General features: G+C 35.5%; 1 protein-coding gene and 2 non-coding genes across 5 annotated transcripts; 2 read left to right on the forward strand and 1 right to left on the reverse strand.

Annotated features, from left to right (window-relative positions):
• The first annotated feature begins 30,736 nt into the window (after nucleotides 1–30,736).
• On the forward strand, nucleotides 30,737–30,843 carry LOC128280179 (small nucleolar RNA R71). The gene has a single exon (XR_008270359.1). It is a non-coding gene; the product is annotated as a small nucleolar RNA R71 (small nucleolar RNA).
• A 34,465-nt stretch (nucleotides 30,844–65,308) lies between these two features.
• Nucleotides 65,309–68,233, forward strand: LOC108456367 (lactoylglutathione lyase-like). 3 transcript variants are annotated; one of them, XM_017754962.2, is made up of 4 exons: nucleotides 65,313–65,912; nucleotides 67,452–67,485; nucleotides 67,817–67,918; nucleotides 68,016–68,233. In XM_017754962.2, the coding sequence occupies exons 1-4, from the start codon at nucleotides 65,883–65,885 to the stop codon at nucleotides 68,150–68,152; spliced, it is 303 nt and encodes a 100-aa protein (XP_017610451.1). In that variant the 5' UTR covers nucleotides 65,313–65,882; the 3' UTR covers nucleotides 68,153–68,233. The 3 variants fall into 3 exon arrangements, 2 of the variants coding, with proteins under 2 accessions (XP_017610449.1, XP_017610451.1); XM_017754960.2 differs by lacking the exon at nucleotides 67,452–67,485 and having other exon boundaries at nucleotides 65,309–65,912; XR_008269610.1 differs by lacking the exons at nucleotides 65,313–65,912; nucleotides 67,452–67,485 and adding an exon at nucleotides 67,587–67,611.
• Nucleotides 68,234–68,844: 611 nt separating this feature from the next.
• Nucleotides 68,845–68,951, reverse strand: LOC128279829 (small nucleolar RNA R71). Its single transcript, XR_008270022.1, has one exon. It is a non-coding gene; the product is annotated as a small nucleolar RNA R71 (small nucleolar RNA).
• Nucleotides 68,952–72,089: the final 3,138 nt, after the last annotated feature.

The following is a 72,089-nucleotide window of genomic DNA, read 5'->3' on the forward strand; positions in this document are numbered from 1 at the left end:
ATTTATGATGATTGAGTCTGTAAATTTTATTATTTAATATTTACGAGGTTAGTATAAATTTTAATTGAAGTTTGGTTCACTAATTTTCTTAATTGGATAGTTAATTAAGGTACATGGACTAAATTATAAAAAGTGGTAAAATTTAATTGCTATGGTCTTTTAATTAATTAGAGGACCAATTAGGAAATTGGTCCATTTATAAATAGATTTTCGGTGGTGGCTGCACATTGTTATCCAGTAATTTGTTATTTAAACTAAGAATTAATTAATTTAACTTTTGTTAAAGTAATTAAGATTAATTAATTTAATCATATGTATATAATTTAAAATTTAAAATTTAAAAGTCATCATCTTTATTTCGTTTCTTCTCTAGCCGAAACCACTTGAGAAAAACCTAAAAAGCCATTTTTATAAGCCTAAGCATTTGAGCCTCCATTTGGCAATTGATTTGAAGTCATTTTCTTGTAATTTTTACGTTTTTGAGGCCTCAAGAGCTTGATTTAGCTAGATAGTGTTGAATGCTTGATTAAATTGGTGTTAAATGGTTAGATTTAAAGCTTAGATATGAAAGTTGTTAGTTTTGAACATAGGGACTAAAGTGTGTAGTTAAATATAATTTCATAAGGTGTAGTTAAATATAATTTCATTAGGTGTAGTTAAATATAATTGTAATGTATATATGTTTGAATAATTAATTTGTTTTGTGTGTAATAATTTGAATTGTTTACGATTTGGTACAAAAGGTGATATTTGGACTAAAATGTAAAGAAATGGTTATATGCACTACGTGTGCCTAGGTGAAGGTATACAAGGATAGGATACAATTTGCATGCCAATATTGTTATTTCCATGGTGGTATATGATATATGTGATGGTTCTGAGTATTACTGATCATATTGGAATCCAACATTTGTTCTAGATGACCGAGTTATATGTCTCTAGGAGACCCCAGTTTGGTGGAGGGACGTATTGTTATATAATTATATGTTGCCTACGGCCTTTGCACTTCGGTGCCTCGGTGTGGTGTAGTTACTATTTTGACGAGCAATCTGGTGTGGTGTCGTTACTCGTGTATCTAAATCTGTCTATTATAGTTTATTGGGATATCTGGTTAATGAAAAAGAGAAATGAAAATAGAATAAAATGTGTTCGATTTTCAAATGTTTATATGTTGGTGAGATTATGCAAATTGTATTGAATTATTGGTTCTAGTAAATGGTATTGAATTGAAATAAGATGTTAAATGTTAAAATGCTATAGACCCAGGTATGCGATGACCTCACCTTGTTGTTGTGAAATGGTATTGTGACAGCCCAAAATAGACCCTAGCTGGAATGTGGTTTCGGGACCACTAAACCGAGTCATAAAAATAATTAATTGTTATATTCTATGCTTACTATGTGTGTGCATGCATATGTGGAAATTTCATTCTCTAATTTTACCCATTTGTATGAGAAAGTATTAAATAGGGATCAAAGTGAAACATGGTGAAATATGATAGGCTAATTTTAAATGGCTTGTTAGTACATGTTAACAAAAGGTGGAGTTGCATGTCAAATAATCCCTTCCTAAGGAGGAGTGGCGGCCATGACAAGGTTATGGGCAAGGGAACATGTTCCCAACATGTTTTACTAATGGATGATGTTAGAAATAATAAACAACTAAGCATGGGTGAGAAAAGAAAAAAATTCGTGTGAGAGAGTAGCATCCCCCATTGCCGTGCAACCAAGAAGAAAACAAAAAATTTGTTCATGCTTGCTCTCTCCTTTTGGCGAAAATACTAAGAGGAAGAAGGATTTTGCTTCATTTCCTTTGTTTAGAAGAGATCTAGAAGGAGATTTGGCTAAGTTTGCATCAAGATTAAGGTATGTATGAGGTTGTGTTGGGAGTTTCATGCATGGTTTGGTTGCTAATTTGATGTGCATGTTAGCCATGGCTCAAATCCTTGTTATGCCATGGAAATGGTATTTGGCCAAAGTTGTTATGGTGATAAAGCCATTGCATGCTAAGTGTGAAGCTTGATGATGATGCATGCAATGATGGATTGTCTACTCTTGAGTAAGATTTTGAGTTTTCTTTTGTGTTTAACCATGATTGAAGTTGAATGGAGCATGATTGTCATATTCGGCCATGATGCATTCATGAGCATGGTTCATGCTTCTTGCATGTTAGTTAAAATTTGTATTTTGGATGGCTATGGACACCTTGAAATTCGCCATGCTCATATTGTATATATATGTTTGCACATGATGTTTTGGCTATGAAGTAAGTGATGAATATATTGGTTTAAAGAAGAAGATGTGGAAGAATGCTTGTGAAATTGCAAGCACAATTCGCCTAGCACACATATAAGTGCTTGATGCTATATTATAAGTTTTGGGCCACAATGTGCAAAGCATTAACTAGTAAAATGCATGCTGTTTTTGTGAGGTATTAAGTGCAAAATTGACCTCAACATGTACATGAATATTCGGCCTTGGGTAGCCTATTGAAGGCCTTAGCTTTTCCTTGATGCTCAAATAAATTGTATTGAATTGCTTGATGTAGTATAAAATGTGCATGACCATTGTGTATTCAAGCTAAAGAGTGGCCATATGACCATTTAAACTCCTTGTCATATTCGCCATAAGCAAGCACAATGAGGTTTTAATAAATTGAATTTGTTTGAATTAGCTCAAGAGCTAAGAGGGCCACAATTGGACAAGGGAAGGAAAAGGTGGTCGAATAGCCGAAAAAGCCGTTCGACAACATCGAGGTAAGTCCTCAAGAAGTGACCCTACTTGAATTATGTGAAATAAAGTATGGATGTGTATTGATTATTGATTATGTATGTATGAGCATTTGAATTCTACCGGGCTAAGTCCCGGCGAATATGCTTGTGATTATATTTGCGTTTGAGCCTTAGTATGTGAAAATGAAATATGTATGTCCAATGATTATTGATGTATGTGTACATGAGAAATTGAATGATATCCAGGCTAAGCCCGAAGACAATTATGCTGAAATTATATCCGGTTAAGACCAAGGCAATTGTGCTAGTGGCTATATCCGGGCTAAGACCAAGGCATTCGTATGAAGTTATTCTATCCGGGCTAAGACCCGAAGGCATTTGTGCACGTGATTATATCCGGTTATATTCGGAAGAATCTTGGGCTGGAGGTGAGTGTTGGTTGCTGTAATGAATTCAATTAGTACACTCGAAAAGCCCAAAGGATAAGGTACGTTATATGTGCATTGGAAAGTCGACATGTTTGAGCAACATTCGCTCAATCGACTAATGAATTTCAGTTATTGAATTGATTGATACTTTGTGAAAGTATATAATGATGAAGTGTGAAGTAAGAATGTGTATTAATGAAATGATGCATTTGGCTATGTGAATGTATTGCTGTAATTAGAGCTGATTATATTCCTTGAGACTTACTAAGCATAAAAAAATGCTTACCCCGTCACTTTGGCTCTCTGTTTTATAGATTTCGCTCGATAGCAATCGGGTTCGGGATCAATAAAGTCAAAGTCATCCACACTATCCACGCCTCTATTTTGGTATAAATTTTGGTTGAACTTTGAAATGGCATGTATAGGACTACCCTTGTTGGTTGAATATGTTGTGATGTATATATATACGGCCATGCGAAAATGGCTCGTAAAAGTGAAGTATCGACTTAGACTAATTGTGGTTTGTATGTATATATTTGGTGTCATGATGTGGCTATGGCTTGAAATGGGAATGTTGGTCATATGATCAGCCATTGGCATGGTTAAAATGATCATATATGAACCTATGTATGGCAAGACTAGTTGGTTCATGGAGACTACCAAATAGGTAAGACCTACCTTAAAAACAGATGCTGCCAGCTGCAGTGACGTGAATGTGAAAAATCACCAAACTTCGTAGGAATTGAATTAAATAGTGAATAAGCTATGTAAATGAACCTTGATGAGTCTATTTTCATATGGAAGAAACGAAATGGTCATAGGAGTTACATGTTAAGAGATATTAAAGCTATTGTGAGACAGGGCCAGAACGGTTTCTGGGTTCCCTGTCGCAACTTTAAAAATTTACTATAAATTAGCCAAAAATAATTAGGAGACATACCTTATATGTGCAGATTCCATTTTGAGTCTAGTTTCATTAGAAACAAACGGCACCAGCATTAAAGCCCTGTACAGAGAGATATTCAAGTTATACCGCGCGAAGGTCAGAGCAGTCGATCCCTGTAACATGGGTGACTTTAACTAATAAACTGTACCAATTGGCCCGACCAAAATTCTAGAAATAAATCCATGGATGGATATATGAGTCTAAATTCAGGAAAATTTACGAAACCAGTTTCTGAGTTTTGAAACTCGAGATATGATTTTTAAGGCGACAGTGACGCAGTTTTCCAGCCTGACTGGAAATGTCAAATGGATGGGCAAAACAAGTGAACTTGGCTTGTTAACCCCTCGTGTCCGACACCGGCGATGGTCTCGGGTTCGGGGTGTTACAATTTTATTGGTATCAGAGCCACGGTTTAGTCGATTCTAGGACTACCGTGATGTGTTTGGGGTCTAGCTATACATGCCATTAAATGATGAATCGATAGTGTGGTGATTTCTGACAATTTGACTTTGTGTTTGTTTATAGCAATGGATCCCGATCCCAACCGAGCGATAGCTGATGATGTGGAGAGTGTGGCGCCTGCTCCCGCGCAAGGGACAGCGCCAGCGGACTCTCAACCTATGGCCAGCAATCCTAATGACGAGGCTAGGCAAGCCTTTTATAGTGTGATGAACGAATGGTTTAATCAATACATTCGAACCAACACGGCTGTTCCACAACCTCCATTCCCGACAAATGCAACCCCGCACCTACAATACCTCCGTGGATGACCAAATAAGGTCAAGTAAGCCCCGATCGATAGGATTGAAAACATGGGGCCACTTGAATTTAAGGCTACGGATGATGATGATGCCGAGCGAGCTGAATTTTGGTTAGATAACACTATCCGGTGCTTGATGAGCTATCCTGTACACCCGATGAGTGCTTAAAGTGTACCATCTCCTTGCTACGCGAGTCCGCCTACTATTGGTGGAGTACTCGACTTCGTGGTGCCTAGAGAGCAAGTGACTTGGGAATTCTTTCAAACCGAGTTCAAAAAAGTATATCGATCGAGATTCATCGACCAAAAGCGGAGGAATTCCTTGATCTTAAGCAAGGTTCGATGTCGATTCTGACTACGAACGAAAATTTGTGAGGCTTAGCCGATGCTGCGAGAATGCATTTCGTCCAAGTCGTTATGTAAACGCTCGAGGATGGGCTGAATGATGATATAAGGATGTTTGTTGGCATCCTCGAGATACGAGAGTTCGTAGTACTTGTTGAGCGAGCTTGTAAAGTCGAAGAGCTTAGAAAGGAGAAACAAAAAGCTGATGTGGGAACCGGAGAATTCGAAGAGGTCCTCGGAAAGTCTCTTCAACAAGCATCGAAGAGATTTCGAGATGATGCGAGCCGGTCTAGAGGCGTTTCGGGCTTTTCTAGACGAGGATGCGATCGACCCCTGTGACCACACGAGTCACTTCGATCGCCGATGGTGGAAATGATCTCCAGAGAGGCGGAGTGTCCACATTGTGGCAAATGGCATTCGGGAGCTGTTGGTTTCGTGATCGCTCCTGCTATAAGTGTGGATCGGCCGACCACTTTATGAAGGATTGCCGAAGATGCTTGAGCAGAATGTGAGTCGAGTGGAAACCCGGTGCTACCATCGCCGAGGTAGGCCACCTAGAAATATGGGCAATGTCGGTGGCGGTCGAGAGGATCTAGAGATGCTACCATCGATCTCGAGGCTCGTGCTCTGCTAGGACTTATGCCATACGCGCACGCGAGGATACCGCCTCTCCGGATGTTATTACCGGTACTTTCACTCTTTTCAATACAAATGTGATTGCTTTGATTGACCCCGGTTCTACTCATTCATATATGTGAAACCTTAGCATCCAAGAAGACTTTGCCCATTGAGTCTCTCGAGTTTGTAATTCGGTGTCAAACCCTTCGGTCATTACGTGCTTGTCAACAAAGTGTGCAAGAAAAGTCCCTAGTGTTCCGAGGTTCTTGTTTTCGGCGGACTTGATGCTTTTGCCGTTCAATGAGTTCGACGTTATTCTTGGTTTGGATTGGTTGACCATGCACGATGCGGTTGTAAATTGCAAGAGCAAGACTATCGATTTGAGGTGCGCGAATAATGAAATAATTCGGGTTGAGTCTACGGACTTAAAGGGTTGCCACCGTAATATCGCCGATGTTGGCCCGAAATATGTAAGAAAAGGGTGCGAAGCGTACCTTGCGTCGTGCTCGATGACAAGGAATCGAAAAGAAACCCGAATCTGCGCCCGTGGTTTGTGAATACCGGATGTTTTCCCAAGAATTGCGGGTTTACCACTGTTCGGAAATAGAATTTGGCATCGAATTGGTACCGGTACCACTCCAATTTCGATAGCTCCGTATCGTATGGCACCAACGGAATTAAAGGAGTTGAAAGCTCGATTGCAAGAATTGGTGGATAGAGGTTTTGCTCGCCCGAGTTTTTCGCCTTGGGTGCGCCAAGATTGTTCGTGAAGAAGAAGGATGGAACCATGCGGCTGTGCATCGACTATCGTCAGCTTAATAAAGCGACGATAAAGAACAAATATCCGTTGCCACGTATTGATGACTTGTTCGATCAACTGAAGGGAGCCTCGGTGTTCTCGAAAATAGATTTGAGATTGGGCTATTATCAATTGCGAATCTTAGATTGACGCACCCAAGACCGCCTTGAGCGAGATATGGTCACTATGAGTTCCTAGTGATGCCGTTTGGGCTCACTAATGCCCCTGCGGTATTTATGGATTTAATGAATCGGATCTTTAGACCATATTTGGATCGATTCGTAGTCGTGTTCATTGATGACATCTTGGTCTATTCAAGAAATGAGACCGAACATCTTGAACACTGCGGTTAGTGCTACAAATTTTACGGGATAAGCAATTATATGCTAAGTTCAACAAGTGTGAGTTCGGTTAAGAGAGGTTAGCTTCTTGGGTCATGTGGTATCAGACGGGTATTCGAGTCGACCGAATAAAATTTCAGCCATACTTAATTGGAAGCCTCAGAAATATTCGAGGTTCGAGCTTTTGGGGCTTGCTTAGGTTATTACCTACGATTTGTAAAGGCTTCTCAACGATAGCCACGCCGATGACGGCTACTCCAAAAGGATGTTAAGTTCAAATGGACGGAGAAATGCCAAAAAGTTTCGATCAATGAAAACTTATTTGATGAAGCCCCAATTCTAGTGCAACCCGAGTCCGCAAGGAGTTTGTCATCTATAGCGACGCTCTCTACTTGGGTTAGGTTGCGTATTAATGCAAGAAGGTCGAGTTGTGGCCTATCGTCGAGGCAATTAAAGCCACATGAGAAAAATTATCCGACTCATGATCTCGAATTGGCGCCATCGTATTCGCCTTAAAGATTTGGCGACATTACTTATTTGGTGAAAGGTGCCATGTATACTCGGATCACAAAAGTCTCAAATATTTGATGACCCAAAGAGACTTAAATCTGCGACAAAGACGTTGGCTCGAGTGTTAAAGGATTATGAGTGATCATTGACTATCACCCGGGAAAGGCGAATGTGGTTGCGGATGCCTTGAGTCGTAAATCGTTATTCACTTTACGACGATGAATGTGCACTTGTCCGTCCGATCCGACGGTGTGTTAGTGGCTGAATTGAAAGCCAAACCATTATTGACACACCAAATTCGAGAAGCTCGGAAAGTCGACGACGAGTTGGTTGCAAAAGCGGGCTGCGTGTGTTCGAACAAGGACTCGGAGTTTCAAATCGACGATGACGATTGTTTGAGGTTCAAAAGTCGTCTGTGTGTCCCAAAGAATTGAACTCATTTTGATAATTCGAATGAAGCCCATTGTAGCCGAATGGCAATCCACCCGGAGTACGAAGATGTACAATGATTTGAAACGTCGGTTTTGGTGGCATGGTATGAAGCGAGACATCTCCGACTTTGTTTGAGATGTTTAATATGTCAACAAGTGAAAGCGGAACATCGGTGCCTTGAGATTACTTGACCAATCACGATACCCGAGTGGAAATGGGATCGAGTCACAATGGACCTTGTATCCGGACCGCCATTGTCGCAAGTAAGAAGGATGCGGTTTGGGTCGTGGTAGATCGATTGACTAAGTCGGCCCACTTTGTCCCGTCACGCACGGATTTTTCAATGGACAAATTAGCGGAATTGTACGTTTCTCAGTTGTGAGATTACACGGGTGCCTATTTCCATCGTGTCGGATAGAGATCCGAGATTTACCTCGCGATTTTGGAAAAAGTTGCAAGAAGCTTTGGGTACCAAGTTGCATTTCAGACCGCCTTTCACCCCAAACCGATGGTCAATCCGAGCGGATAATTCGGATACTTGAGGATATGTTAAGATGTTGCGTCCTCGAGTTTAGTGGTTCATGGGAACGGTATTTGCCGTTGATTGAATTCGCTTACAACAACGACTTTCAATCAAGTATTAAGATGGCACCCTACGAGGCCTTGTGCGATTCGTAAATGCCGTACACCATTGTTTTGGACCGAGCTCGGTGAAAGCAAGATTTTCGGTGGATTTGATTAGGGATCTGAATGAAAGTGAAAGTAATCCGTGAAAGTCTCGAAGATAGCCTCCGATCGTCGAGAAGTCGACGCGGATCTGAAGCGTAAGGATATCGAGTATCGGTGGGTGATAAAGTGTTTCTCAAGGTATCGCCTTGGAAAAAGATACTCGAGTTGGCCGTAAGGGCAAGTTGAGCCCGAGGTTCATTGGGCCATATGAGATATCGAGCGAGTCGGTCCGGTGGCATATCGCTTGATTTTGCCCCCGAACTCAAAAGGTTCACGATGTCTTTCACGTTTCGATGCTTCGACACTATAGATCCGATCCATCGCACGTGATTAGTCCATCAGAAATTGAAATTCAAGCTAATATGAGTTATGAGGAAAAACCGATTCGTATCCTATCACGAGAAGTGAAAGAGTTGCGAAACAAGCGGGTTCCGCTAGTGAAAGTGTTATGGCTCAAGCACGGATAGAAGAAGCTACTTGGGAGACCGAGAATTCTATGAAAGAGCGATATCCAAACCTATTTACCGATAAGATTTTCGGGACGAAAATTTCTTAAGTGGGGAGAGTTGTGACATGCCCAAAATAGACTCTAGCCGGAATGTGGTTTGGGACCACTAAACCGAGTCATAAAAATAATTAATTGTTATATTCTATGCTTACTATGTGTGTGCATGCATATGTGGAAATTTCATTCTCTAATTTTACCCATTTGTATGAGAAAGTATTAAATAGGGATCAAAGTGAAACATGGTGAAATATGATAGGCTAATTTTAAATGGCTTGTTAGTACATGTTAACAAAAGGTGGAGTTGCATGTCAAATAATCCCTTCCTAAGGAGGAGTGGCCGGCCATGACAAGGTTATGGGCAAGGAACATGTTCCCAACATGTTTTACTAATGGATGATGTTAGAAATAATAAACAACTAAGCATGGGTGAGAAAAGAAAAAAATCATGTGAGAGAGTAGCATCCCCCCATTGCCGTGCAACCAAGAAGAGAAAACAAAAAATTTGTTCATGCTTGCTCTCTCCTTTTGGCCGAAAATACTAAGAGGAAGAAGGGATTTTGTTTCATTTCCTTTGTTTAGAAGAGATCTAGAAGGAGATTTGGCTAAGTTTGCATCAAGATTAAGGTATGTATGAGGTTGTGTTGGGAGTTTCATGCATGATTTGGTTGCTAATTTGATGTGCATGTTAGCCATGGCTCAAATCCTTGTTATGCCATGGAAATGGTATTTGGCCAAAGTTGTTATGGTGATAAAGCCATTGCATGCTAAGTGTGAAGCTTGATGATGATGCATGCAATGATGGATTGTCTACTCTTGAGTAAGATTTTGAGTTTTCTTTTGTGTTTAACCATGATTGAAGTTGAATGGAGCATGATTGTCATATTCGCCATGATGCATTCATGAGCATGGTTCATGCTTCTTGCATGTTAGTTAAAATTTGTATTTTTGGATGGCTATGGACACCTTGAAATTGCCATGCTCATATTGTATATATATGTTTGCACATGATGTTTTGGCTATGAAGTAAGTGATGAATATATTGGTTTAAAGAAGAAGATGTGGAAGAATGCTTGTGAAATTGCAAGCACAATTGACCTAGCACACATATAAGTGCTTGATGCTATATTATAAGTTTTGGGCCACAATGTGCAAAGCATTAACTAGTAAAATGCATGCTGTTTTTGTGAGGTATTAAGTGCAAAATTGACCTCAACATGTACATGAATATTCGGCCTTGGGTAGCCTATTGAAGGCCTTAGCTTTTCCTTGATGCTCAAATAAATTGTATTGAATTGCTTGATGTAGTATAAAATGTGCATGACCATTGTGTATTCAAGCTAAAGAGTGGCCATATGACCATTTAAACTCCTTGTCATATTCGCCATAAGCAAGCACAATGAGGTTTTAATAAATTGAATTTGTTTGAATTAGCTCAAGAGCTAAGAGGGCCACAATTGGACAAGGGAAGGAAAAGGTGGTCGAATAGCCGAAAAAGCCGTTCGACAACATCCGAGGTAAGTCCTCAAGAAGTGACCCTACTTGAATTATGTGAAATAAAGTATGGATGTGTATTGATTATTGATTATGTATGTATGAGCATTTGAATTCTACCGGGCTAAGTCCGAAGGCGAATATGCTTGTGATTATATTTGCGTTTGAGCCTTAGTAACGAAAATGAAATATGTATGTCCAATGATTATTGATGTATGTGTACATGAGAAATTGAATGATATCCGGCTAAGCCCGAAGGCAATTATGCTGGAAATTATATCCGGTTAAGACCAAGGCAATTGTGCTAGTGGCTATATCCAGGGCTAAGACCAAGGCATTCGTATGAAGTTATTCTATCGGGCTAAGACCAAGGCATTTGTGCACGTGATTATATCCGGTTATATTCAAGAATCTTGGGCTGGAGGTGAGTGTTGGTTGCTGTAATGAATTCAATTAGTACACTCGAAAAGCCCAAAGGATAAGGTACGTTATATGTGCATTGGAAAGTCGACATGTTTGAGCAACATTCGCTCAATCGACTAATGAATTTCAGTTATTGAATTGATTGATACTTTGTGAAAGTATATAATGATGAAGTGTGAAGTAAGAATGTGTATTAATGAAATGATGCATTTGGCTATGTGAATGTATTGCTGTAATTAGAGCTGATTATATTCCTTGAGACTTACTAAGCATAAAAAAATGCTTACCCCGTTACTTTGGCTCTCTGTTTTATAGATTTCGCTCAATAGCAATCGGATTCAGGATCAATAAAGTCGAAGTCATCCACACTATCCACGCCTCTATTTTGGTATAAATTTTGGTTGAACTTTGAAATGGCATGTATAGGACTACCCCTTGTTGGTTGAATATGTTGTGATGTATATATATGTACGGCCATGCGAAAATGGCTCGTAAAAGTGAAGTATCGACTTAGACTATTGTGGTTTGTATGTATATATTTGGTGTCATGATGTGGCTATGGCTTGGAAATGGGAATGTTGGTCATATGATCAGCCATTGGCATGGTTAAAATGATCATATATGAACCTATGTATGGCAAGACTAGTTGGTTCATGGAGACTACCAAATAGGTAAGACCTACCTTAAAAACAGATGCTGCCAGCTGCAGTGACGTGAATGTGAAAAATCACCAAAATTCGTAGGAATGGAATTAAATAGTGAATAAGCTATGTAAATGAACCTTTATGAGTCTATTTTCATATGGAAGAAACGAAATGGTCATAGGAGTTACATGTTAAGAGATATTAAAGCTATTGTGAGACAGGGCCAGAACGGTTTCTGGGTTCCCTGTCGCAACTTTAAAAATTTACTATAAATTAGCCAAAAATAATTAGGAGACATACCTTATATGTACAGATTCCATTTTGAGTCTAGTTTCATTAGAAACAAACGGCACCAGCATTAAAGCCCTGTACAGAGAGATATTCAAGTTATACCGCGCGAAGGTCAGAGCAGTCGATCCCTGTAACATGGGTGACTTTAACTAATAAACTGTACCAATTGGCCCGACCAAAAATTCTAGAAATAAATCCATGGATGGATATATGAGTCTAAATTCAGGGAAAATTTACGAAACCAGTTTCCAAGTTTTGAAACTCGAGATATGATTTTTAAGGCGACAGTGACGCAGTTTTCCAGCCTGACTGGAAATGTCAAATGGATGGGCAAAACAAGTGAACTTGGCTTGTTAACCCCTCGTGTCCGACACCGGCGATGGTCTCGGGTTCGGGGTGTTACAGGTATGTCAGGCAAATTGTGTCAAGTTAGTTAATTTGATATGTTAATTGTAAATCAAAGTAAGTTTATCGTTTTAATACCTATGAAATTACTAAGCATTAGAAATGCTTACCTACTCGTTTTCCTTGTTTTGGTAGATTGTTGGTTTGCAGAACACATCGATTGGATCACTTCAAAGCTCATACTATCCTGCTATTGACTCAGTAGACTTTTTTTTTTAATCTCTATTATGTGACATGTACGTAGGTGTTAATATAAATGTTGCCTTTGAATTAATAGTTGGTGAACTTAGTGAATGTTTGAATTGTGGAGTGTAAATGAAACAAAATTTAAAATGTATGTTTAGTAACTTGTTGATATATTGTGTGGTAATTTGGTAGCGTAAATAAGCATTGATATGGCATGTTTATAAATGAGTTTGAATTGTGTGAATGTATGAATAAATTGGTTGACATTGAATAGGATGATCAAGTATGTTTGGTGCTAAACAATTTCGTACTAGTTTGAATTATGTGAATTTGATTAAATGAAATTTTTAGACATGGTTTGGATTGGTTTGTGTTGGCTTAAAGGTGTACAAATGCACCAAAAGTATATGTGGTTGATTTGGCTTGATATAATTACCAAAAGGCCTATTTTGTGTCAAAAACAGAGTTCGTGATGTTAAGCGCTGGTCATCGCGACGAGATCTATATTTTGGGCCACGACGAGATGAGGAGCCTTGTCGTCATAGTAAGGCAAGTTAAACGGTCACATCGTGACAAGAAACCCCTCACATTGTGACATCATTTTGTAATTTTGAAAATATTGCAATTTAGTCCTAATGTGATTCCAAGTTAACTTCAAAGCATTCATAGGCTCGTATAAGACCTAAGAAAGATTGTATAGTGAATTTATGATTTGTATTGGTTATGGTTGTGTGATTTATATTCTACATTGCATGTTATTCGACCGTAGTTGCTCTAGCAATGACTGTAGCATTTCGTAGCTCAGACTCGACGATCAGGTTGGGCGAAGGGTGTTACAATGTTAACTAGAAGGTTTGACATGAAAGACTTGGGTGTTGTAGATGTTATACTAAAAATTAAGATTTCTAGGACATCTGATGGATTTGTGTTATCCCAATCTCATTATATTGAAGAAATTCTTGAAAAATTTTATACAAGTGACAATAGCATTGTTAAAACTCCAACAAACTTGAGTGTACATCTATCAAAGAATGAAGGTGAAGGAATACACCAATTGGAATATTCTAGAATAATTGGAAGTTGATTTATGTGATAACTACACAAGACCAGATACTAGTTGTTCTATTAGCAAACTACGTAGATTTACTAACAATCTAAGGATCATTGGAAAGCAATAAGAAAGTTACTTAAATATTTGAGGTACACCTTAGATTATGGACTTCACTATACAGGATACCCTGCAGTATTAGAGGGTTATAGTGATGCCAATTGGATATCTGGTACTAAAGATTTAAAATCCACAAGTAGATACATTTTCACACTTGGTGGAGCTGTAGTATTTTGAAAATCTTCCAAGCAAATGTGTATTGTAAGATCCACGATGGAATCAGAGTTTATCGCTCTTGATAAAGCTAAAGATGAAGCTGAATGACTTCAAAATTTCTTAGAGGATATTCCATGTTGGCTAAAGCCAGTGCCAGCTATTTGTATCCATTGTGAAATTCAGTCATCAATTGGAAGGGCTCAAAGTAGCATATATAATGGTAAGTCTAAACATATTCATTACAGACATAATACCGTTAAACAATTGCTCTCAACTGGAGAAATTTCGATTGATTATGTAAAATCAAAGGAAAATATTACGAATCCACTAATGAAATGTTTAACAAGAGAGCTTGTGTATAATTTACCAAAGGGAATTGGCCTAAAGCCTTTATAAGAAATAAAAAAAAAAAGGTTATGATGGTAACCCTACCTAGTTGACTAGAGATCCTTAGATCTATGTTCAAAGGGAAAGCTAAGTCATATTGCATTTTTAATAGCACTTGAAAGTTATTTTTATTTCTTGTCTATTTCTATGGTGAAAAATAAAAGTGTTAACTATAAAGAGATAAGGATGAATTGTACTCTTAATGATTCCCATGGCTTGATTTTCGAATAGGGTATAAGCAAAATACTATTAATGTGAAATCACCTATATGAATGAGAATTGTGACTGTTTCTTTAAGGATTCCTAAAAGGCTGAATTCTCTAAAGCATTCATGAAACTAGGACTTGTTCAGGGCCAAAATGAACACAACCGTGAGAATAATGGAATTTCAAGGCAGAAGCTATGTAAGTATTATTGTCTTGGTTTACACTAAGAGGCTAGATAGTTTAAGACATCAAGTTCACTAATTAGGCGAGTAAACTACACTAAGGAAAGTTTAAAGCCAAAATTTACCTCCCCTAATGTAGTATTCGTCTAATACAATTTTCTCTCTACAAATCACTAAGTCTTATTACTAATTAGAAGATTTTCATTCATGTGGGTTTGATGAAAATAAAAAATCTATGTATATTGTACAATACTTTGTTCCTCCAAAATAGCCTTAATTCAAGACTTAATTCACTATTAGCTCTGGAAGAGAGATTGTTAAACAAAGATGGTAGGTTCAAACCATTGGCACTTACATACATATTTTTTAGTAGGACTTAAATGTTTTTTTCTTAAATATTTGTGAAATTGTTAGAATATTTTAATAAAAATATTAAAAGAAACGGCTTCCTTTAATATCAAAGGAAGTTAAAGTAAAATTATTTAATATAAGTTTAATAAGTGTTAACTTACATTTTTTCTTTTAAATACAATAAACTTTAATTTGCTTTAAACTTTTACTTTCATTAAATATTAAAATATTAAACATTTTTTTCTTTGAGATGATGTTATTGAAGTTCTAAGAGGCAATTACATTAAATTGCGTATACCAGGTGACGGACGATTTCACCTTAAAAACAAAGAGTTTAATATTTGAAAATAATTTTAAACTTTTTATTCATCGAATCTATTCTCGCAACTTTTAATTATTTAATTTTAACAAAGATTATAAATAAATGAAACATATAAAATACACATTTATTATTAAAAATTTCCAAACAGCATCAGCAATAATATAATCAAAATAGAAACTATTTAAATGGTTAAGAAAGAAAAGAGCAAAACATATCATTTTCATATTTCAAAAAAGATAATCAAAGTAGAAACGTATGAAGATTAACAACATAAAATATCGAAAGAAGAAAAGCATGCTTATCCAGCTAAGCTTTGATTTTATTTTAATTAGTACCAAAAATATTATTTGCAGCAATATGTATATAGAAGTCATGTTTAGTTAAGGTTTGGGAGCGGGTTGGTGCTTCTGCTTTACGCAATGTCCAAAAGTTAGACGGGAGTTGGTAATAATATGCATTTATACAATTATTGGTAGACCCCATTTTAACGAGTATCGTATTAGTTTGAATTACAATTTTTCAAACTTTATAATCATTTTACATTCCACCATAAACCTTAAATTATCCATTCTCTTTCTGTCTCTTATATGAATGAATAATTTTCCATCCATTTATGTACGGAGCTGATTTTTTTTTACTGGTGAAAACCATTATTACATTTTCATTACATATAAATTACTTTTTATTATTAATAAAATTTGTCGAGTTATAAAACAGTTGTTAATTTAGTTTTAAATACTTTTATTTAATTAAGTTCGTACTACAAAAATGACTAAACAACTATGATAAATTCATAAATCACCGCAATGAAGGTTATTAGAGCATAATTTTTTAGATTTTTTTTACCTGACTTGAGTTTTGAAAATGAAACTATTTTAATTATAAAACTCAAATTGTGAACTTTTCATACACATATATTTAAAAAGTTAAAATATATTATAAGTCTTTATATTTTTTAAAATTTGAAAATATAGTCTTTAAACTTTTTATTTTTAGAAATTTAATCATTTCACTTTTTATATTTTAAAATTTAGATCCAGTTATAAACTCTATTGATGCAAAGATTAGAAAAAAAATTATTAATCGTGGAAATATCATGAATTCCTATTTTAAGGGACTGTGGGGAGGGGTCTTATAAAGTTTATGGTCTAGTGTTGGGCTTGTTCTCAAGGCCTTGTAAGTAATAATTCTATTAAGTAGGGCAAGTGCAGAGTTATGAGATGTCCTATTAAGATGTGATATAATTTTCTTAGAACATGTAACACCCCAATCCCGTATCCGTCGCCGGACTAGGTAAAAGGGCATTACCGGACTTGAAACTCATATCAGAACAGTAAATTTTTTTTTTTGAACATTCCTTTAGATAAGTACTAAAGACAGTCAGGGATACAATTTAAACTTCTATAAGTACACATTCAAAAGATGTCTTTTTCGCATGGCTTATATACATTAACCAAAATATTCTTCGGCCACTGGTCTATTCTATACATGCCATAAAATAATTCTAAACATAACAAGAATAAGCGGTGGATAGTGATAGTGTGACTAGTTGTTGACGATCCCCGAGCCTCGTAGCTTCAAATGAGATCTATAAAACAGAGAAAACAAAGTAAACAGAGTAAGCATTACAATGCTTAGTAAGTTTTAAGCAGTGTCAACAGATAACAATTAAATTATAACATAGTTGTTCGTATTTTTATTTCACTCTTCCTTCGGGCATACCATCCCTTTACCGAATATGCACATCTCATCATATACAATAGGCAGATAAACTTTCACATAAAAGTGAGCTCATGTGACATAGATATATTGTATAATTTCACATAACCTCTCACACTGATCCGATGTCACATAATCATAGGAATAGTCTCATAGATTGCTCTCGTATGCATCACATACTACCTTATGATTTAGTTCAAATCAAGCTCACATATAAACTTGGAGTACATACCTGTTTAACCTTTCGCATTGAATATATTTATAAGCAATTCTTATTACGAAGTCTTATAGCTTTAACCTCTACTCGGATTATCGGTGAGACCTTTAGCTCAGATGAAATCTCCACACGGGTTATCGGGTCTTACCGGACAAAATCTCCACACATAGTCATCGGGTCTTACCGGACATAATCTCCACACGTAGTCATCGGGTCTTACCGGAATATATTTCCAAGTTTCATGTACCTTTAATCACATGTTACAACATTCACATCGACTGTCATATTTGTAATTCATTTGCCTCATCAAATATCTAATAATACACACCTTTCACATTTGGTCATTCGGCCACAATATACACACATCGCCTACATATTTCACACTAGCCATTCGGCTTTACCACATATACATATCTCATACATATTTCACACTAGCCATTCGGCTTTACCACATATACATATCTCATATATATATTTCACATTGACCATTCGGCTTTACCACATATGCATATCTCATATATATATATTTCACATTAACCATTCAGCTTTACCACATATACATATCTCATATATATATATTTCGCATTAGCCATTCGGCTTTACCACATATACATATCTCATACATATTTCACATTAGCCATTCGGCTTTACCACATATGCATATCTCATACATATTTCACATTAGCCATTCGGCTTTACCACATATGCATATCTCATACATATTTCACATTAGCCATTCGGCTTTACCACATATACATATCTCATATATATATATTTCACATTAACCATTTAGCTTTACCACATATACATATCTCATATATATATTTCGCATTAGCCATTCGGCTTTACCACATATACATACCTCATACATATTTCACATTAGCCATTCGGCTTTATCACATATACATATCTTATGCATCAATTTCAGCAATAGCTTATAAGCAACTCAAATAGTTTCATCAATGTTTACAACAAATTCACATATTCACTACAAGCTGTTTTCCTGAGCAATAGTCACTAAATTATTTATAACTGGAGCTACAAAACTCAAAATCAATTGCCGTTAATTTTCCCTGAATATAGACTCATATATCTTCCATCCATAAAATTTTCAGAATTTTAGGTTTGGCCAATCAATACCAGATTTTTCTTAAAATTTCCCCTATTTCACTGTTTGACTAATCTGACCACTCTTCACTACGAATCAAATTTCTCATTGTACAGAATTCAAAATGTGTTCTATTTGATTTCATTTGAAACTAGACTCATTAAGGAGTCTAAGCATATAAACTTTATCTTATAACCATTTTTGTAAAAATTATAATGATTTTCTAAAAACCAAACAGGGGATTTCGGAGTCATTCTGACACTGTCTCACTCAACTTTAAATATCTCTTTCTAGGAAATTTCTTTGCTCACACTGTCTCTTTTATAAGAAACTAGACTAATTAAGCTTTGATTACATATTTTATTCAGCCTATAATTCCACACCATCAATTTATGGTGATTTTCTAAAATCACGTTACTGCTGCTGTCCTAAGCAAAATATTACAATTTGCTCTTAAATTTCCAAGTCCAAACACTTATGAACTCACCATTTGAGTTTAAAACGAATCATGGCCACATCATATCTTATTAAATCAACTCATAATGTCCTATTATGATTGAATTTACTCAACGTTTAATCACTTAAAACTTACCTCGAAGTGGTCGGCGACTAGATATCCACGGCTATTCGCTTACTTTCTCTTTTCCCTATCCGACTTTGATCCTCTTTGCTCTTAAGCTTAAGTAAAACAATAGATTTGCTTAAGTACTTAACTAATATTATTCACTTAACAATCACATTTGGCAATCACATATCATTTAATCTATATCTAAAACAATAGATTTCAATATGTATCATATTTAATAATTCATGCCATGACTCGATCTCATGCTTATTTAATTTATATCTAATTCACGTTCACAAGCAAAGAGCCACTTAATTTATCATGCTTCCTTATACATGAATTTAATCATATTGTCGAATATTAACCCAACATCACAAGCATAATCACCATGAAACTTGCCTTAATACACATTTTATCCCATTGCCGAATACATATATATATCAAACAAATATTTATTCACATAACAACAATTCATTCACATCTCTATAAATGGTCATAATCGGACATTATAAACAAATTAACTAGTTTAGCATTCAAATTCTTCTAACCATTCCTCAATCATTTACTCAATGAACAACAATCCAAGCACATCAAAGCATAGTCGAATGTATCATTCTTCTTAAATTCAAAAATAAATGCATGGGCTAACTTCAAAATCTATTTAACAACTCAACTTTATAAACACATATTCGGCTAGGAAGAAAGATTGATAATTTAACAACCTTAGCTTAACATATAATTTGTTGTAACACATCTTTAAGCATTCTTTTATTCCATCAACTCAAAACACATTCATCACTCACAATAACTAAGTTCATATTCGGCAATGGCCTCCAATATAGTGACCGATTCTTCTCAACTAGCACCTAGTGTACACACATGATCATTTGTTTGATTCAAACACCTATCCACCAAAAATTCATTCAAATTAACAAGAACAACAACCACATTCCTTGTTATCTACCATGACCGAAACCCATATTCATTCACCAAATATCAAAAATTTAACATGGGTCCAATAAGGAACTTAGAAATTTACTAGGATTTAACTAATATTTCAAAAATTAACCAAAACTTCTTACCTTAATATTGACCTTAGATGACCGAATGCTTCACTCCTTCTTCCTCTTTTCATTTCGCCAAGAAGAACTGATTTCTTCTCTTGTTTTCATCACACTTTCATTCTTTTCTTTCTTTTATTATCCTTAGTATTTCTTTTATTTATTCCTTTCTTTTACATAAAATAATGACCATTTCATGAAGATTCACTACATATTCTAATATATGCACCATCATGGCCGCCACTATGTATAAAAAAGGAGTATTTGACATGCAAAACCATTGTTTTCACTACATGCTTTAATAGGTCCTTATAGATTAACCTATCACATTTCACAAGTGTCACACATAAGTCCTATTAACTAAATTCACAAGCAATTAACTAAATCGAAGCTTAAAACTTTCACACATTCATATTCACATATTTTAGACAATAATTATCATATTCAAATAATTTGGTGACTCGGTTTAGCGGTCTCGAAACCGCTTTCCGACTAGGGTCACTTTAGGGCTGTCACAGAACATGATTGGTTATGTTGTAGGTAATCGATAATAGAATTCTTTTTTATATGTTTTATAAAGTGACGAAAAAAGCCTTATATAAATCTTGATAGGATTTTAGTGACAAATCTTTAAGTTGGGAAAACCTTCTTTCAAAATTAAAATAGTTGGTTTGGTGAAGAATCAAACTCAAGTGATGATTATATATAACAATACTATTTCTATAATAATTTAAAAAACATAAGTACAATGATATCTTTTGAAAATCATAACACAACATATATATACATATATATTTGACTCTTATTGTGCCAAAGATGAATAAATATTGTACAATTAAAATCATTAAAAGTAAGTAATTGTAGAAATTAGTAAATAACTTGTTATAACAACTGCTAGTATTTAGGGATTAGTTCTTTGTAATTAACAGTTAATATACGTACAAGCATGCTAGTTAGTTACTACCTACCTACTATATAACAAAAAAGTTGTAGCAACAAAAAAGATCAATACATGAAGCACTTTATTATCTCTCCTCTTTTCAATTGATTGTTTCCCCTTTTCAATCGATTGTTTCACTATCTATTGATATCTTAACATGGTATCAATGGCCATGATCAATGTTTTCTTGCTTTCCTGCATGTTTTCTTCTTAATCTTCTTCGATGGCAGTCCCTCAACCTCTTTCTCTTACCATTGACTTTCATCACCCTCTTTATCTTCATCCCTCCGATACTCCTTGCACTTTATTGGTCCCTCATCAACTTCTTAGCTTGGACAATTATACTGTCTGGAGTCGATCAATGAGAATTGCTTTCCTTGCCAAAAACAAACTTGAATTTGTTAATGCATTTGTTCATAGGCTGATCTTACAGTCGATCTTCATCCTCAATGAGACTGTTGCAATGATATTGTTCTTTCTTGGATCCTCAACACTGTTTTCCAAGAACTTTCAACTGGCCTTGTTTTCACTTCAAGTGTCTGCCTTGTTTGGAAGGATCTTTAAAAACGTTACAACAATTTTGATGGCTCCAAATTTTATTATCTACATCACACTCAAGGTACTTCTTCCGTCTCCACGTATTTCACACAACTCCGCCTTGTACGAGACGAGTATGATGTTTTAGTACTTTGCTCTCCATATGGCTGTGAACATGCTCGAATCGCATCTGCCTCTTTTTTCAGTAACAACTTTTTCAATTTCTAATGGGCCTCAATGATTCTTATTCTATTATGTGTATTAAAAACTACTTATGCAACCGCTGCCTTCAGTCAATCAAACTTAGTCCATGCTTGTTCAGAAAGAATCTCAACTTCAACTCTCCTCTCCACTACTTTCTGCATCTAAGCCTACTTCCCTTTACTCCTCGACTACTACTACTAGCAGCTCCAATTGTAGGTTCAATGGCACTTGTGATCACTATCATGTTCGGGGCCATAAATGTGAAAATTGTTATAAACTAATTCGTTTCCCTCCTGATTTTAATTTCACTCACAAGAAACAAGTTGCTACTTATGGCACCTCCTCGATTGATTCAATTAAACCAATTATTTCATCCTCTGTTCAGGCTCCATCTGCTCTTACTTTAACATCAAAATAGTACTAGCAACTCCCGACTCTTAACTTGTAACACCTCTAACCGAGTTATTTATCGAATTCGGGTATGAAGCGTCACAGTCAAACTGGGTTGATGTACACATCTAAATATTACTATTTTAAAATTAAATTATGTTACCTATTTATAAACATCTTACAACAATGACAAATTTAAATAAAAGTTCATTATCTCAATTCCAAACTCTAAGAAAACTACATAAATCCATTATATTTGCCCTCATAGTGAAGATTCTAAAGGTACCCCCTTCCTATATGCATGTTACTTTACTGATAGAGCTCATTGATTCAACACTACTTGGCTAGGTCTCTCATCGAGTCCCTTATTCTACAAATCCTGCAAAACATAGTTCACACTTTAGTAAGTTAGGATGAACTTAATGAGTCTCTACAATACTCGAAATTAGACCCCATCTCTTAGGGGTTTAAATAGAAAGAAACTAAAAGATAATTAACTCTCTGCTTGTGCGGGTAAAGCCTCTTAACCCATTGTAACGGCTTTGCTTTTATTTCACTCCTATTCATTTGCGGACATTTCATTCAGCTAATTACACCTGCGTAATACTATCGACCCACAACATACCTTGATAGTTTCTCAGACAACTCACTATTTTCGCAAACTCCGTCCTTACCATTACTTGTATTCCTTCTTTTGTTTATTCCTAAAGTTGAAATCTTTTTTCCACCATGTCCATATCAGGTAGCCTTACGAGCGATCTACCTTTCTAATTACCCTTGGGTAATTTCTCTTTGGTAATCATTCCAAATCTGATTAGTCCACGGTGGACTCTTTTTACTACCCTAACCCTAAAGGGCTTGCTATCATCCTATCTATTGGGATAACTAATAAGATTCCCCATCACTATGGCATATTAAATCCCACTTGGGGCAAATAGTGGTTGGATGATTTCCTTGCAAACCACCATATTCGAGATCTTATGCTTAAAATAGTGTCATGTCTGTCTACAGTGGACCTCTTTGGCTTTAATTACCTGTCAGACTATCCTCGAAGTGTTCATTTGTATTCACTATTTCCCTTTTATTTTGGTTCCCTACAAAGCTAGCCATTTGTTTGGTACTTTCCAAATGGTTTCCTCCCTGATGAGGAATTGTCTTAATAGACATATCTGTGATACGTGATATTCGCGATAGGTTTTAAAGATTTATGAATGAATCGTTCTTGAGACTAACTTATTATCACGATTAAGGCAAGTGTACCTACAGTAGTATAGTTCAGCAAGACCAGATTGTCGAACCCAAAGGAACCACGAGTACTAGTATTTACTTCCTTTTTATTATCTAGCCTAAAAATTAAGAGGTTTGGTTATTTAAACTAATTACTAAACTAAGAATGCACAGAAAGAAATTTTGGGAAAATACTTTTTAGAAAATTCGATTGATTAAGACAATACCTAAGAAAAATCCACCTAGACTTCACTTGTTATTTGACTCTAAACCAGACGATTTATTCATTTGACTTGATCCGTAGAAATCTCTAAGTTATATTATTATCTCTCTCGAGACTAATAACATCTAACCCTAGGTTGATTGATTGAAATCTCTTTCTAATTAACGCCTTAGTATTGCATTAACTCCATCTATGGATCCCCTTATTAGGTTTCACCCTAATCCGATAAAATCTTATCACCCTATCTCCAGGCGTGCAATCAACTCTGCTTAATTATGATAAATTTACTCTTAGACAGGGTCTATTCCTCCTCTGAATAAGAGCATTAACTTGAATCAATATCCTGGAATATTAAAACAAGAATTAAGAACACATAATTAAGAACAAGTCAAATATTTATCTTACAATTCAGATAATAATAACAAGATCTATCTTAGGTTTCATTCCCCTTAGGTATGTGGGGGTTTAGTTCATACTTATGAAAGAAAACATCTCAAAAGCATAAAGATAACAAAACATAAGAAAACTCAAAACTCCTGAAGGAACTTGAAGGGAGATCTTCAGTCTTGATGATGAATCCCGCTTCTGAGATGGATCAATCTGCTTTTCTTGAGTAATTCCTTACTTCCTACTTTGCGTCCCCTTCCTAAGTGCCTCTTCAGGTGTTTAAATAGGCTTTAGAATGCCTAACAGCCCTTAAAATTTGCTTTTTTCGAATAGGACTATACTTGGGCTCGGTAGGGACACGCCCGTGTGACACGCCCATGTGCAATTACTCCAGCCCATGGTCAAGGCTATTGAATAGGCACGGGCGTGTAGTCTACCCGTGTAAGTCGTGCTTCGATCCTACCAAATGGACACGGTCGTGTGACACGCCCGTGTGAGGAAGTCCAGGCCATGTTGATTTCCCACGTGGGTCCATTTTTTCTGTTTTCGTTCTGTTTCTTGCTCTTTTTACTCTCCTATACTCACCTAAGTATAAAACATGAAACTAAAGGATTAGGAGCATTGAATTCACCAAATCTAAGGAGAAATCATCCATAAATGTGCTAAGCATGGGATAAAAATATGTAAAAATTATGGTTTATCAAATACCCCCTCACTTAAGCGTTTGCTTTTCCTCAAGCAAAATCTTCAACTCGCAATCAAAATAAATTCTTCTCAATTTATAATCCCTATCAATAATATCTCAAAATAATTCATAAGTATTCATACATTGAAAATTCAACTAAAAGTACATCAAAGTTTCAAACATTCCAAGTTGAGCATTTTATCACGAAAACATAGGTGTCTCCCCTCATTTAAGTGATTAACTTTGATCAAAATATCATGGAGTTTAACATCCTCACTAAAGATTCACTCAAATCACTCAAGGTTTTTAAGGACATCGAATAGAGCACTCATTAGTCAATATGAAAAGTTATTACCATAGGCTTGCTTCAAAATCAAATCTCCACCACTATATATTGAGCTGATACATCTATCAAAAAGGTCTTTTAGAGGGTTGTAATGTGGCTTTGGTTAGGGGGTATGGTCATAAGCTGAAAGAAAAGGTTAGAATCGAGATTGAATTGAAAAATTACCTAGCTAGAAAATAACTAATTATCAGTTGTATACAAGTAAGCTTCTTCTCAGAGTATGGAATTAACACTCAAGCTCAAAAACGACGAATTACTACTAATATGTATTGAAGTATTTTTTTTAAGAACAAGTCAAATAACATAGAACTTAATTATCACAATGAAGAATAAAACATAGTTAAGCAATTATTTCAAATTAAATCTCGACAAAAAATAGGGGTCAAATTAGGGGATTTCAACAATAATGAGTTATGGATTAATATTAAGGGTAAATCAATTAATGGCTTGTTAGGCTCAAAGGGGTTCACTAAGGGTTAATTATGAAGGTAGGCTTTTGTGGAGTGAGTGGGTTAAACTTAAGTGCCTTTATCATCTTGACATATCAAATCAAATGGTGTGGTCTTAACATGCATAATCAAGCAAGTTCTAGAATAACAAATCAAAATTGATGCACTCATAATGAAAGTGAGCATAAAAGAAATAAAATATGCTCTAAAGGCTCAAGATCTCACAAAAATTACGGCTTTTTTATGTTCAAACTTGTGAATTTCAACTCAAGATAATACCTAAACTTAGGGAAACAACCTAAAAGTTTTTAATTCTTCAAAAATTAACTTATCATGCTTGATTCCCTAATGTCTTAAAGATTAACAATCAATGCATAAATGCCTATGTTTTAATTCAAGACATATCAATAAAAATCATAAATTAATTAGAATTCATTATAATAGTGATATGAGTGATTCACATGAGAATAAGACAAAATTCAGGGATTTCTAATGATGATATAAAAGACCCCCCACACTTAAGATGTACATTGCCCTCAATGTACAAAGATAGATATATTGAGAAATAATCATAAGATAGGGAGATAAGTGAAACTTCCTGAATGATGAATGAACTCCTTAAATTGGAGTTATGGAGAATAATCGGCCAAGGCAATGATGAGAGTGGAGGAGGATACTCCAGTGGTGGTAGAGGTTCATTAGTCCATAAGTCCTACGCCAAAAGAATATTATATCTGGTAGTAGCCATGGTCGTGGTCGAGCAGGACATGGCAGTCGTGGAGAGCCTTTCCCAGTGGAGTTTTCAGTTCCTATGTGATGATGAGCTTTGAAGCTCTTTATAACTGTGATAGAATCAGGAACTTTTTAAGGAATATAAGGAAGCATAATTACTCGTAATGAAATAGCCAAAACTATAAATTATTTAATAAAAATTATAAAAACTAAAATTAAAATAATATTAAAGAAAAATGAAATAAAAAGTACTTAAATAAGATAAATAAAGATAAAAGTGAAAATAAAAATAATAAATAAAATGTTTTTAAACATCGTCATCACCGGATGGTTCGCGAGGTGGTGGTGGTGATGAGATGTGAAGGTGCTGACAAATCTGGTGAAGTGTAGCATCAATGTGATCAAAACACTGAAAACACTACTGCTCAAATAGAGTAAGGCGCTTAGAGATGTCAGAGTATGAAGTCGCCGCATGAACTGGACGATGGATGGGTGGTGGCTAAAATGGTGGGTCCTCATGACGTGCAGGGACATCATCAGTAATGTCCTCTCGGTCCTCCTCCTCGATAGACTGGACGAGGCAGTACTGAGGAGGGTAGGTGCCACGTCGTTTCCTGATCATCCTCATATTTAGCATGCTCGAGATGTCCTGTGGGGACATCTGGTCGATAAGAGTGAGGGAGAATGATTGTGCTTCAGTGTTGAGGAGCCCGAAATGCCGAGCCAATCGAGTCACATAGGGCCCGATAGAGATGAACCCTCTTCTATGTCGCTCCGTCTGATGGCGGATGGCAAGGGCGATGAAGTAGGCAAGGTTGAAGACGTGCCCATTCGCCATACTCCATAAAAATAGGCATCGTGAGTCTTGACGACACTGGTGCTCTCTCGTTGTCCCGTCAGAGTGTGGGCCAAGATGGCTTGTAAGTATCACAGGGATGGGGTGAGGGCCGATGCCTTAGAGCGGCTAGGATCATAGGTGGCTGAGGCAGGGACAAGATCTTTCCAGCACTTTGAGAGAGAGTAGTGGATGTGGCGGTAGAGGGTGTCGAGTTTATTTTTGTCCATGAACTCCTCTGTGTGCAGCTCTAGTGCAATCCCAAACTCGGGTACACTCAATTGGAGCACTAGACCACCAAGGCAGAACTGGACCATTCCAGGAACGTCGAAGTTGGTCATGACGATCTGAAGATGGAACGTCGAGTAGAGTTCTAATGTAAACTCGAGATACGTCAGCTCGACGATCTCAAAGAAGAGCCCTCACGGGTCAGTCGTTAGAAGGGCTCAGACCGCGTCAGCCAATTGAATTTGTTCAAGTGTGACCATGTTAAAACAGCGGCCCATACCTAAGGGTCGGGCCCGTAATATCTGAAATAGCTCCACCTGGGGTCCTAAAGGGAACTCGAGGAAAGTGTGACGGGTCTTAGCGCTAGGACCCGAGAATGACGCTGCTCCTTTCCTCTTTTTAAGGTGGGGACAGCGGTCTTCTTACCACGTGAGGATGACATTGTATACCTGCATTGAAAAGTCGAAGTTCAACCAATACACCCTAAAAATAGCATGGAAAAACAAAACTAAAACAACTAAAGCAAATATATCAAGTTATTAAAATAGGACTATGGGAATAATACAACGGGAATATCTAATGCATGAATGTATGTGGGTAAACATAAAATCCATGGAAACAAGAAAAATGGATGAATGTAGTATGAAAAATGGAAATATTCTTTAATGACAAGCATGAGTATTTTTATTATTCTAAGATTAATATTCACTTAAGATAGTCAAATGGATCAGAGAAGTCATGAAATAGGCAAAATATTTAAAGAAAATAGATAGAAAAGAGTAAACAAATGCAAAAGGGAGAAGCTTGTGTCGTCGAAAACAGTGTTGTAGGCAGCGCACGGGCGTGGCAGGTACGGCGTGTGGAGTTGCAGCAGCTAGGGTTAGGGATTTTTAGGGGGGGATGATGAATAGTGAGGGGTTTATATAGATTTTGGGGCACACGGTCGTGGGGCACGCCCATTTGCCCTAATTTTTGCCCGTGTGTTTCGTGTTTTTTAAATTCGGGTGCGTTTGACATTCAGCCCACACCAATGTTCCTTGGGCATGTAGGTGCACACGGCTATGTCGCACAGTCGTGTCTTGCTTCATTCGTTTCTCTCACGCCAGTGTACATAGGTCCATGCCCGTGTTAGTTTGACAATGTTGACCATGGGTGAATGGCACGGGCGTGTCACACGCCCGTGTTAAATTCTCAGTTTCAAACACTGTTTCAAGGCCCGGGCGTGTCACACGCCCATGTTGTTCTGGCAGTTTCGCCCATCGTCATGTCGCACAACCGTGGTAACTTATCGCATCCCGTGTTGGGGAAAATTTTTTCCCTATTTTCACACGGTCGTATAGCACGACCGTGTCTCCTCTTGTGGTGTGAGCACGGCCTAAGGCGTACCCGTGTGCCTGGCCATGTAGATGGAAAACCCTGTGTTTCAAGACTTAGTTAGTAGGTTATATGTGAAAAACTAGAATTTAAATAAATCATTACAATTAGTGCTCGGGTTACCTCCCGACAAGCGCTTATTTATAGTCTTAAGCTGGACTTACCTCTCTTCTACATGGTTAAGGTGGTGCGAGGAGTTTACACTCCTCATCCCTGCTATCAACTTTATCAACATAAGGTTTAAGACAAGTATTGTTTACCTTAAAAGTGCCAAATTTGGGATGAACTACCTCGATTGTACCATATGGGAAAATACTGAGTACTGTGAGAAGAATTTCTTCATTAGGTTCAGAAGTGGCAATGCGAGGATCTGCTGCATCTAGTAGTACTTTGTCTCCAACCTTAAGTTGATTTGGTGATGTATTGAGCTCATCCTAGCTCGGTTTTTATTTATCGAGTGTTTTCGGTTTCTGTGTCCGCTATTCATCTAGCTCCTCGATTTGTAGCCATCGCTCTTCATAGATAGGTCCTTTGATGTTGCTTGAACATGGCTCGTGTAGGTTCTTCGAACTTATTTCCTACAAAGTAGGTTGCACCACATGGTCAGTTTTAGTAGAATGATTTATACAACCACCTTTAATTTTTGATGTGTTACTCGAATTACGAGCTTGAAGGGTGATTGTTTCGTCTCCCACATGAAGTGTGAGTTCACCTATACCAACATCAATAATGGTTCTAGCAATTGCTAAAAAGGGTAGTCCTAAAATAAAAGGTGCATTACTATCCTCTTCCATGTCTAGAACAGCAAAGTTTACTGGGTATATAAATTTATCGATCTTAACAAGAACATCTTCAATGATACCCCTAGGAAATCTAATAGTTTTATCAGCCAATTGAATGCTTATCCTAGTTTGTTTGGGTTTCCCAAGACCTAGCTGTTTAAACATTTTATAATAACATTAATGCTTGCCCCTAAGTCAGCCAATGCATTATGAACATCTAAACTACCAATTAAACAAGGAATCGTAAAACTCCTCGGGTCTTTCAATTTATTGGGTAGCTTATTCTGTAAAATGGCTGAGCAAACTGCATTCAACTCCACATGCGACGCCTCATCCAACTTTCATTTGTTTGCTAGAAGCACCCTTAAAAATTTGACTGCGTTTGGCATCTACGAGAGAGCTTCGATAAATGGTAAGTTAATATGTAATTTCTTTAATAGTTTAAGGAATTTATCGAATTGTTCATCTATACAGTTTTTCCTTGTCGCATTGGGGTATGGCACCCATGGTTTGTACTTTTTACTTGCTATTTTTTGCTCACTGTAGACTGCCTCACCTTTATCTTGACTTACCATAATGCCTTGCCTCGGTTCTGATGCAGGCTCAACTAACCCTTCCTTGTCTTGAGTGGTAATCGCATTGAGTTGTTCCCTTGGGTTAGATTCTGTGTTACTCAGCAAACTACCTTGTCGTCGTTCAGAAATCAGTTTGGCGAGTTGGCCTATCTGGGTTTCGAGCCCTTGGATTGATACTTGTTGATTCTTAAGGGCTATCTCGGTATTCTGGACACGAGTTTCTAACACCGAGATGAATATTGTTAACATCTCCTCAAGGTTTGGCTTTTTCTCTTGTTGGTAGGGTGGTTGTTGGAAGCTTGGAGGTGGTGGTCCCTGATTTCCTTGACCGCCCCACGAGAAATTGGGATGGTTCCTCCAACCAACATTATAAGTGTTACTATACGGGTTATTTTAGGGTCTAGAGTTATTGTTATCCATATATTAGACTTGTTCCTCCTTGATGTTAGGGTTGAAGGGTTGATATTTTGTGCATGCTCCTCCTCCATTTGAATCGCACCTCATCACTGGATGTACCTAAGTAGAACCACACAAACTGTCAATCTTTTTATTTAAGAGTTTTACTTGGTTAGATAGCATAGTGACCGCATCGAGGTTGCAAACACCGGCTGCTTTCGTCATCTTTGTCCTCATAAATTGCCACTGATAGTTATTCAGTGACATCTCCTCAATAAATTCGTAAGCTGCCTCAGGTGTTTTGTTATTCAAAGTTCCACCAGCGGCTGCATCGATGAGTTGCCTTGTTGAGGGGTTCATACCGTTGTAAAACATCTGAACCTCTAGCCAAAGTTGTAACCCATGGTGAGGACATCTTCTCAAAAGATTATTGTTTCTCTCCCATGCATCATAGAGTGTTTCTAAATCCATCTGCACAAAGGAAGAAATGTCATTCCTCAACCTAGCCATTTTAGCCAGCGAAAAATATTTAAGTAAAAACTTTTCTGTTATTTATTCCCAAGTAGTGATTGACCCTCGTGGTAATGAGTGCAACCACTATTTAGCTTTGTTCCTCAATGAAAAGGGAAATAACCGAAGGTGAATAGCATCATCAGAAATGCCATTGATCTTAAAAGTATCGCAAAACTCCAGAAAATTTCCAAGTGATTGTTTGGATTCTCATCCTGTAAACCATCAAACTGAACAAACTGTTGTATCATTTGAATTGTGTTAGGTTTCAGTTCAAAATTATTTGCAGCAATAGCAGGTCTAACTATACTTGACTCAATTCCTGTTAAATTAGGTTTAGCATAATCATACATAGTTCATGGAGTAGGATTCTGATTTACTGGATTAGCAACAACCGCAGGAGGTAGCGGATTTTCTTAATTTTCAGCCATCTCCTCGGTTGTGGTGGAATTATCGTCCTTTTTCTCTTTCTCTGTGTATCGTAGGTTTCACCTTATTTCTCTTCGGTTTCTGCAAACTGTGCGATTGATCTCACTATCAAACAGTAATGGTCTCGACGGGTTTCTTCTAGTCATACACTATAAAAAACCTTCCAGGAACGAATAAAAGAAAAATTAAAAAAGAAAATAAAAATTTAAATTGCAATAAAAGTAAAATGGCTAAAGTAATAAAAATCGAGTGTTCCTAATATCCTAGTTCCCCGGCAACAGCATCAAAAACTTGATACGTGATATTCGCGACAAGCTTTAAAGATTTATGAATGAATCGTTCATGAGACTAACTTATTATCACGATTAAGGCAAGTGTACCTATCGAAGAGTAGTATAGTTTAGCAAGACCGGATTGTCGAACCCAAAGGAACCACGAGTACTAGTATTTACTTACTTTTTATTATCTAGCCTAAAAATTAAGAGGTTTGGTTATCTAAACTATTACTAAACTAAGAATGCACAGAAAGAAATTTTGGGAAATTACATTTTAGAAAATTCGATTGATTAAGACAATACCCAAGGAAAAATCCACCTAGACTTTACTTGTTATTTGACTCTGAACCAGATGATTTATTCATTTGACTTGATCCGTAGAAATCCCTAAGTTATATTATTATCTCTCTCGAGACTAATAACGTCTAACCCTAGGTTGATTAATTGAAATCTCTTTCTAATTAACGCCTTAGTGTTGCATTAACTCCATCTATGGATCCCCTTATTAGGTTTCACCCTAATCTGGCAAAATCTTATCACCCTATCTCTAGGTGTGCAATCAACTCCACTTAATTATGACAAATTTACTCTTAGATAGGGTCTATTCCTCCTCTGAATAAGAGCATTAACTTGAATTAATATCCTGGAATATTAAAACAAGAATTAAGAACACAAAATTAAGAACAAGTCAAATATTTATCATGCAATTCAGATAATAATAACAAGATTTGTCTTAGGTTTCATTCCCCTTAGGTATTTAGGGGGTTTAGTTCATACTTATGAAAGAAAACATCTCAAAAGCATATAGATAACAAAATATAAGAAAACCCAAAACTCCTGAAGGAACTTGAAGGGAGATCTTCAGTCTTGATGATGAATCCCACTTTTAAGATGGATCAATCGAATTTCCTTGAGTAATTCCTTACTTCCTACTCTGCGTCCCCTTCCTAAGTGCCTCATCAGGTGTTTAAATAGGCTTTAGAATGCCTACGAGCCCTCAAAATTGACCTTTTCCGAATAGGACTATACTTGGGCTCAGCAAAGACACGCTCGTGTGACACACCCGTGCGTGATTACTCTAGCCCATGGTCAAGGCTGTTGAATAGGCACGGGCATGTAGTCTACCCGTTTAAGTCGTGCTTCGATCCTGCCAAATGGACACAGTCGTGTGACACGCCAGTGTGAGGAAGTCCAGGCCGTGTTGATTTCTCACTTGGGTCCATTTTCTCTATTTTCGGGCCATTTCTCACTTTTTTTACTCTCCTATGCTCACCTAAGTATAAAACATGAAATTAAAGGATTAGGAGCATCAGATTCACCAAATATAAGGAGAAATCATCCATAAATGTGCTAAACATGGGATAAAAATATGTATAAATTATGGTTTATCAATCTGTCATCATGTATTATTTCCTAGTTAATGGGTTCTAATTAACCCCTCTTTTCTTGTTGGCCATCATATATGCTTGTGTTACCTCTCTAGCTTACAAGGTTTCTCTAAGCACCCTTTGGTGGCTCTATCCTTAACTAAACCTTATCTCATTCACTTGTCACCAGGCATCATTAGTGCATCAACACCTATGATTACTTCTTGCTGGTTAACATCCTTATGCCCTACTGGTTTGCATGACTACTATTCAGTAGTCCTTTCTTATTCCCATTACGTTCCCTATTCATTGGTGGATTCCTGTGACCCGTTGGTTAACTATTGCCTCTCCATATTTTCATTTTCCTTCTAACCCTTTTTTTGGGGGGCTTATCCTACGTCTACTATTCTGATTTTCCACTCATGTTTTGTAACACCCCGAACCCGAGCCCGTTGCCGGTGTCGGACACGAGGGGTTAACAAGCCAAACCCACTTATAGCACCGACCAATTTGACATTTCCAGGCAAGCTGGAAAACTGCATCACTGTCGCCTTAAAAGGCATATCTCGAGTTACAAAACTCAGAAACTGATTCCGTAAATTTTCCCTGAATTTAGACTCATATATACATCCCTGGATTTATTTCTAGAATTTTTGGTCAGTCCAATTGGTACAGTTTATTAGTTAAAGTCACCCATGTTACAGGGGTCAACTACACTGACCTTCGCGCGTTACAACTGGAATATCTCCCTGTACAAGGCTTCAATGCTGATGCCGTTTGTTTCTAATGAAACTAGACTAAAAAATGAATCTGTACATATAAGGCATGACTTCTAATTCCTTCTGGATAATTTGTGGTAAATTTTCAAAGTCAAGACAGGAGATCCAGAAACCGTTCTGGCCCTGTCTCACGAGAACTTTAATATCTCTTAGTAAACTGATCATATGATCGTTTTGTTACTTTCATATGAAAATAGATCCATCAAGGTTCGTTTACATAATTTATTCACTATTTAATACCATTCCTACTATTTTTAGTGATTTTTCACATTCACGTCACTGCAGCTGGCAGCATCTGTTTTTAAGGTAGGCCTTACCTAAATTGTAGTCTCTATGGACCAACTATAGTCTTGTCATACATAGGTCCACTTATGATCATATTTAGCCATTCCAATGGCTGATCATGTGACTAACACCCCCATTCCAATCCATAATCACATCATGAAACCATATATAATTACAAACCACAAATTCGAATGGTCTAATGCCATACTCCACCTTTACGAGCCATTTTCGCATGGCCGCATACATATACATCACAAAGATACTTGAAAACAACCAAGGGTAGTCCTATACATGCCATATCCAAAATTCAACTAAAGGAGTACCAAAAGGGCTTTGATAGTGTGGTTGACTTCAACTTCGATGATCCCGAATCCGATCGCTAACGAGCAAAATCTATAAAAGAGAGCCAAAGCAACGGGTAAGCATTTTTATGCTTAGTAAGTCTCAAGTAATGAAATCGGCTTTGACTAAAGCATTACATTCACATAGCCAAATGAATCACTTTATTAATACACATTCACATAATCGTACCTACTTCACACTTCATCAATATATACATTCACAAGATATCAACCCATTTCAAGAGCTGAAAATTCGTTAGTCGATTGAACGAATATTATTTCAAACGTATCGACTTTTCCATTGCACATGTAAACATACATTATCCTTTGGGCTTTTCGAGCGTATTTAATTGGATTTATTACAGCAACCAACGCCACCTTCAACCCAAGCTTCTTCGAATACAACCAGATATAACCACACGCACGAATGCCCTCGGTCTTAGCCCGGATATAACGACTTGCACAAATGCCTTGGTATTAGCCCGGATATAACAACTTGCACAAATGCCTTCGGTATTAGCCCGATATAACAACTTGCACAAATGCCTTGGTATTAGCCCGGATATAGTCGAGAGTACAATTGCCTTGGTCTTAACCGGATATAATTACTAGCATAAATGTCTTGGGACTTAGCCCGGTATCATTCAATTGCTCATGCACACATAAATCAATAATCATTACACATCCATATTTCATTTTCGTTACTAAGGCTCGAACACAAACATATCACTAGCATAATTGCCTTGAGGACTTAGCCCGGTACCATTCAAATACTCATACACACATATGTCAATAATCATTACACATCCATATTTCATTTTCGTTACTAAGGCTCAAACACAAACATATCACTAGCATAATTGCCTTCGGACTTAGCCCGGGTACCATTCAAATACTCATACACACATATGTCAATAATCATTACACATCCATATTTCATTTCACATAATTCAAGTAGGGTCATTACTCGAAGACTTACCTCGGATGTTGTCGAACGGCTTCAACGGCTATTCGATCACTTTTTCCTTTCCTTTATCCAATTGTGGCCCTCTAAGCTCTTGAGCTAATTCAAACAATTTCAACTTATTAAAGTCTCACTTGCTAGCCTTGGCCGAATACACATATCATTGACCCAACATCACATAACTAAGCACTTTAGTCAATTTTCTTTAATTTCGCACACATTCGCCTTAGCTCACATCAAGGTAGCCGATTACCTAATTCAAGAATAGGCATCATTATGCTTGCCTCTAACCGAATGCATGCTCAACAATTCCCCTATTGTGGCCGAATATGCATGTCCATGTTAGCCAATTTTATACTTCAAAACCGAAACATCATCACATATAAACATATATCAAAACACAAATTTTACCTATCATGCAACAAGCAAAATCGCACTTATGAGTATACCATGGCGAATACATCACACACCATCCCCTTTCAATTTTCGGTCATGGTTAAACATAGAACTCCATGTCTTACTCAAGAATGCTAAGAGAAAATTCAAGAGTAGTCAATTCATCATTACATGCATCATCAACAAGCTTCATATTTAGCATGCAATGGCTTTAACACAATATCAACCTTGGCCAAATACCATTTCCATGGCATAACAAGGATTTGAACCATGGCTAACATGAACATCAAGTTAGCAACTAAAACATGCATGAATCTCATGACACAACCTCATACATACCTTAATCTTGATGCAAGTATAGCCAAATCTCCTTCTAGATCTCTTCTAAACCAAAAATGGAGCAAAAATCCTCCCTTTTTCCCTTAGTTTTTTCAGCCAAAGAATTGAGAATGGATGAACAAATTTTTTTTCCTTTCTTTTTCCTCTACTCACGGCAACAAGGGGGCATCCATCCATTTTTTTTGTCAACCTTTTCTTTAATGCTAACACATTATTTAATTGCTCCCAACATGCCTCACTAACCCAACATGTTGGAAACATGTTTTCCTTTGCCCATCATATCCATCTTGGCCGCCACTATAGAATAATTTGGGCAATTTTGACATGCAAGTCCCCTTTGTGTCAACATGCACAAATAAGCCATTACAAATTAGCCTATCATTTTTTACCATGTTTCACCTTGATCCCTATTTAATAATTTCTCATACATTTGGTAAAATTAGAGAATGAAACTTCCACATATTCATGCACACACATAGTAAGCATAAAATATAACAATTAATTATTTTTATGCCTCGGTTTTGTGGTCCCGAAACCACATTCCGACTAGGGTCGTTTTAGGGCTGTCACATGTTTATTATCTCAGAGAACTCTCTATGGTTCCAAAATTGAGCTATAGTCTTACACCTCACAATTCTCGTGTTTACTATTCCGATGGACTATCATTTGTTTAGTGTCCCGAAGGACTATCTATGATGTCGTAGTGTCTTTCAGCTATGGTCTTACATGATATAACCCTGTGTTTACCGTCTCAGGGACTATCAAAGGATGCCATAGCGTCTTCTAGTTGAGGTCTTAATCTTATTTACCATTCTGACGTGCTTTCATATGATGTCGTAGTGTCTTTCAGCAATGGCCATACTCATCTTAGCGTATAGCACCTGATCAGACCCATGGCCTAGCCATGATCTTTCTTATATACTTTTCTCATTGTATTCCATCCATTCCTTCATTTCACTATTCCTAAGCTTAATGCTCAAACATTGCAATATCCCTTCTGTAAAACTAGAAGCTTCGCCCATCACGGGTGCACACGACAACACCTTGTGGAGTTATCTAAGAGAATCACCCATTTTCCCTTCCTAACTTCATCTAATCCTAGCGATGTTTCCCTTACATGTTCCACTATAATAGACATGCATTTTACATATTAAATATCATGGTATCATAGTTAATTCATGCACAATGAACTAGAATGGAGGAAACTCATACATCTCTATGCTCTTAAATATACCTAGCCTTTCTGGGGTTAGAGTGTAGAAACTCACCTGATACTCCTTTTTTCCTTGCTAGCTCAGCTTCTCCGAATAGAGCTTTCATTCTCCTGACAATAGCTTACTGGATTCTCTATTTTTTTGACTCAGACCCTTAATATCTTCTCGACACAGAGCTTCCTGTAATCATCCATTTTTCGTAGCAACAAAGAAGATTAATGAAGGGAAAAAAATGAAACAGAATTAAGATGAATCCTCTCTTGGAAGTCACCTCTCAACTATTTATAGCCTTTCTCACATGGTCTTCAACTGTGTAAAGGTCATACCCGGATATCCCAAATACCCAAACTCGACAAACAATCGAGGATCTAACTGAATGGGATTAGAAATTCATGGACACTAATAAGACACTTAGAAACTTAAGTCGTTGGTTGGGGAAGAGTTGAATCTCAAAACCAATTTTGTTGGATTAATATCGACTAGTTCCATAATAGAAAACACAATAATTAGGATTGTATGGTAACGACGATCTATGAAGATCATGCCAAGGGGGTATAAATAGGACGAGTTGGAAACAAAATTCTTCATAATTCTGTTAACCATCTTCCCCTCCTCTAAACCAAGTATCTTCTCCTTCAAGTAAACTGAAGAAGAAGAAGAAGAAGAAGAAGAAGAGGAGGTGGTGGTTGTGGAAGGTTTTGCATATCATTACCATCATGAGGTACCAAGTTTGGCAATAGAAGAATAAGGAACTCCAGCCAGGATGAAGGAAAACTCTAACAAAATGACAAGTTGAGCTACCAAGAATAAAGATTTAAGGTGAAATTCTAATCTCCAATCTGGTTAGTCTAATTCATATTGGGATAGTATGACATGTATGCATAGTAGCATGAGTAATTGTTGCTGCATGTTAAAATGTATGAAATGGTCATGGTATGATTTAAGGGTTTGTTGTATGCCATGTTATTATGTTGGATGACAATATGTTCATGTTTTGCATGATAATTGTGGGGAAGAAACCTTAAAAGGTTAGATGAAGATAGGAGGGAAATAGGGAGAGAACCCATTAGTTATTGCCTCAGGTGAAGCTCCGGTTAGGTGGTGTTAAGTAGGTAATGGGAGGAAGGTTAGGGAAAAAAATTATGGAATTATATTTACTGCGATGACAGTATCGACTGGTCCTTCAAGGTAACACCTTGACGACGGTATATGACGTAAGACCATAGATGAAAGAGGCTATAGAAGTCTAGTATATGGTACGTAGCGTAAGACCATGGATGAAAGATGTCATGGCAGTATGGTACACGGTAATAATAAGGGCGTAAGACCATCAATGAAAGACATCATGACAGCACGATATTTGGTATAAGATATATAATATAATACCATAGACAAAAGATGTTGTAGAAACCAAGTATGATGAGTAAGACCATGGATGAAAGATGTCATGGCAGCATGGTACACAGTAATGATAAGGGTGTAAGACTATCGATGAAAGATGTCATGGCAGCAAGGTATTTGGTGTTATATATACAGTGTAAGACCATAAATGAAAGATACAATGACAGCCAGGTATGATGAGTAAGACCATGGATGAAAGACCCTATGGCCTCCATTGAGATAAGTCTGCCAAAATAATAAACACGGGGTGGTCCACTTCTACCAATAAAATACGAGGAAATTAGGATCTAAGGCCTTAGCTCGACTAAGACAACCTAAGAAATTCATTGATTATAAGTGCGAATAGTCCATCAAGACATCAAACACGGAGAATATGCTGAGACTGATAATGGTGATATAGTGTTACAAAAGTCCGCAAAGATAGAATCTATGGAATGGTATTCTATGAATTAAGATCGGAAGAATAATGAACGACACAATAATTTAAAGGAATGCCTAGGTAAAGAGCGTCTGAATGGCATAAACCATAATGTTAATAAGGGAACTCACCAAAGGTAAGGTAAAGTGGGATTATGAGCTTGTAAATGAGTCCGTCAAGGAAAATTTGAGGAAGAGGTTCAACCTACTAGTACAAAATTACAAACAATAGAGAGTTCGCATATTCACCAAATCTCCCCAGCTAAATGACCTACAAAATAGGTTGAAGAGAGGGCTTGATCCCGCAGGAAGTACAAAGTATCAGTCGAATTATAGAAAGAACATAGTCGAGGCCATGCAGTAAGAATCTACCAAATGGGTCAAGGCACCCAACAGTTCACCATTGTAACACCCCTAACCCATATCCGACGCCGAAATAAGGTTACGGAGCATTACCAAACTTAAAACTCAAACAATCATACATTTCATAGTCATTTCTCATTTCAAACAAAAACCATTCAAATTCAATCATATAGTCTCTAAAACGAGCCCTCGAGGCCCTAAATAGACATTAAGAGTGGTTCGGGACTAAACTGAGTACTTAATAAATTTTTACAAAAACATGGAAATTTTTCAAAGTGCAGGGGACACACGCCCATGTGGCCAGGCCGTGTGTCTCACACGGACAAGAGACACGTTCGTGTCTTAGGCCATGTGGGCATTCGAAGTGGGATCACAAGATCGTCTCCCAACCTATGTCCGACCCCGTGTAACTCATTGATTTGAGTCACACAGCCAACCCATACACCCGTGTGCCATGCCGTGTACCCGTCGGAATGGCCTCACACGCCCCTATGCCAGGCCATGTGAAAATTAGAGGGTATACTGACTTGTGCCACACGGTCAAGCCACACGCCCATGTGCTAGGCCATGTGAAACTACTGACTTGATTTCTATAGAAGTATCAAGGGACATACGGCCGTGTCACCTGGCCGTGTTTCACACATGGCTGAGACACACGCCCGTGTGGACAAAAATAGGCTATTTTTCAAGCGATGTTTTCTCAACTAAGGTGGTACCAACCTAAGCTCATCAATGTACATACAACCATGGCATAAATAGGCATTCAAAACCAACCAATATCAAGTTTATAACATGTAATATCCACACATACAACATGATATCCATCAACACATTCATTAACCCCTTTAAAACATACTAATCACACTTCTAAGATATACCTAAATGGTCAAACTCATATGTGAGACATTGTGCCTAACTTATCATGCATGCCACATTTCAATTTCAACCATTTGGTTCCTTAAATACCAATTCACAAAACAAGGCATTCACATAGCAATTATACACCACATATCATAAGGCCATTTACAACAATTTACATATCAAAACATATACCATTTTAAAGGCAAATCAATTTGCTAAATACACAACAAACATATAGGCCACAATAGCCAAAATACCTATACATGCCATTTAACCAAAATATAAAATTCCAAGTACCAAAATAAGTGTTCGATAGTGTAAAGTAGTCTCTAAAAACTTCCAAACTGAGTGAGCTACCGAATTACTATAAAAAATAGAAAATAAAACGGAGTAAGAAATTAAGCTTAGTAATTTCATATAACTAATAAATTCAACTTACCAAATCAACCATGATTTAGGTAAACAAAAATTAAAGCATAGATTAACTCCAATTGGCCCAAAGCCTAACACATAATTCATAATCATGTTAGCCATGTATGAATACATCCATTATGAATTACTTCCCATATTTGTCATGAATACCTGCATAAATGGGTCAAGCACCCAACAGTTCACCATTGTAACACCCCTAACCCATATCCGACGCTAAAATAAGGTTACGGAGCATTACCAAACTTATAACTCAAACAATCATACATTTCATAGTCATTTCTTATTCCAAACAAAAACCATTCAAATTCAATCATATAGTCCCTAATACGAGCCCTCGAGGCCCTAAATAGACATTAAGAGTGGTTTGGGACTAAACCGAGTACTTAATAAATTTTTAGAAAAACATGGAAAATTTTCAAAGTGCAGGGGACATACGCCCATGTGGCCAGGCCGTGTGTCTCACACGGACAAGAGACACGCTCGTGTCTTAGGCCGTGTGGGCATTCAAAGTGGGATCACACGATCGTGTCACAACCCATGTCCAACCCTGTGTAACTCACTGATTTGAGTCACACAACCAACCCATACACCCGTATGCCATGCCGTGTTCCCTTCGAAATGGCCTCACACGCCCTTGTGCCAGGCCGTGTGAAAATTGGAGGGTATACTGACTTGTACCACACGGTCAAGCCACACGCCTATGTGCTAGGCCATGTGAAACTACTGACTTGATTTCTATAGAAGTATCGAGAGATACACAGCCGTGTCACCTGGCCTGTTTCACACATGGCTGAGACACACGCCCGTGTGGACAAAAATAGGCTATTTTTCAAGCGATGTTTTCTCACCCAAGGTGGTGCCAACCTAAGCTCATCAATGTACATACAACCATGGCATAAATAGGCATTCAAAACCAACCAATATCAAGTTTATAACATGTAATATCCACACATACAACATGATATCCATCAACATATTCATTGACCCCTTTAAAGCTATGTGAGACATTGTGCCTAACTTATCATGCTTGCCACATTTCTATTTCAACCATTTGGTACCTTAAATACCAATTCAAAAAACAAGGCATTCACATAGAAATTATACACCACATATCATAAGGCCATTTACACCAATTTACATATCGAAACATATACCATTTTCAAGCCAAATCAATTTGCTTAATACACAACAAACATATAAGCCACATTAGCCAAAATACCTATACATGCCATTTAACCAAAATATAAAATTCCAAGTACCGAAATAAGTGTTCGATAGTGTAAGGTAGTCTCTGACAACTTCCAAACTGAGCGAGCTTCTGAATCACTATAAAACACGAAAAATAAAATGGAGTAAGCAATTAAGCTTAGTAATTTCATATAACAAATAAATTCAACTTACCAAATCCACCATGATTTAGGTAAACAAAAATTAAAGCATAGATTAACTCCAATTGGCCCAAAGCCTAGTACATAATTCATAATCATGTTAGCCATGTATGAATACATCCATTATGAATTACTTCCCATATTTCACATTAATACCTGCACAAATGGGTCAAGTCACCCAACAGTTCACCATTGTAACACCCCTAACCCATATCCGACGCTAAAATAAGGTTATGGAGCATTACCGAACTTATAACTGAAACAATCATACATTTCATAGTTATTTCTCATTCCAAACAAAAACCATTCAAATTCAATCATATAGTCCCTGATACGAGCCCTCGAGGCCTTAAATAGACATTAAGAGTGGTTCGGGACTAAACCGAGTACTTAATAAATTTTTAGAAAAACATGGAAAATTCTCAAAGTGCAGGGGACACACGCCCATGTGGCTAGGCCGTGTGTCTCACACGGACAAGAGACACACTCGTGTCTTAGGCCGTGTGGGCATTCGAAGTGGGATCACACGATCGTGTCCCAACCCATGTTCGACCCCTTGTAACTCACTGATTTGAGTCACCCAACCAACCCATACACCCGTGTGCCATGCTGTGTATCATTTGAAATGGCCTCACACGCCCCTGTGCTAGGCCGTGTGAAAATTGGAGGGTATACTGACTTGTGCCACACGGTCAAGCCACACGCCTGTGTGCTAGGCCATGTGAAACTACTGACTTGATTTCTATAGAAGTATCAAGAGACACACGGCCGTGTTTCACACATATTTGAGACACACGCCCGTGTGGACAAAAATAGGTTATTTTTCAAGGGTTGTTTTCTCACCCAAGGTGGTACCAACCTAAGCTCAGCAATGTAAATACAACCATGGCATAAATAGGCATTCAAATCCAACCAATATCAAGTTTATAACATGTAATATCCACACATATAACATGATATCCATCAACACATTAATTGACCCCTTTAAAACATACTAATTACACTTCTAAGATATACCTAAATGGTCAAACTCATATGTGAGAAATTGTGCCTAACTTATCATGTATTTCACATTTCTATTTCAACCATTTGGTACCTTAAATACCAATTCACAAAACAAGGCATTCACATAGCAATTATACACCACATATCATAAGGCCATTTACAACAATTTACATATCAAAACATATACCATTTTCAAGGCAAATCAATTTGCTAAATACACAACAAACATATAGGCCATAATAGCCAAAATGCCTATACATGCCATTTAACCAAAATATAAAATTCCAAGTACCAAAATAAGTGTTCGATAGTGTAAGGTAGTCTCTGAAAACTTCCAAACTGAGCGAGCTTCCGAATCACTATAAAAAACAGAAAATAAAATGGAGTAAGAAATTAAGCTTAGTAATTTCATATAACTAATAAATTCAACTTACCAAATCAACCATGATTCAGGTAAACAAAAATTAAAGCATAGATTAACTCCAATTGGCCCAAAGCCTAACACATAATTCATAATCATGTTAGCCATGTATGAATACATCCATTATGAATTACTTCCCATATTTGTCATGAATACCTGTACAAATAGGTCAAGTCACCCAACAGTTCACCATTGTAACACCCCTAACCCATATCCGACGCTAAAATAAGGTTACGGAGCATTACCGAACTTATAACTCAAACAATCATACATTTCATAGTCATTTCTCATTCCAAACAAAAACCATTCAAATTCAATCATATAGTCCCTAATACGAGCCCTCGAGGCCTAAATAGACATTAAGAGTGGTTTGGGACTAAACCGAGTACTTAATAAATTTTTAGAAAAACATGGAAAATTTTCAAAGTGCAGGGGACACACGTCCATGTGGCCAGGCCGTGTGTCTCACACGGACAAGAGACACGCTCGTTGTAACATCTTGAAATAGGGCCTAAATAGAATAGTGGTTGTGAAACCACAAATCTAAGATAGAAAAGTTTATTTCGATTAATTTTTATGATTTACCGAGTGATTAGATGCATGTGTAAGAGTATTGATAAGAAATTTTATAGATTGCATGTTTAATTTACCTATTAGGGCTTATTTGCAGAAGTTGCTGTAACAGCCCAATTTAGGGCCTAAACGGAACAATGGTTTTAGAACCACGAATTCGAATTCAAAAAATTTATTCCCATTAATTTTTAAGGTTTATTTATTGATTAAAATATTGTGTAAAAAAATATCGTTAAGAAATTTTACTGATAAAGTGCTTAATTGGACTTTTAGGACTAAATTGCAAAAGTTGCAAAATATGTGTTCTAATTCATAAGTACTTGATTGAAATGGGGTTTTAAAGAGGAGGTCCTTAAATGGAATTAGACCATTATATTTTGTTTGGAAAAAAATGGGCACGAATAGGACAAAATTTTAAAGAAAGGCTTTAAGGGCATTTTAGTCATTTGGTAATTAAAAGAAATAAAAAGGGAAAATAAAGCCAAAATTGACTCATCTTTTTCATGGAGGCCGAAATTAGCATGGGGGAAGGTATGGCTAGGGTTTTCAAGCTTTCCAAACTCAATAGTAAGTCCGTTCTAGCCCCGTTATTCAAGTTCTTTATGTTTTTGGAATCCTGGTAACTTGATTAAGCTTATTCTAGCAATAATTTAAGCTAGGTTTCATATTTGGAAAAATACCCATAGGTGAAATGTGTTTATTTTGATGTTTTATGGTAGAATATGAAGACTGAAATTATGTTAAACAACTTTTGCTAAGCGGTTTTAAGCAAAAATGAGTAAGACGGCTTAATCAGTAAAAGTTGTTATTGTTCATAACTATGTGCTAGAGTGAGAATTTGATGTTTCCATAGAAGGGAAAAATGATCAGCATGTCATAAAACATAAGAATAAGGGATGAATTTTAATTCCTGAGCCTAGGGGAAAAAGTGTAAATATGCAAAAGTTTAAGGGCAAAATTGTAATTTTGAAAAAGTTTGAGTTAAGGACTGTTTTGAATAGTACATTAATTAAATAAGTAAAATATGATATTTTAGATCCTAGAAAACGAGATTTGAACCTAGAATGGGAGAAAAATCGAAAATCGAAAAAGTTGGTAAAATGACCGTTTTAGTATCGAGGTAAGTTCATATGTATAATAAGCAATAATTTATGCATGTTTCAATGTAAAATTGATATTTTTACTATGATTGCTGAGGTGTTGAAAGTAAGTATAATTATGATGATTTAAATGTTTAATATTAATTCGACATGGAAATGAGAAAGTATGTAACTTTGTATGTAAATAAAAATAATACATTATCTTTATTACGTTTTTATATTTCAGCATATTTTATGTATTGTAGCTGATTTTTGAATTATAATTGACTATTAGAAGAATGGAATAAAGTATTAGAAAGTGAGATACTTCCCGTTTGAACCTTCGAAATCGAAAGATACAGATGGTATGTAGCTAGGTCACATGTGTAATACGGGATGTATACCATGTGTACAAGAGAGCTACGAGACATTATGAGGTAGCTAGGTCGCATAGGTGATACTATGTGTACACCATGTAGACAAGAGAGCTACGGGATATATATAGCTAGGTTGCATGGGTGATACTATGTGTACACCATGTAGACAAGAGAGCTATGAGATAAATGTAGCTAGGTTGCATGTGTGGTTCCAGGTGAAGGACACCATGTAAACAAGAGAGCTACGAGATAAAGTGGCTAGGTCACATGGGTGGTACTAAGTGTTCATCATGTGTACAAGAGAGCCAAAATTATGTGTACAATTGAGCTAGGTCACATGAGTGGTGCTAAGTGAAGGCCACTATGTGTACAAGAGAGCTTCGAATTTTAAAGGTGGGCTGTGTGCGATACCATCGCGTATCTATTATTATTCCGAAGTGTTCAACTGGGAAATTTATTAATGAAATTGTGTATGACTTTATGATGATAAGTGTAAGTATATACGTGTGTAACTGATGAGCAATATGCTCGATATGTGATTGGAAATTGGAAAGATTGTTATGGGTAAGTGATAAATACAATTGAAGTGTGAAAGATCAAAATTGACAATAAAACTGTTCCAGATAGTTGCAGTGACGAGAGTCTAAAAATTTACCAAAAATAGTAGAAATTGAATCAGAGATTGAATGAGATATAAAATTAAAGCTTAATGACTCATTTTCATATAACAGAAACAGAGCAAGCAAAGGAATTCTATATTCTGAGATATTTAAGTTTCTATGATACTGGTTCAGAATGACTATGTGTTCTCCTGTTCTGACTTTTAAAAATAATTAAAAATTTTAAAAAAATAGTTATGGGATATAATTTATATTTTTGAAATCCTTAATGAGTCTAGTTTTAAATAAAATAAATGATAAAATCATATGAGTTCTGTACAAAGAGAAAATTTATTTGTAGTGAAGAGTGGTCAGGGCAGTTGAGCAGTAAAATAGGGGTAACTTCAATGAATAAACTGTACTAATTGGCTAGGCCAAAAATTCTAAAAATTTTATGATAAGAATATACGCGAATCTAGTTTCAATAAAAATTTACGGTTTGTAATTTGGAGTTATGTATCTCCAGAAATAAATAATTTAGTTTCTGGTACTCTGCTAGACAGCTTATTTTGAACCTGTTTGTAATTGTAATAGTGAAAGTATGTGTGTTTGTGATGGTAATATTCCGGGAACATATTGTGACTTTGTTTAATGTATGGTAATGTATTGTTTATTAATATTTATATATTTACTTACTAAGCTATAATGCTTACTCCCTTCCTTTCCTTTTTCCTATAGTGTCGTAGATGTTAGCTCGAGTTGGAGGTCGCCGGAGGTTAAATCACACTATCAAACTATTGATCGATATATAAAGGTTTTAAAGCATCATATGGGCCTTGTAAGTTTTTTTTAAGGGACAGCTTGAATATGTTTGAAAATTTTAAAATTTGATGAAATTTTATGTCTCAGTTTTAAATGATTACAAGTACTCAAGTCCGGTAATACCTCGTACCCTGTTCCGACATTGGATACGGGTAAGGGGTGTTACACTCATGTCTTAGGCCAAGTGGGCATTCGAAGTGGGATCACACAATCGTGTCCCAACCCATGTCTGACCCCGTGTAACTCTCTGATTTGAGTCACACAACCAACCCATACACCCGTGTGCCATGCCGTGTACCTTTCAAAATGGCCTCACACGCCCTTGTGCCAGGCCGTGTGAAAATTGGAGGGTATACTGACTTGTGCCACACGCCCGTGTGCTAGGCCATGTGAAACTAATGACTTGATTTCTATAGAAGTATCAAGGGACATACGGCCGTGTCACCTGGCCGTGTTTCACACATGGCTGAGACACACGCCCGTGTGGACAAAAATAGGCTATTTTTCAAGCGATGTTTTCTCAACTAAGGTGGTACCAACCTAAGCTCATCAATGTACATACAACCATGGCATAAATAGGCATTCAAAACCAACCAATATCAAGTTTATAACATGTAATATCCACACATACAACATGATATCCATCAACACATTCATTAACCCCTTTAAAACATACTAATCACACTTCCAAGATATACCTAAATGGTCAAACTCATATGTGAGACATTGTGCCTAACTTATCATGCATGCCACATTTCTATTTCAACCATTTGGTACCTTAAATACCAATTCAAAAAACAAGGCATTCACATAGCAATTATACACCACATATTATAAGGTCATTTACACCAATTTACATATCAAAACATATACCATTTTCAAGGCAAATCAATTTGCTAAATACACAACAAACATATAGGCCACATTAGCCAAAATACCTATACATGCCATTTAACCAAAATATAAAATTCCAAGTACCAAAATAAGTGTTCGATAGTGTAAGGTAGTCTCTGAAAACTTCCAAACTAAGCGAGCTTCCGAATCACTATAAAACATGGAAAATAAAACGGAGTAAGCAATTAAGCTTAGTAAGTTCATATAACTAATAAATTCAACTTACCAAATCAACCATGATTTAGTTAAACAAAAATTAAAGCATAGATTAACTCCAATTGGCCCAAAGCCTAACACATAATTCATAATCATGTTAGCCATGTATGAATACATCCATTATAAATTACTTCCCATATTTCACATAAATGCCTGCACTAGTTTGTATCGAACTCGTATAATTTCATATCATCATTGTGCTAGTTGAACCATTTGGAATACTATCGAATACTCGGGTATCTTGCACACTAAGTGCCAATACGTGGCCAAAACCACCTCTATCTCATATCTTATATAGATGCTCACTCTCAAGCCATCACTAGATCTACTCACACAAGCTGTCTGTCAAGACGTAGCTACATAGTGCTGCTCACACAAGCTGTAAATTATCCGCAACACATGCCAGAAGCTCAGCCACTGGTAGGACGCACGAGGCCAGCACCCAAAACACGGTAACCCCTAATAACATGTCATTTGTATCCTATCTATTCCTAAGGTTAAACCTAGATATTTACGTCGTCAATACTTCATCGAACATTTCCATGGAGTCGTATCATCACAATTAAAATATCAAAGAATTTTAAACATATGTAATTTAATGCTTATTAACATACGAACTTACCTCGAATTAGTTCGGAGAAAATTGATCGATTAGTTTATTACTTTGTCCTTTCCCCGATTTAATTCTGAAAGTGGCTTTTCTTGATCTATATAATCAAATTTAACTAATTTAATTCACATTCTACTCAACTCAATCCAAAATTCATGTTATGTCAAAATTACTATTTTGCCCTTATACTTTTGACCTTTACAATTTAGTCCCTAGGCTCGTAAAATGAAATTCATGCAACTTCATTCACATCTAAGCCTAGCTGAATTTACTACTTGCTCATGGTATCCCATACACATCACAAATTCACACATTTAACACACAATTTACACATTTCTCAATTTAACCCCTAATTGATAATTTCATTAAAACTCACTTAACAAAAGTTGTTTAATTAATAATAAGGATTCATTTTCTTCCATTAAACTTCAAGAATAACTAAAATTGTATCATGGAAAAACCCTATACTTTCAATCATTTTTCAAATTGGCCCCCTAGTTGGCTAGGTTAAGCAACAGTAATTCCAAAAACATAAAAATCATCAAAAACGGGCTCATAAATCACTTACATACAAGGGTTTATGTTGCTGAAATTTTAAGCTCTCCAATGGCTCTAAGTTGGAGAAATTTTTGGTGGAAATTTGCGTGGGGAAGATGACCATTTGTTTTGTTTTATTTAATTTACTTTTAATTACCTAATTACCATTTTACCCTTACCTAACTTAAAAGTTTACTCAAATATCAACCATGCACATACACTAACTTAATTAATGGTATAATTACTATATAATGACTTCCACTTTAAGGGTTCTATAGCTATTTAACACCTTTAGCTAATAGAACATAACTTTTGCACTTTACGCGATTTAGTCCTTTTTCACAAATTAAGCATACAAACAGTAAAATTTCTTAATGAAAGTTTAATACCATAATTCTAATATGCTGTAGACCACAAAATAATATTAAAATAAATTTTAAAACCTCAAATTTGTGGTCTCAAAACCAAAATTTCAATTTCACTAAAAACGGGTCGTTATAACCATCATAGCACGAAGATTGTTTGGCACTATCCACATATGGAGTTTGCGGTGCCCTCAATGAATTACAGGGAGTTTTAAATTATGCATTTCATTTATTGTTCCCTGAACTAGAGAATCTGTATGTTATTATTGAGTAGAATCTCACTAAGTTCATTTGAACTTATGTTGAAGCGTATGATTGTAGGATCAATGGTTGACTCAATGATCATAATACGGAACCAAGCTATCCATAGTTGAGCCTTGTGAATGGTGTTAGTTGTTTCATGTATATAAAGGACTAACCTTGAAGGATACACCTTAAGGATTTACCCAATATAACCATAGTCCATCCATATGTCATATTAAGATAAGATAATTATTTGAGTCTCTTAAATAGAAAAATGACATCATAAGCCTAATAAATGTATGGATAAATGATTGTTCAATGTTAAATTTGAGAATTTATTGTTACTTATGGAAATTTTGTATTAGCTATTAGTGTCACAGTTTAGAGATATGTATATAATCTAACTTGGGTTACAAATAACCAGTTAAGAGCTTATTAAGAGCTTTGGGAATTGTGGCACTTGGTATCTAGATCCAGTAGACGGGTCGAGTATAGGGTTTTTCAGTAAAGACCGCCAATTTATGGTATTTTTTCAATTTAACCCCTCAATGTTCCTAATTTTTAGGTTTAAATAAAATCGGGTGTAACACTTTTGCAGAAGGGTTCATCTATTTTTGATACTGCTCATATGGCTGGTATGTTCTCTTCCTCTACATCGTCTAGCTGGATCTTTGACACAGGAGCCACCAACCATATGAAATTTGATTTTTAGTACTTAAATTCTTCTGTTGCTCTTGCTCCTAAAAGCTCATGTGTTTAATTGCCTAATGGGAAATCAGCCTCTGTTACTCACATTGGCCATAATATCCTTTCCCCCACTTATAAGTTAACTAATATTTTATACATATATGATTTTATTTATAATTTGCTCTCCATTTCTCAGCTTACTAAAGACCTCAATTGTTTTGTATATTTCTACCCCTCTTTTTTCCCTTTACAGGACCTTTGCAGTGGACGGATGCTGGGGACTGGTAAAGAACATGTTGGTTTCTACTACTTTCACCCACACTAACTCTCTTCCAGTCCTGTTCCTCCTCTCAAGTCTGCTAATATTTCTTTATCCATTGTTTTTTATTTTATGGCTTTGCATAATGATCCGCATGTATTGCATACTTATCTTGGTCACACCTCTGTTTCCACATTAAAGAAAATAGGTCAACTAAAATATATTTTGCGTGATCTTAATGAATTATCTTATTGTTTCGTTTGTCCAATGGCTAAACAAACTAAATTGTTGTTTCCTCATAGTCACACTCAAAACTACTAATGCCTTTGCTTTAATTCATATTAACCTATAGGACCCTTATAGAATTTCAACTCATAGGGGTCACCGTTTTTTCTTCACTATAGTTATTGATTTTACTCAAATGACTTAGGTATACCTCTTACGCACCAAAAGTGATGCTTCTATCACTCTTAAAAATTTTGTTACCTTTTTAAAAACATAATTTTAAGCAGATATCAAGGTTATTCGAAGTGACAATCGTTCTCAATTTTTTAACTCTACATGCACACCTTTTTTCATCTGACTTGGTATTGTCCATCAAAGCTTCTATGTTGATATTCTACAACAAAATGGAGTTGTTGAATACAAACATCCCCATCTAAATTTTGGGGAGAGTATGTGTTAATAGCTTGCTACATTATTAATCGATTACCTTCTTCTGTTTTGTCTTGGAAATCTCCTTTTGAAAAACTCCACAAAACCCCTCCATCTTTCGATCATCTTAGAGTATTTGGTTGCTTATGTTATGCCACCCTACCTCATTATGATAAGTTTTCCCCTAAAGCCATTCCTTCTATTTTTCTTGGTTACTCTTTGGTTCAAAAGGGCTATATTCTTTTCGATCTTCTTTCTAAGAAAAATTTTTCAATCAAAATGTCACCTTTCATGAGACTATTTTCTCTTTCAGACTTTCATTTCTAGCTGCTCCAATGTTTCCCACCACTATTTTTAGTCCCATGGAAAACCCCCATACCTTCTCTTATTATCTCTTCAAATCTTTCTTCTTCCTCTTTTACTTTGGATCCTTCATCATTTCCATTTTGACATCCATCTCCCCCTCTTAGAAGATCCATGAGAACCACTACACGACCATCTTGGCTCAAAGACTTAATATGTTCTCATCCATCCTTTTCATCCTCTTCACTTGCAATAAAAGGTTCGTATTCTCTTTCTTTTTTGTTATAATCATTTACCTTTACATACACAACACTTCAGTGCCACTATATCACACCTTGTTGAACTAAAATTTTATTCTGAGACTGTTAAACATAAGTGTTGGATAGAGGCTATGCAACATGAAATACAAGCTTTGGAATCCACTAGCACTTAGGAAGTGGTCCCTTTACCTCCTGAAAAAACTCTCGTTGGTTGTAAATGGGTGTACAAGGTCAAATATCATTCTAATGGCATAGTTGAAAGGTTCAAAGCTTGTCCTGTCGCCAATGGCTACAATCAAAAGGAAATTATTGACTTTCAAGACAGGTTTTCTCTAGTATCAGAATAGGTCACTATTTGAACTATTATTGCTCTTGCAACCCTATTTAATTGGCCACTTTATTAGCTAGATGTCTTTAATTCTATTTTACAAGGTAATTTGTGAGAAGAAGTGTTCATGACTCTTCTAGAGGGATTTTGCAACCAAGGGGAGCATAAGGTCTACAAGTTGCTTAAATCTCTCTATGGCCTGAAATAGACTTCAAGACAGTGAATTTAAAGTTGACTGAAACTTTGGTTTTACATGGATACATTAAGAGTAAATATGACTACTCCATATTCAAAAAAAGTGTGGGATCCAAACAAGTCATCATGTTAATATATGTTGATGATCTACTGATTATAAGAAATACAAGTGAATTTATCAGTGAATGAAAAGGTATATTGCAAAGAATTTCAAGATGAAGGACCTTGGAAGTTTAAAATATTTTCTTGGGATCAAAGTATCAAGATCGGATGAAGGTATTGTGCTAAATCAAAGGAAATATGCTCTCGAATTAATTGAAGATATCGGTTTAAAAGGAGCAAAATCAGTAGTCACTCCACTAGAACAGAACCAAAAGTTTACAACAACAAAATTTGGTGAAACATTACAGTCTAAAAATGATGATGAAGTTCTAGCAGATGCAACAATTTATCAAAGGCTAATTGAGAGATTGCTATACTTGACAAACACTAGGCCAGACATTGCTTATGTATGCAACATTTAAGTCAGTTCATGCCAAAGCCTAAGAAGTCTCATTATGAAGCTACATTGAGGATAGTGAGATATATTAAAAGCAATCCAGGACAAGGAATTCTATTTGCTTCTGATGGAATTCTAATGTTAATTGCATACTATGATCCAGACTGGGCATCTTGTCTTATGCCTAGAAAATCAGTAACGGGGTGCTGTATAAAACTTGGAAGCTCCTTAATCTCCTGAAAATCAAATAAACAAAGAACTATCTCACGAACTTCAACAAAAACCGAATATAGGAGTATGGCATCTACTATTGCAGAGTTGAAATGGTTACAAGGCTTACTTGGAGAATTGGGGATCAAAGAAAGTAAGCCAGACGTGATTTATTGTGATAGTCAAGCTGCAATTCAAATTGCAGCAAACCTTGTTTACCATGAAAGAACCAAACACATTGAAATTGACTGCCACTTTGTGAGAGAAAGTATCTAGAAAGGTTTAGTGAAAACTGAACACATTCCAACAAAAGAACAACTTGCAGACATTCTCACCAAAGGACTGGGAGCGCAACGACATCAACACTTAATATCCAAGTTGGGAGTGATAAACATACATTACCCTCCAACTTGAGGGGGAGTGTAGAAGTTGGTAAATAAGTTGTTATAAAAACTCCTAGTATTTAAGGATTAGTTCTTTGTAATTAACTATTAATATACGTACTAAGCATGCTCGTTAGTTACTGCCTACCTACTATATAACATGAAAGTTGTAGCAACAAAAAAATCAACATATGAAGCATGTTATTTTCTCTTCTCTTTTTAATCAATTGTTTTTCCTTTCTAATCGATTGTTTCGCTATCTATTGATATCTCAACAGTAATCAACAAATAATTGAAAAAATAGTCACTTTTCAATATATATAATATATATTTCTCAATTTTTTCCATTTAGATAGTATAAATTCGATTTATTTACGACCATGTAGAGAGTACATCTATTCTTAAGAAAAGCCAATAATGATCATATGAACAATTTTGTAAATGGATGTATCTTTGATGTAACGAATCAACATTGTTGCAATGCATTAAGACTACTAATACAATTATAGATATAAAAAAGAAAAACTTACCCGAAAACATAATTTTTTATATATAAACACTGTCTACGGGAAAATCTATTCATATTGTCCGAAATATAATGATATACTTTATTTGAGGGATGAGATAGGGATTGCATGGAGAAAAATGACACTATTCACTAAATCAAATCATGAAAACCTTATTACATTTTATGTATATACATATATGAATTTGGGTGGCACAGGAATATCTTCGGATTTTTATTTTTAGTGAAAAAAATCGTTACTACATCCTACCTTTTTTTCTTTTTTTTTTTCTTTTGGAATTTTTGAAACGACTAGTTTGCATGAAGTCTTAGCCAAATGAGACACGCCCTATCATAGAACCCTTATCTTATTACCCTAATAGTCTTCTTCATTTTATTCCAAAAAACTAGAATAACAGCCATCCGATTAGAAATTGACATATACCCCGACCTAAATTAGAATAATTTAAATAAATTTACATATAATTAAAATAAAATTTAAAAATAATCTACACATAATTTACGTAGAATGAAGCTTGAACATGAATACTTTAAAATCTCACTACCTCAATTTACTGACACAATCAAAATTTCTTTAAGGTCTTTTTCTTAAATATTGGCATAAATTTTCTTTACAAGTGATCTAAGATCAGAGTATGCTGTATACATTTCCATTCATGTTGGATATATAAATAGGAATTGCTCTTATATATTCTCTGACCTCTTTCGCCACATAAATGGCAAGCAATTTTAGTATATATAGTTGTTATTTTATCTTGTATGTTTTTCAGTTACGTAAATAGTTAAAACTGTTTATGAGTTTGATGATTTATTAAGTTTAATTTGATTTAATTTAATATTAAAATTTTCATGTTAAATTATTTTAATTTTATTTAAATTCAATTTAAATAATAAAAATTAATTAATAATGAAATTTTATAGATATAAATATTAAAATTTTTAAAGTTTTGTTAATATATAAAATAAAAGGGATGGTTGTGTTGAGTATTAAGCAAATGTAGTTTAGAAATCGAGTTGTGGTTTGATCTCTAACCCTGGGAATAATGATATTTCAACAGAGAGTGAATCCTCCATAATATATATTATACCATCTTGTTAATATATTATCCCATACTTATTAATTATTACAATATTTTGGTATATATTAAATATATTCTGTTCACATTGTAATTTCTTTTTTCTTTTATATTCAAAACTATCTCATTTAGATTATAAATTGGTAACATAATAGAGACATGCATTTCTCGAATTAAATATAAAAGTTGTCTAATTATTATGAGATTTGTTAGTTAATATGATTGCGGTTATAATTATAAATATAATTATGATAATTTAAAATGAAAAATGAAAAGTTGAGTAGGAACACGATATTCAAAAAGGGAAAAAAAAAGTTACACCAAAGGCGGGGGCAAAAGGGTGGTGACTGGTCAGTGGTGAGATAAGAGACGAGAGGTTAGAAATAGGAGGCCAAAAAGAGTAGGGGGCCCCCCTCCTCCCCGTCCCCTACAAAACTTATAAACTGCCAAAGCATGCCGCCCCTGCACTGTCCTATCAATTCCACTTGTGTCAACTGTGTATAGTACCCCCCTTTCCCTTTTTTTTCTTTTTAATATTTTCCCAATATATTTTATCAACCTCAATATATACAATTTATTTAAAATATAATATTTTTATAAAGATTAAATTATACTACTAGTTAATCAATTACTAGTAAATTTATTCTCTAAGCATTTAACTATAAAAATTATAAAATAAATACTTAATTATTAGTAATTTTTTTATTATTATTTAACTATAAAAATTATAAAATAGTCATCTAATTATTTATCACTAACTTCTTAATGTAAAAATAAAAATACTAAAAATTTAAGATGATGTCATTTTATATTTTTTATAGTTAAATTATTAATAATTTACCCTTTGTACAAAGTAGGAATTTATGTAAATGATATTATACACAAGTGTTGATTTATTTTATTTATTACATTAATAAATATAAATTTTTATAAGTTAGCAGTGTTTTTTTTAAGGAACGTTAACATTATTATCAAGAAGAAAACTTAGAATATTATAATTGGTTGGCATAGCCAATTTTCAGTTTTCTATTTTCTTATTTTAATTAAAACTTTCATAAGAAGAAAGCTTACAATATTATACAATTTTGACAAAACGTGATAAATTTTTTTGATAACTTCCGATAAATACGAATAATATTTTTTATTAATTTATGATCATAGGTTTGGCTTGTGATAAGACTGAGTTAGGTTTGGATTATTCACTCACATGGTAATGCCTAAGGATAAGCTGATTCTATATTTCTATATTTCAAACATTGATGTGATTTTCATTTTGTTTGATTATTTTAGAAACAATATTCAATCCATTGAACCATTGTAAAAATGTAGAAATCAAAATGACTGAATAATATTGGTTCCAAATAAATAATTATTCCATTCGAAAATCAAAAACATTTTATCTTAATTTTTGTTTTTTTAGTTTTGGATTTAGCCAAAAATATATAAGAAAGAAAGAGAAAAGAGAGTAGAGCACATGATGTTGTGTTATGGTGACAAACTTTAGGAAAGTTCTTTGTAAAGAGCATGGTGTACTAAATGACAAATTTAGCTTCTAACATGCTTAAGGTTTAGGTAATGGAGACGCAGTCAAAAATTGGTGGAAAATTCTGCGGTATTGTCTTATTCCACACTCAATAGCCATTGTCGCATAGGGAGATATGATTAGACTTTGAAAGCATATATTTATTGACTATTAATTAATAAATAAATTATGAGTTAGTATTTTTGGAGCTTATATATTATTATCCACCACCCATTTAAAATTAAAATGAAACTATTTAGTCAAGTAAGTAATTTCCAGAAATGGAAGAAGACTCGCATTTTAATGTGTCGAACTTTTCATTACTGGGTTATTCTTATATCAGTTTATAAAGAATTGGATGCTGAGTTGAATTAATGGAGGACAAATTTTTTATATTCAAGTTTAGCATCAATGGAAAACAGGGATAAAATTTTAATAACGAGAAGTGGAAATCATAAAATTGAATTGTCGGTATGTATATAGATATTTTAGTCTGAAAATTTTAAAGGTTTTTTTTTTTTTTTTTAGAAAAAGAGCCTAAGATAAAATCAGCCCTAACTATATTATTTTGTTATGATTATTTTCAATTAAACGCCTCCTTACATTCTTTCCCAAACTCAAATTGAACTTCCCTTTGTAATGTTAATAGCAAAGTAATTTTGAAAAATTCCTTGATAAATCTACGATAAAAGCTCTACATGTCTAAGAAAAGATCACATTTCCCTAACATTTGTAGGGTAAGGTAAGTTTACAATTATGTCCACAATTACTTTAGCCACCTCTTTACCCTTGGAAGAAATCACTTGTCCCAATACAATGCCTTGAGTAACCATAAAATGACACTTTTCATAATTTAAAACTAAGTTAGTCTCAATGCATCTTTTCAAAACTTTGGTTAAATTATCTAAGAACTCATCAAATGAATCCCCATATACCGTAAAATCATCCATGAACACTTCTATGCATTTCTCAATATATTCAGAAAAAATACTCATCATGCATTTTTGAAACATACCTGAAGCATTACAAAGACCAAAAGGCATCCGCTTATAGGCATAAGTTCCGAATGGACAAATGAATGTCGTATTTTCTAGATCTTCTTGTGCAATAAGGATTTGATACAAACCTAAAAAAAACTATCAACGAAACAAAAGAAAGATTTTATATCTAGCCTTTCTAGCATTTGGTCTATGAAAGGTTGGGGAAAACGAGTCTTTCCTAGTCACTTGATTAAGCTTCCTAAAATCTATGCAAATTCTCCAACCATTTTTCACTCGCATTGGTACAAGCTCATTATTTAAATTTCTTACCACTATAGTCCTGGTTTCCTTTGGGACAACATGAATGGGGCTTACCTATTCACTATCTGAGATTGAATAGATTATACATACATCCAACAACTTGAGAAACTTTTTCATTACCATTTCTTTCATAGCTGGATTCAAACTCCTTTGTGGTTCCCTTGAGGGTTGATAAACCATAATTTATACATATTTTTGCCCCTTGTTTAACGCATTTTATGGATGATTTTCCATTAGAATTGGTGAATTCGATGCTCCTAATGCTTTAATTTCATGTTTTATACTTAGAAGAGCATAGGAGAGCGAAAGGAGCAAGAAACGGGCCAAAAAAAGAGAAAATGGGCCAAAGTACGAACTTAACACGGCCTGGACTTCCTCACACGGGCAGACCACACGGCCGTGTCAATCTGGAAGAATCGAAGCACGACTCACACGGGTATAGCACACGCCCGTGCCATTCTAACAGGCTCGAACACGGCCTAAAGTAATCTCACACGGGCGTGTCCCTGCCGAGCCCAAGTTGAGTCCAATTCAGAAAAGGCTAATTTTGAGAGCTAAAAGGCACTCCAAAGCCTATAAATACACCCTAGAAGAAGAGAAAAGGGGACACATAGAAGAAGGAGTAAGGAATTACTCCAAGGAAGCCGATTGATTCATCTCAAAAGCAGGATTCATCATCAAGACTGAAGATCTCTCCTCAATTCCCCTTCAGGAGTTTTAAGTTTTTTTTTATGTTTTATATTTTTTATTTTTCTGAGATGTTCTCTTATTTAGTTATGAACTAAACCCCCTAAATACCTAAGGGGAATTAAACCTAAGATGAATCTTGTTATTATTTTCTAAATCGTATGATGAATATTTAACTTGTTCTTAATTATGTGTTCTTAATTCTTGTTTTGATATCCCAGGATACTGATTCAAGACATACTCTTATTCAGAGGAGGAATAGACCCTGTCTAAGAGTACATTTGTCATAATTAAGCGGAGTTGATTGCGCGCCTAGACATAGAGTGACAAGATTTTGCCAGATTAGGGTGAAACCTAATAAGGGGATCCATAGATCGACTTAATGCAACCCTAGAGTGTTAATTAGAGAAAAGTCTCGGTTATTCAATCTAGGGATTAGACGTTATTAGTCTTAAATAGGGATAATAACATAACTTAGGGATCTCTACGGAACAAGTTGAATGAATAAATTTTCCGATTCAGAGCCAGAATAACAAGTAAAGTCTAGGTAGATTTTTCCCTAGGTATTGTCTTCATTCAATCGATTTTCCCAAAAGCAATTCCCTAATTCTATTCTCTATGAGTTCTTAGCTTAGATAATTAGTTAGTTAAAAAACAAAACCCCATTATTCTTAGGCAAGATAATAAAAAGACAGTCATTACTAATACTTTTAGTTCCTTTGGGTTCGACAATCATGTCTTGCTAAAACTATACTACTGTTCGATAGGTACACTTGCCTACATCGCGATAATAGTTAGTTTCAAGAACGATTAATTATAAATATTTAAAACCTATCACGAAATCACACGATCAAGTTTTTGGCGCCGTTGCCGGAGAACTAAGATATTAGGAACGCTCAATTTTTATTACTTTAGCCATTTATTTTTATTGCAATCTAATTTAATTTTATTATTATTATTATTTATTAACCTACTTTTTCTTTCTATTGGCAGGTTTTTATAGTTTATGACTAGAAGAAACCTGTAACACCCCTTACCCGTACCCAAGGCCGGGATAAGGTACGAGGCGTTACCGGACAAACATACAAACATTAAACTAAAATACGGGCCATAAATTTTCATTCATATTTCAAAACGTTCATTCACTTACACATAGTCCCTTATTTGAGTCTATGAAGCCCAAAACATACTTTAGAAAGGGTTTGGGACTAAACCGAGAACTTACGAAAATCTTGAAAATTTCATGCTTTAAGGCTCCACACGCCTGTGTCCCAAAGTCATGTTCCATACACGGCTGAGACACATGGTCGTGTCTCTGACTGTGTGGAATATACCTAGGCTATTTTCCAAGCTTTGGTCAACCTTAATCTCTTACACACTTATACAAAATCAAAAGCATATAACATGGTATTCATTTAATGATTAAATATTCTCAATTAAACCACAAACATAGCATTTGTATATCATCATACATGTGTCTCTCATACTCATTTTACCTTGTTTATTATAGTACCACTTATACATTTATACCAAGATTATCATCTTACCAAATATCTTCACTTAATCATCAAGCATTCATATTTAAAACTAGATCATATCTTTATAAAATACCACAATTCAGATGCTAAATAACATGTTTGCCTAAAACATTTTAATTCAACTCCATACCCTACAAGCATTACATTGAGACTAGTCATATATATATATATATATATATATATATATACATGTCATGATACATATCATTCTCTTCTGCTTTTCTTATAAACACATATCATTTATTTCATTATATCAATATTTCATATACCATAGTTTCCATGTATTCCACATATATTTATTTTCCTCCTCCTCCTCTCCATTCCACATCCTTAATGTATATAGCATTCTTGTAAGTACGATTTCACAATTTACTAATAAATGCTCACATCAAACTGTCCACACAAGTCATAGTCACTTAATTATTTATAATTCGAGCTACAGAGCTCCAAATTAAGATCCGTAAATTTCCCCTGAAACTAGACTCACATATCTTTGCACCATAAAATTTTCATAATTTTTGGTTTAGCCAATTAGTACAGTTTATTCATTAAAGTTTCCCCTATTTCACATTTTGACAGTTCTGACCTCTCTTCACTAAAAATTAATTCTCTCACAATACAGAAATCGGATAATGTTTTTGTTGATTTATATTGAAAATAGACTCATTATAGATTTTAAAAATATAATTTTAAGCCTCTAATTATTTTTATCCAAATTTTTGTGATTTTCCAAAGTCAGAACAGAGGATCATGTAAGCATTCTGAACCAGTCTCACAAAAACATAAATATATCAAAATATAGAACTCCTTTTCTCGCTTTGTTTCTTTTATATGAAAATAAACTCATTAAGCTTTAATTTAATATCTCATTCAGTCTCTGATTCAATTTATACTATTTTTGGTGATTTTTCAAATTCACGTCACTGCTACTGTCCAAAACAGTTTTATTGCTAATTCACTCTTTCACACTTTCTTTGTATTAACCTCATTTTAACATACATATCACAAATCATTTTCACCACATTTCATACATTACAAGTATAGACCCATGATCACAAGGTCACCATAAAATCATCCTCATGTATAACTTACTTGTTTATAACCGTACCACATCCTGGTCACTTAATGAACACATCATTCACATAACCAAGTTCATGCACTTATTCATCACAAAACTCACAAAGCAATACATAGAGAGTCTCCCGTTGAACACTTCGGATCAATCCTCGATACTTGTGGTTTTAGCACATAGCTCCACCCATCATAGAGTTCGGCTCTCTTGTACACATGGTGAACACTCAGTACCACCCATGTGACCTAGCCAATTTATCTCGTAGCTCTCTTGTCTACATGCTATCCTTCACCTGGAGCCACGCATGCGACCTAGCTACATATATCCCTTAGCTCTCTTGTCTACATGGTGTACACATAGTATCACCCATGCGACCTAGCTACATCATAATGTCTTGTAGCTCTCTTGTACACATGATGTGCACTCAGCACCATACATGTGACCTAGCTACATACTATCTGTATCATCCAATCTTCAGAAGGTTCAACTGGATTTCTCTCTTTTCCAACAATTTCACCAATCAAGTAATTATCCACAAACATATTTCCAATATTATTATAAAATATCATAATACAAGTAATATTGATGTATTACTTACATATAAACTTACATCTCATTTAATATCAAGGCAATAACATTAAATTACACATTGCCTTATTAAAAATCATATGAACTTACAATTTCCCATAATATCCATAATCATAGAAATCACATTTATGTATGATAATTCAATGCACTTCATGGACCATAGACATATTTTAAATCAATTCATAAACTTGGCACCATAATCATTTAATTTAACATAATTCAATTAATTCACTAAATTTAACTTTCAAATATAATTACAAACATTATTATTGTATTATTATCATACCAACTTACATACTTTCAACACCTCGAAAATTATAATAAATATATCAATTTTACATTGAAACATGCATAAATTAATGCTTATTATACATATGAACTTACCTCGATATTAAAACGATCATTTTACCAACTTTCCCAATTTTCGATTTTTCTCTCATTCTAGGTTCAAATCTCATTTTCTGGGATCTAAAACATCATATTTTACTTATTTAATTAATGTACTATTCAAAACAGTCCTTAACTCAAACTTTGGAAAAATTACAATTTTTCCCCTAAACTTTTGCATATTTACACTTTTTCCCCTAGGCTCGGAAATTAAACTTCATCCCTTATTCTTATGTTTTATGACACTGATCACTTTTCCCTTCTATGACAACATCAAATTCTCACTCTAACATATACTTATGACTATTAGGTATTTTTACTGATTAAGCCCTTTTACTCGTTTTCACTCAAAACCGAGTAGCACAAGTTGTCTAACATAATTTAAAACCTCATATTCTATCATAAAATAGCAAAATAAACACATTTCACCTATGGGTATTTTTCCAAATATGAACCCTAGCTTAAATTATTGCTAGAATAAGCTTAATCAAATTACCGGGATTCTAAAAACGTAAAGAACTTGAAAAACGGGGTTAGAACGGACTTACTATTGAGCTTGGAAAGCTTGAAAACCCTAGCCATGGTTTCCCCCATGCTAATTTCGGCCTCCATGAAAAAGATGAGTAAATTTTGGCTTTATTTTCCCTTTTTATTTCTATTAATTACCAAATGACCAAAATGCCCTTCCTTACTAAACTTTCAAAAATTCCATCCATGTCCAATTTTTTTCCATCACTTAGAAATTGGTCAAATTGCTATTTAAGACCTCCTAATTAATATTTCAAAGCAATTTCATACTAGAAACTTCTAGAATGCAAGTTTTGCAACTTATTCAATTTAGTCCCTAACTTCAAATTGAGCACTTTATGCATAGAATTTCTTCACGAAATTTTCACAAAATCATGCAATAATATCATAGACCTCAAAATAATCATAAAATAATTATTTTTATCTCAGATTTTGTGGTCCCGAAACCTCTGTTCCGACTAGACCCAATTTTGGGCTATTACAAAACCCGTCGGGACCATTACTTTTTGACGAAGAAATCAATCATACAGTTCGTAGAAACCAAAGAGAAATAAGGCGCAGCTTAAGATACACGGAGAACGAGTAAGAATACGATACTCAACCCCCAACTGAAGAGATGGCTGAAAACTAAGGGAATAAGCTACCTCCTGCAATTGCGGTTAATCAAAATCCTACTCCACGCACTATGTATGATTATGCTAAACCTTCTTTAACAGGAACTGAATCAAGCATAGTTAGACCTGCTGTAGCTGCAAATACTTTTTAATTAAAACCTAACACTATTCAAATGATACAATAATTTGTTTAGTTTGATGGTTTGCAAGATGAGGATCCCAACGCTCATTTAGCCAACTTTTTAGAACCATGTGATACATTTATAATTAATGCACTACAGGAAAATAGGGCTTTAGCGGCATTTTTAGTGGCGTTTTATTAAAAAACGCCGCAAAAATTGTAAAACACAGAGCAATAGCGGCGTTTTTGCTAAAACACCGCTAAAAACTGAGCAATAGCGACGTTTTTTGTTAAAACGCCGCTAAAAACAGAGCATTAGCGGTGCTTTTGGCAAAACGCCGCTAAAGACCAGACCATTAGCGGCGCTTTTGGCAAAACGCCGCTAAAGACCAGAGCATTAGCGGCGTTTTGCTAAAGACCAGAGCATTCGCGGCGCTTTTGGTAAAACGCCACTAAAAGTCATATAACTCCTAAAATCCTAAACCCCCAAAAAAACATAAAACACCAATCTATAACCCTTAAAATAGTAAACCCCTAAACCCTAACAAGCCCTAAACACTAAAATATAACACCTAAAACCCTAAATGCCGCAATAGGTGCATTTTTAGTGGCGCTAGGTTATAAACGCTGCTAATGTTAAATTATTTTGTTCAAAACTTCGTCGTTTAGCTGTCTTATTTTTTACCTACACCTGATACACTTAACATTTTCCCCGTTTTTCCCCAGTTCTATTTCCCCCTTCTTCCTCATCCTAAATCCCTAAAGTATTATCACCCATTCCTAAATTCGACATCCTAAATCCCTAACGAATTTAATAATAATAAAAAAGTAATTTTAACAATTAAACTTAAATTCAGAAATTTGAAACATAGAGGAATTAAATTCTTAAGAATAGAAATATAATGACTAAATTTTAATTTTACGAAAAGTACAAATACTTATCTCATATTTTAGCTTTTACAGATTAAGTGGTTTAGTATTCAATTTGTTAAAGTATGTTAAGAGAATTACTTTTTCTTTTTAAGATCATATATTTATTAAAAGTTTATACAAAAATTAATTTAAAAGTTTATATAAAATTAATTGTTATTTTGGTTATAATCATAAAGTTAATTGTTTTTCTAATTTTTATTATATATATATAAATATAAAAAACATTCTTATAACTTAATTTATATGTGAGAGGGTAAATTAATAATTTCACAACTGAATTAATATCTTGAATTAATATACTTGATGTAACAAAATTAATAAAATTTGATGTAATAACCAAGATACCATTATATAAAAATCTAAACAACTAATGCGGACCATACTTAAAAGAATAATGCTTGTATTGCTGTGTCATTTTGTATTTTTTAATTCATCGATTCCATTTTAAAACTTAAATTTTAACTCATTTAATTCATGATGGTTTCATCTTTGTTTACTTTATGCATTTCTTGATATCTAAGAAATTAAATATTGAAAAATAATATTATAAAATAATAAAACATTACCTATCCTATTATAGTATTACACTATGGATTAGCATTTAAATTAAGTGAAATTTTATGATTTCTTTATTTTAATAAAGAACAAATTAATTTTATATCATTCTTATTTTTCAATAAGACAGACAGATTTAAAGCTTACTATAGGGACAGTGATCCAAGTATGAATACTTGGCCCAAAACATATTAAATGCCCAAAACGCTTCAATGGCGCTAAATTTAAAAATTAAAACATCAACCGCCAAATTCTCCACCCTGCTTTCAGATCCAAACAAAATAAAGCTTAGTACTTTCATTTCCACTTTCTCTTCTCCCAAACACCCAAAATAGGTATTTAAAACTTCATTTTTCAGTTTCACAGAAACCCATTTTTTTACTGTTTCTTTGTTCTCTCTGTTCGCGTAGTTCTTATTTTTATCTTTTATTTTATGTTTCTCAATGAAGCATACTTTCAAACAGTTTGCATTCTTCAATAGTTTCAATGTCACTCATTCTAGATCCAGCCCTTTGATAAAAAAACAGAAGAACCCAAATCCAATTTCTCTGGACTCTTGAGAATTTAAAACACGAGCAAAAGAAAAATGGGTGGTTTAAGAGAGTCATGGTGTTTTTGCAAAGGAGTAAGTAAGACGGAAAGAATGAAGGGCACCATTTTCTCAAGTAAAGCTCCGGCAATGGCCAGAATCACCGACGCCGCCGCTGATGGAATCTCTGTTACCGGATTCCCCATCCACCGGAATCTTCTCTTAACTACTCACGTTAACCTCCCTTCCGTAGCTGCTGCTGAGAGCTTCGAGATCCGGCTCCAAAATGGCGTTGCTGCCACTCTCGTACCTCAAGGTCTGTTTTTTTTGGTTTATAATAAGGGAAAAAACGAGGGATTATAATGCCATTTACTTTATGTTGCTATGAATTACTATTATGGAAATGGTATTGAATTATGATAAATTGATTAAAGAAACGTGGGTCAAGATTGATAGCTCTAGAATTGGTAGAATTCTCAACTTTGAGATTTGATTGAGGAAACTAATTTGGCTTTACTTTTTGTGCTTATATTTCATGACATGTCAAAACTTCTTAGTTGTAAAGTTTACATTATTAAAAGAACATTCTTTGTTGATCTTTGTTATCATTTTCAAGCCTTTTCTTTATTTATTTCTTTCTTTTTTTGACATTTCACCTTCATAATTTTACTTTGATTCTCTACACAGTGCTATTTATGCTTCATTTCACCTAGTAGTTAAATTTTTAGCTCTTTAAAGTGTCATAATACTTCACCTTAACTTAAAGATATGCAGCCTAGGCTTCATTATTGGATTTTGATGGATTAGGATAAGGTGCTGATGGTTTTGTCCTAAAGCCTTACTCTTTCTTTTCCATATGTGTCACACAAGACACGACATTATCCTTTGATTTGTTCACCTATATTTTAGATATATATAAAAATGTGTTACAAGTATTCAGTGATAACATGTTCTTCTACAGAGGAAATATAAATGTATGTGTATATATGTATATATAGTCATCTGTGCGTCTTGATACTGTGATCAATAATATACTGTTAACTAGCATTTTCATTGTCTCAATGCAGTGGTGATATTTCTTAATTTATCAATCCTAGCTAAAATGGAAGTTTATTATTTATTTGATAAATAAAATGGAAGTTTATTGATTATGGTCTGTGGGACTATTTTCTCCTTGACTTTTAACACCTAATGATGAAACAATCATCTTAGATTGGGTGTATTATTGATAACTTCTATCTCTTGATTATAGAATTATTAGTTTTATTTCATACAAAAACTAAAATCATTCCACACTGAACATCTAGCAAAACTAAATAGAATTATTGTTACCGATCCCGTTTCGAGCTGAGGAGAGTGCAGTTGTGTCGGTTAGAGGTGATATGAGTGTGAAAGGGCAGAAGGCTGAGGTGGGTGTTAATGATATAGAGGGTTCGGTAGGATTTTCGGATTCAAAGGATTTTGGGTTTGTGGGTAATGAGAGTCATTCAGAGGGAGTGGGAGATGAGGAGATCCCAGGGTTTAATTTGAATTCTGCTGGACTACTTGGGAGACCACAGGTAAACAAACAGATCAATAAATTGGGAATCTTTTTGGGGGATAGTTTGGTACTTGAATTTATGAACTTTGTTTGTGTTAAATTCTTGAGAAATTACTGTTTTAGCTTGTAAGATTGATTTAGTAATTGCGGCGAGTGCTCTTTATTTCTTATCCAGCTTGGACCAGTGCTCTTTGTACGAGATACAACACTTCTTTTACCAGTTCATCTATCAAAGCAACATTTACTAATTTAGCAAATTCCAGTGGTAGTCAGCTCGTTTTTATCTAATTTGACTTCTTTGTTGGCTGTTTATAGGTTGTGTCTAAATATCTGAAGTGTTTATACAAATGTAAGTACTACTTTCAACCTTTTTTGATTTGATAGTTAATGGATTCTATGAAAGCTCGTTTTCAGGTTGCTTAAGAGAGTAGATGTTCCTGAATTGAAGTTCACCTTGTATTTTATGAGCTATGAGGTCAAATCCTTGATTAGTCTCATTTCTTAGTGGCTCATTGTGCTAGCTAGTTGCATCTTTCAGTTGTTGGTTTTAGGTGTTGCCATTTTGGTAATAACAATGATGTTTGGTTCAAAATGCATGTTTTCCTTGGATGTAGGATGTTTCATTAGATTCAAGTGATCCAGTTGATAGGACAGTTAATCATTATTCCTCTGCCTTGCAGTGTGTTTAACACTTGAATGTTTCCTATACAATAATTGGGATACTGAAAGTGACCAGGAGTTCGAAGGATACCAAACCGGGAATTCAGAACCTTTAGGCTCTGGTATGAATAGTCCTTACCTCTTGTAATATGTGGATTGTGTATTGAAGGAGTTTTTGGGATTTCTTAGGTACTAAAAATGCCCTTTTGCTTTTTTCAGGACATATTGGCATCACCCTGGATGATACAATCAAGGCATGTGAAAGATTCCAACGCCTTGGAGTAGAGTTCAGCAAAAAACAATTATGTATATCACATGGAGATTATTTAAGACTAGAGCATGTAAATATTTTCTAAAAGTGCTTTTGTTCATGCCTAGTTTATCAATCTCATTTGTACGGTATGCATTCATCAAGGATCCCAATGTTTTCGAAAGAATTTTAGTTTTGATTCTAAATTTTTATTTTTATTTCAATATTTTTAGTTAAAATTTTAATAGAAAATTTAATTTGATAATGAATTTTAATAGAAAATTTTTATATTTATATCATGGATATTATTCTTCTTAATATTTTGATAATGAATTTTAAATTTTTTATATTTTTCATGATTTTTATAATATTTTATTTTTTTTTAAAATTTCATTATCTTTAGCGGCGTTTGTGGGAGAAGCGCCGCTAAAGGTCAAGACCTTTAGCGGCGTTTGTTGGAGATGCGCCGCTAAAGGTCATGACCTTTAGCGGCGTTTTTTTTAAATAAACGCCACAAACTTTAGTGGCGCTGTCTATAGCGGCGTTTTTTGCGGCGCTTGTAAAAACGCTGCAAATAGTTTTAGCGGCGCTTTAAAGACCTTAAAAAACGTCGCTAAAAGTCAATTTTGCTGCAGTGATGGAGTTTCTGATGATGTCATACGTCTTCGGTTGTTTCCCTTTTCATTGAGTAACAAAGCTAAACAGTGGTTGAACTCATTACCACGAGGGTCAATTACTACTTGGGAACAAATGAGCGAAAAATTTTTACTAAAATATTTTCTGCTGGCTAAAATGGCTAAATTACGCAATGATATCTCTTCTTTTGCGCAGATGGATTTAGAAACATTCTACGATGCCTGGGAGAGATACAAAGACCTTCTGAGAAGGTGCCCTCACTATGGGTTACCGCTTTGGCTCCAAGTACAAACATTTCACAATGGTCTGAATCCTTTGACTCGGCAAATGGTTGACGCAGCTGCTGGTGGAACCATCAACAATAAAACACCAGAAGATGCTTATGAGTTTATAGAAGAGATGTCACTAAATAACTATTAGTGGCAAGTCATGAGGACAAAGCAACGAAAACAGTCTGCGTTTATAACTTCGATTCGGTCACCATGCTCTCTAATTAGGTAGAACTCTTAAATAAAAAGATTGATGGTTTTCTTAGTTCTTCACAGGTTCACCTAGTAATGCAGTGCGAAGCAAGTAGCGGTGGAACAAGCCATCCGGAATATCAACCTTATGCCCATAACATGGATAACGAGCAACTAAACTACATGGATAATCCTCGACCTCAAAACAATCCATTTAGTAACACTTACAATGCAGGTTGGAGGAACCACCCCAATTTCTCGTAGGGCGGTCAAGGAAATAAAAGACCACAACATCTTTTGGGCTACCTACAACCACCCTACCAACAGGAAAAGAAGCCAAACCTTGAAGAGATGCTCTCAAAGTTTATTTTGGTGTCGGAAACTCGCAAGCGTTGATCCAAGGGCTCGAAACTCAGATAGGCCAGCTGTCCAAACTAATCTTCGAACGACCACAAGGTAGCTTGCCAAGTAATATTGAACCCAACCCAAGAGAACAGCTCAACGCAATTAATATTTAAGATAACGAAGGAATCGTTGAGCCTAGACCAGAATCGAGGTAAGAAACTGTGGTGAGCAAAGGTCAAGGTGAGGTAGATTATAATAAAAACAAACAAGTGACTGTCGAAAATAAACCTCGTGTGCCATACCCTAACGTGACAAGGAAAGACTGCTCAGATGAACAATTTGGTAAATTCCTTAAACTCTTGAAAAAATTACATATTAACTTACCATTTATTGAAGCTCTATCGCAAAATGGCAAACGCAATGAAATTTTTAAAGGATCTTTTAGCAAATAAGCGAAAGTTGGACGAGGCATCGCATCTGGAGCTGAACGCAGTTTGCTCGGCCATTCTCTAAAATAAACTACCCAACAAACTAAAAGATCTAGGGAGTTGTACGATTTCTTGCTTAATTGGTAGTTTAGACGTTAATATGCATTGGCTGATCTAGGGGCTAGTATCAACGTCATGCCTTACAAAATGTTTAAGCAACTAGGTCTCAGGAAACCAAAACAGACTAGGATAAGCATTCAATTCGCAGATAAAACTATAAGATTCCCTAGAGGTATTATTGAAGATGTGCTAGTTAAAATCGATAAATTTATATTTCCCGTTGACTTTATTGTTCTAGATGTAGAAGAGGATAGCAACACTCCCTTAATCCTAGGAAGGCCCTTTTTAGCAACTGCTAAAACCATCATTGATATTGGCACAAGTGAACTCACGCTTCGCGTAGGAGACGAAACACTCACCTTTCAAGCTTGCAATTCTGACAACACATCGGAAATTGAAGGTGATCGTCTAAACCATTCTATTAAAACTGACCACATGATACAACCCACTTTGCAGGAGATAAGTCTGAAGGAAGTACATGAGCCACTCTCAAACAATAGTAAAGGATCTATTCATGAAGAACGAAGGCTGCAAATAGAGGAACTAGATAAATGGCGAACACATAAACCGAGAACACACGATAAACTGAAACTAAGCCAAGACGAGCTTGATACCTCTCCAAATCAACTTAAAGTTGGAGATAAAGTCTTATTTGATGCTGCAGATCCCCACATTGTCACTACCACACCGAATGAAGAAATCCCTCTTAAGGTACTCAACATTTTTCCATTATGTATGGTAGAGGTAAGTCACCCATCACACGGTACTTTCAAAGTAAATGGACAACGTCTCAAACTTTATAATGGTGAAAATTTTAAAGACAATGGAGAGGAGTTACGACTCCACAAACCGCCCTGAATAAACCAACAAGGTAACAGTTGAGCTTCGACTATAAATAAGCGCTTCTCGAGAGGCAACCCAAATACTAACGGTTTTAGATTATTTACATTTCAAGTTTTAAACATTTAGGTCACTAACAGAGTACTTAAAGCACAGGTTCCCGACTCCACAGGGCCTAGCACACGGTCGTGCTTAAGGCCGTGTGACCAACACGGATAGAAACACGACCATGTGATATGGTCGTGCAGAAACAGGGTAGAAGATTTCCCCAAACACGGGCTGCGATAAAATGACACTGCCGTGCGACATGGTCATGGTCAAATCTACCAAATAAACACGGGCGTGCGACACACCCGTGTCTAGCACCCGTGGACAACATTGTCAGAATGACACGGGCGTGCGCAAATCTACACGACCGTGGGAGAAGCGAACCATGCCAGACACGGCCGTGCGACACGATCTTGTAGCCACACGGGCTATACACAGGGGCGTGCGAGAAGGCCGTGTGACGACTGTAGAACCTATTTTTTGCCCGGGTCCATAATTAAATAAAACCCAAAAATAAAAATAAAATAAATAAATGTTTATTTTATTATAGTCTATTTACAGGCCCAACCATATTAGCCCAAACCCTAACAGACCAGTCCTACCCCTGACACACCAAACTAATCCAATAACCCGTTACACCCATGACCCAGTTAAACTACCCAAGACCCGTTTATATCCAGACCCAAAAAAACAAACAGGCCCAAGTGGCCTAAATTGTTAACAGATAACAGAGAGACCTAGGGTTTTAGAAACCCTAGGCACTGCAAATGGAAGGCTCCAGAAGCTAAACATTGTAATCAATGCGTCGGTTCGTCTTGCGCCATCAACACCGTGATTCCAGGCCGTGATTCCAGGCTTCGAATCATGCTGCAGTCTATGCCCGAGTCAACGCCGATGATCATTGTTGCTAAATCTTCTTGATACCTGCAAAAGAAGGAAAGAACCACAGCAGCAAGCAAAACAAATATGGAAAGATATAAAAAGATTTCTTTCCTAGTTTATGTAGTAGCAGTAGTGGCTATAAAAGCCCGAATCAAACAATGTAAAAGAGAGACCTTTTTTTGGAGGGGATAGAAATATACTTACACATTCAAAGAAATAACAACAGTTTCAAAAAAGGTGATTTAACCGTCTATCTTCTTCTTTATCTTTGAACACATGTATA

This window comes from Gossypium arboreum, chromosome 8, assembly GCF_025698485.1.
Source record: "Gossypium arboreum isolate Shixiya-1 chromosome 8, ASM2569848v2, whole genome shotgun sequence".
Classification (NCBI taxonomy): Eukaryota; Viridiplantae; Streptophyta; class Magnoliopsida; order Malvales; family Malvaceae; genus Gossypium; species Gossypium arboreum.

Bases quoted from the DNA above. Each gene is read 5' to 3' on its own strand.
- LOC108456367 (XM_017754960.2), top strand. From the start codon at position 65,654: ATGGGTGGTTTAAGAGAGTCATGGTGTTTTTGCAAAGGAGTAAGTAAG. The intron at 65,913-67,816 runs GTCTGTTTTTTT...TCTGCCTTGCAG, and splicing joins TGCCACTCTCGTACCTCAAG to TGTGTTTAACACTTGAATGT. The intron at 67,919-68,015 runs GTATGAATAGTC...TGCTTTTTTCAG, and splicing joins TTCAGAACCTTTAGGCTCTG to GACATATTGGCATCACCCTG.